Source organism: Pongo abelii, chromosome 10, assembly GCF_028885655.2.
Source record: "Pongo abelii isolate AG06213 chromosome 10, NHGRI_mPonAbe1-v2.0_pri, whole genome shotgun sequence".
NCBI lineage: Eukaryota > Metazoa > Chordata > Mammalia > Primates > Hominidae > Pongo > Pongo abelii.
The window spans coordinates 126,281,531-126,353,619 of record NC_071995.2 but is presented as its reverse complement, the minus strand read 5'-3'; the positions used below and the strand labels follow the sequence as shown (position 1 = coordinate 126,353,619).

Sequence of the window (72,089 nt, the reverse complement as noted above, 5' to 3'; positions counted from 1 at the left end):
ACTAGGTTTCTGCCTAGAGGATCAAAATTCTTACCAAAGAAAGGAAGTGTGTGTGTGTTTGGGGGTGGGGGGGTCCTAATTTTATCTTTACTCTTCTCTGAGTTTTCTAAAAGTTCACAGACTACTTTTGTATATGGTTCTCCCAGGATAGACTTTTTTTTTTTTTACAATTTGCTAAATTCTTTAAACACCAGATATCTGAGGTGATGGAAGACCCCTTGAGGAGTGGGTTCCCAATTAATTAGTTGGTGTGAATACTTCCAGCCTCCTTGTGGTTGGCAGAGCTCTCAGCAGAAGGGTGATGAGTCCCTCTCATGGATGAGCTTTTGCTTAACAGTGCAGAGCTTTCCAGAACTCTCCCCAATAGTGATCATTCTAGGAGTAGAGAAGAGAGTAACAGAGCACCCAGTTCCCCCACACTGAGTACACAGCACACAGTGAGAAACAAACCCTTGTCCCAAAGCCACCTGAATACTGTGTTTGCTGCTGCTGCGGCACCCCGAGCCCATTTCACTGACAAAAGGTGAAAAGAAACCAAATGTGCTTCTGGTTTTAAAAAGGAAGGAGCTTTCCTGGGAAGATGGCCAGGATGAATCCCCAGACCCTTACAGTTAAACCTGCATTTATTGATCACCAGCTGTGTGCTCATAACTGTGCATTTTCACAAAGCTTCCAAAACAGTTCCCAGGGAACGGTCTAAAAACGCCTCCTTGCATGAAGGATTCAAGAGGCTGCCGGGGCACTCACTGCTGGGGCCCTGCCTCCGGGAGCCGAGGTCTAGGGGGGTCATCCTGCCTCTGCCCTCTGTGGGGCTTTGCCTGCTGAGGAGCCTTCAGCCCTAAAGGGAAGAGGAAGGGGCAGGGTTTTAGTTGCTTTCAATATGCCTCGTTACCCTCTTATAGGTTACTTCTGAGTCCTGGGCTGCTCCTGCCTGGCCACCCACCAGGCTGCATCAGGTTCTGCTTATTCCCAGGCCTCCTCCCTGCAGTCTTTCTGTGCTCCCTGGAGGCAAAGACTGTGTCTTGTTCGTCTCTGTGTCCTCAGAGGCTGGCACATGGCAGGGGCTTCAGAAAGACCTGTGGACCCCCAAACCTTACATCTGAACTTTGTGAATTTTATTTGTTTTTCTGTAGCAAAATGTATGTTTTCTGTTTTTTTATGAAAAATCCCCATTCTCTTTTGGCTGTGAGTCCCTCTCTGGAGCTCTCCTATCCCATTTCCTTTGTGATCTCTTTCCCAGCCCTGGAGACACACATGCTGCCCAAATCCTGAGGCCCTCCCCTCCCTGCTGCAGGCAGGTCTGGCTGGAGATGGTCCTTGCTGGACTCTGCTGCCTGCAACCTGCCCACCTGCCCTTCGAAAGCTCAGGCTCATTCTGTGACTCAGGGAGGCTGTTTATTCACTCGCTCTGATGATAAAGCTGCATGTGCAGCAAGTGACGGGAAGCTGATGAACGGGGAGTGGCCCAGGAAACGTGTCTCAGCTCGTTCCTTCTCTCCACGTCCTTCTCGGGGATTCCTAGTTTCTCCCCTAAGACTGTCTTTTTTTCTCCTGATTTTGCTTGGTTTGAGGATTTTCTTTCCAACTCATATTTGCCAATTTAATTCCACCATTTTAGCTCCTAATTGGGGTGGAGGGTGAATCATTCTCCTGTGCTCAGAGTTGGAATTGGGATCTGCATTCTGGGGTCCCTTGGTATCTTTATTAAGCACAGCCAGCCCTTACAGCTCATCTGGACATAATTAACTTCATCCAGAATGTTTGCATTTAGTTTGGGTGGGACTCTTGCAGGGGCCTGGGAAAAGAGAAAGAGTAAAATGCAATTCTTTATCTCCCGAGAGACCAATATGTAAGGAGAGGGTTAGAGAGAAGAAGGAACCATCGACCTGACTGGGGAGATGATTGTACAGTGATACACGAGCTGCCAGGCCTCTCCAGGGGCAGGACTGAAATTTCGAAGACCATCCTCAGGCAGAGGAAAGGGTGGAGCAAAGGCCCACAGACAAGCAACGGCCAGGCAAGCATAATGCAAAGGCCCACAGGTGTGCACGTCCCTGTGAACTTGATGCAAAGGCCCACAGGTGTGCACGTCCAGGTGCTCTTGATGCAAAGACCCACAGGTGTGCATGTCCAGGTGAACTTGATGCAAAAAGCCTACAGGTGTGCACATCCAGGTGCACTTGATGCAAAGGCCCACAGGTGTGCACATCCAGGTAAGCATGATGCAAAGGTCTGCAGGTGTGCACATTCAGGTGTGCTTGATGCACAGACCTGCAGGGGTACACATCCAGGTGGGTGTGATGGGAGCATCAGGAGCCAGGCCTGGACAGGCAGATGGAATGAGGTGACCCAAGTGTCCTCCTAACGGAAACCAAAGCCCACTCTGCACATGGTGTGGGGTGGGGGTTAAACAGAGCTACAGAAGAATGCAGGTTAGGGTGATCCCTGGTGGGTGTGAAGAATGGGAGGCAGAGGCCTGTCATGAGGCAAGGTGAGTAAGGTGTGACGAGGGGGAGGAGAAGGTGGATTCCAGAGATGGATCTGGCTAGAACCAGCAGGAATCAGGAACAGAGTCTGTGTAGGAGATGGAGCCAAGTACAAGGCAGTGGCATCCCTGAGGCAAAAAAAACGGGAGCCTTGGGATGGAGCCTGGGGCACAAGTCCTAATCAACTGTATTTATTATAAAGTGTGGCTCAGCAGCTTGTGTCCAGGATGGAGTCAGTGGCCAGCCTGGCCCCCACCCCTGCTATAAACAACTAGGAGCCTGAACAGAAGCCAGGAAACAGCAGTTTTCAGACATTAAGCAGGCAGCACAGGTCTGTGATTCCAGAGAAGGAAACAAACCAGGCTGAGACCCCAGGCTGCCAGCAGGGGTCATTTGGTTTGAGTGGGGCCTTGCAGGTGCTGGGGAGCTGAGAGCTGCACAATTCTCAGAGCTCCCTCAGGGCTGGGGGATGGTCACATTCAGAGCAGGTGGGTGGAGATCAGGTCACACATGTAGCCAGCTCAGGATCCCCGGAAACGAGACCCACGTCTATGGAGCAGCATCCCTCACACCTGTGTCCAAGGACAGCCCAGACTGGGAAGCCAATGGAGATGGCCCACCTGCACTGCTGTCACACTGGGCAGCGTTGTCAGGGTCACACACGTGGACACTCATCACCGGAGCACAAAGGAGTGCAGAGGAGGTTGGGTCCTCCTGGTTGTCCAATGCCAAGTTCTTTCCAAGGATACAGGTTTTCTCTGAAGGGGTAAAGCAGACTTTACTTTTTTTTACTTCCTTTTACAGTGCAAGCTCTTTTCCTTCTCATGAGTGCAGAGGGGGTTGGGTGTCCTGTACCTCCTGGGTGTCCAGTGCCAAGTTCTTTCCGGGAAAACAGGTTTCTTTGAAAGGGTAAGGCAGACTTTATTTTTTTCCTTCCTTTTATAGTGCAAGTTCTTTTCCTTCTTATAAGCATAGAGAACTTACCATCTCTGTGAGGTCATTCTTTAGTGTAATACATATATGACTGTGTTCATAGGCTTCATCCTCTCTGTCTATGGTAATCGTAATTATGATAATAGTGGCCTAAGGCCCCTGATGCCCCAATCTCACGCCTGCTTCTGTTTCCCGCTCACACACCTCGGCACATCAGCCCCTCCTCGCTGTCCCTCAAACACACCATGGCATGCTCCTCACTGCCTGAGGCCCTCGTGCCTGCTGCTCCCAGTGCCTGGAAAACACAGATGTCCTCATAATTCCCTCCTCGTCTCCTTCTCATCTTTAAACCATTTTACACTGAGCACTTTGGTGGCATTAGACACATTCACAATGTTGTGCAACCATCACACCTATCTAGTTCCAAAACATTCCATCACTCATAAGTAAATCCACAGCTCACAGCTACTATGCGGTCACTCTATCCTCCCCTACCCCAGCATCCACCAACTGCATTCCTTCTAGATGGATGTGCCTATTCTGCACATTTCCTATAAGAGTCATGGGACATAGGATCCTTCCTACCTGGCTTCTCTAACTCAGCGGGATATTTGCCAGCTTCCTCTACATTGTAGCCTGTGCCAGCACTTCATGATTTATCATGGCTGCCTCCCTTACGGAGCCAGAAGCCCCCTCCAGGAACTCTGGCCCTCCCTATCCCTTTCTCACTTTATTTTTTTTTCTCTGATGCTATCTGTTAATCTAATTATTTCACTACCTGCTCATGAGTCACTATCAGCTAATCTAATGATTTCAGTTACTTATCACGGTGAATGTCGAGTTTTGCCCCCTAGAATGCAAGCTTCACAGCAGCAAGAAACATTGCTTAATTCCACTGCTGCATCCTCAGTGTCCCAGACAGTGCTTGGTGCTCAGTGGGCACTCAATCAATATTTGTTGAATGAATGAATGATCAAATTATATTACTGAGCCTTGCCAAGTGCCTGGACTGATGTTATCTCCTTTGTAGCTGAGGAACCCTGGGTTGCTAAGGTCACACAGGTAGCAGGAGGTAGACGCAGATATGAACCCAGGCAGAAATGCTCTGAATACTTCTGTTGTCACTATGATGCTGCTGTGCCTTACTGTGAACTTGTATTTTCCCCTCTGTGCATCCAAGCATGCATAATACAAAGGCCCAGAGGTGTGCACATCCAGGTGAGCATGATGTAAATGCCCCACAGGTGTGCACATTCAGATAAGCATGATGCAAAGGCCCACAGGTGTACATGTCCAGGTGAGCATGATGCAAAGGCCCACAGGTGTACATGTCCACGTGAGCATAATGCAAAGGCCCACAGGTATGCATGTCTAGGTGAGTGTGATGGGAGCAGCAGGAGCTGCGCTTGACAGACAGGTGGGAATGAGGTGACTTGAGTGTCTTTCTAATGGAAAGCAAAGCCTACTCTGTGCATGGCGTGGGGTGGGGGTTAAACAGAGCTGTGGCAGGATGCAGGACGAGGTGGCGGCACAAATATTGATTGAGTGCTCCCGTGTGTATGTGTATGTGTATGTTTGCATGAGTTCTAAACCTGCTTCCTCTCTTGAAGCTCTGCTCAGCCCACAGAAACCTCTCACTTCTCTGAAATCCTTCAGCCCTAGTGCTGGCTAGGTACCGTGGCCTCCACTTTTGTGCTGTCTTGAAGCAGTATTCATTGCCCATGCAGGCACCATGCGCACTCAGCTGGACGGTTAGTTCCCTGGTGTAAGGAGGAGAGCCTTTTATGCTTTCTTTTCTGCCCCAGAGGTATATGGGGATTGCTAGGAAAACAGCCCATGTTTTCAGATTGATTTCTGTGGATTTCATTTCCTCCTCTTCTTCCGGAAGTAGGCCTGGGGAAATAAAAAAACTCACTTGTGCAATTGTTAGGAACCTAAGACAGTTTACAAAAGCCACTATAATGGCATACTGAACCTCATCATCCCTAGATCTGGTGGCCTTTGTTCTTTGTTTTCTTTTCATGCTGTGATCACTCCTATGAGCACAGATGAGGGGCTTCATGGATGGGCAAATGTCCACGTCCTTCCAGAACAAGTCCCTCCCGTGCCTGGCTGGATCCAGAGAGCCCTCCTCAGACTCTGTGCTAATCGCTGCTTTCCACGTGGCCATGTCTATGTGGTCTCAACACGAGGAGGGGCTGAAATGGGGACAGCTAGGAAGGCCACCTCATCTTCAAATAGAGGAACCCTCTGCTTCATATGGGGAACCATCAGCGTGTCCTTGGCACAAGTCTCTCTGGAGGCCCTGAAAGTGTGAACTGCAGCCTCTCACTGTTATCCTGTCTGCTTGTCTGAAGCCTTGCTGACCAGGGCACATTTTCTAAAGCTACCGAAAGCAAATCTTTTTTTTTTTTTTTTTTGAGACGGAGTCTCGCTCTATCACCAGGCTGGAGTACAGTGGTGCGATCTCAGCTCACTGCAACCTGCGCCTCTCGGGTTCAAGCGATTCCCCTGCCTCAACCTCCTGAGTTGCTGGGACTACAGGCAAGCACCACCACGCCGGGCTTATTTTTTGTATTTTAGTAGAGACAGGGTTTCACCATGTTGGCCAGAATGGTCTCGATCTCCTGACCTCGTGATCTGCCTGCCTCAGCCTCCGAAAGTGCTGGGATTATAGGCGTGAGCCACCGCTCCTGGCCTTATTTTTTTTTATTAAGCCAAATACATCATCTCTCCTGCAGTTCAATGCATTTCACTCTTGAACAGTACTGCTCAGCCATTTGAGTACCTGTGGCCTTCCTGTTCTTAGCCCATAGCACAGAGTCAAAGGAGGAAATAAAACTGAGTCAATTCCAGACCACTGGGGCCAGCATCATCAGTGTGTACCACTGGGTTGAAGGGAAACCACTTCTTTTGAGGACCAGCTACAGGCTGGTCATTCTCAAAGCCAGGAAGGAGCTGTAAATTTACTCTCCTAAAATCTAATCTTAGCCATTTTCTGTATCTTTTAATTCTTTCTTTTTTAAAGATCCTTCAACATAAAGGGTTTTTCTTTTCCTGAAAGTTTTTTAAGACTTTTAGAAATTCTGCTTCTTTCTTTAAGTTAATTCTGTCTTCATAAAATGAATTTTCTCACACATCCTATAATTTTCATTAATAAAAAAAGGAAAAGTGGCATGGGTGATTGCCCCTGCAGAATAACCTGCATTATGAGACAGTTTACTGCAAAGAACTTCCTAATGCATTTGAATAATAAAGATGTTCAGGAAGGTGATCTCAGTGAGAAATAAGGTCAAAGTTAGATTGGAATACTCAGCAGGGAAGGCACTGGCAGTACCCAGGAGAGCCAGAGCTGGGAAGCTTATGGACCTTCTTTACGCAGGGCTGTGAGTCCTCCCTGAATTCAGGGAGTTGCATTTGGAGCCTGTGAGTCTGATGGGAGGAGGAGATTATCTTAGTCAGGGTCAGACCCACACATGCTCACTGTGGCCAGGCTGATCACAGGTACTGAGACTGAAGGGCTGGTGCTGGCCTGGGAGGAGGAGTTCCTCTCAATTAGGGTCAAACCCACACATGCTCACTGTCGCCAGGCTAATCACAGGTAATGAGACTGGAGGGCTGGTGCTGGCCCGGGGTGCCCCTGCCCCTCTAACAGGGAGATGCCCTCAGCTTCAGCTGATGGTTGCCACAGAGGGATGTGGGGCCAGGACCACACCAACTTCTGTTGGTTGTTTCAAGAGAAGTCAGACATCTGGATTTGAGGTAGAATCTCTCAATTTTTAAATGTTGACACTTTAGAAACACCATGCAGGGCAACAGAAAACACATCTTCATTCCAGTTTGCAAACTTCATCCGAGAACTTGTTGTTAGCTGCCCTCTCTCATTATCTGCCAAAGATACTTTGGACTCTGTTGTTTTCTTTTCTCATGAACCTCAAGTCTCATCCTAGTCCTTACGTCCAGGGTGTTTCCTCCCGGCGCTGCCAAGCCAACCTCGCCTTCTTCCTCTGCATCCCGCTGCTCTCCTCACTTTGTGTTAGGAAAGCTGCTCCCTGCCTCGTCCACCCGCGTCGGTCCTAGGCCTCGCTGTGCTGTTCGTCTTGTCCCACATATGTCCTCCTCTTCTGTCTGCTGACACAAATCCCACCCACCCTTCAACCCCAGCCCAATTCCAGCCTCTTCTGAAAAGTCCTCTTCCATTGAATTCTAAATTCATTTTGTCCTTATTATGTACGCAATGTGGCTTGATTGAAAATACACTGGTCTCACGTTCCCTTCACTGGTGTTTTACTGCATACTCTCTTTAAGAAATAGAAACCCAACTCAAATGGCTTAATCCAGAAAAGAAACAAATTAACTCACAAAAAAAAATTCAAGCGTACATCTAACCTTGGGCATAGCTGGATCTAGGTGCTACAATAATCTCATCAGGAATCTGCTTCTCTGTCTTTCAGTTTTGTGTTGGCTTCATTAGTTTCCATGGGAGTAGCAAGATGACTGTCAGCGCCTGTAGGCTTTTGTGCTATCGGTTCTGCAATCTTCGGAGAAAGGGAAACTTCTCTTTCCCTATGATTTCAGGAACACCTCAGCTTAAATCTCATTGGCCCAGGCTTAGTCATGTGCCCATCCCTGAACCAATCACTGGGACCAACAGAATGGAATATGTTGATTGGCCTGGCTGGCTCACATGACAGTCCCTAGAATTGCAGCTGGTGTCAGCTCCATCGGAACCACATGGACCAAAGTGTGGAATGAATAAGTTCCCAATGCAAAAATTGGCATGCTGCTATAAGAAGAAAGGAAAAATGATGCTAAATTGGTTAAAATTAACCTAAATTGAAAAATTCCACCCTTCAGATTTTTCTAATCTCTTAGGTTTCATTTAGACTATTTACTTGTGTTTGTGTGTGTGTTTGTGTGTATATCTACATGTATGTGTTCTATGTGTATATCTACATTTTCTTAAGTAGCTATTGTTTACAAGGCCCTGTGCTGGGCTGTGGGGCAGTGTGCTGAAAAAGACAGGTGCAGTTCTCATCCTCATGGACACATTTGGTGATGGAACTATAGAGAAAGAATTACTCAAATAATTAATTAGCCTTTCAGAGGTATTTTGAAGGAAAATACAGGAAATTTTAAGAGCACTAAACAGGGAGATAGGATGGTGAATAGGAGGCTAACAATGACTTTTCTTTTAAGAGGTTATCTGAGGATATCTGAATAACAAGTAGCCATCACCCGAGAAGAAAGGGTGAGGTGAGTAGCTGAACATTCTCCACATGTGACTGCTGAACTCTGAGTGGATGTTGGCATGTCTACCAGTGTGACAGAGACTTATCAACATGTTTCCACAGAAATGCCTAAGGATGGTAACCACCAATGCAATTTGGTGTCTTTTCCTTGCAAGAAAACTTGATTGATCCACTGCTCATACAATTCTATGTATTTACTTATATTAGTGTGGTCAGATTGTCATAACAAAATACCACAGACTGGGTGGCCTAAATAACAGAAATTTCTTTTTCACAGCCCTAGAGACTGGTAAGTCCAAGATCAAGATGCTGTCAAGATGGTTTTACTCTAAAGCCTCTTCTCTTGGCTTTTAGGTGGCCGCCATCTTGCTGTGTCCTCACTTGGCCTTTCCTTGACGCAGATTCAGAGAGAGAGGACTCTGATGTCTCTTTCTCTTCTTACAAGAGCATCAGTCTCTTTGGATTAGGGCCCCAACCCGATCAGCTCATTTCATCTTTATAACCTCCTCACAGGCCCTATCTCCAAATATAGTTACATTGGGGTTGAGGGCTTCAACGTATAAGTTGAGGAAGGGGGGACAGAAATATGCAGTTCATAGCAGTACTATACAATCATGTAGGTTTTTTTTTTTTTTCCCAGTTAAGCCATACACAAAACCTCATGCCAAAGACCTAAGGGTCCATGCTAATGAGTTGAAGAGCTAAGCTTAGGGATGGAGTTTGAGACCCAAAAACCTAGAAAGCTTGCTGGTCCCCAGGCTCATTGAAGCTTCCAGCTGCCTTAAAGTTTGCAGAGTAAGAATTTATCTTCCAAATATTAAGTACACTAAAAGCGATTGAACTACTTCTTAGCTAAATGAAGCTTCTACTTGATACTTCTAATCCTCTCCTGACCCCGACTACTTTACTCAAATCCTACTTGTGAAGCAAATGGGTTTTCATTAGTGGCAGGATATTTTAAAAGTGCCATATTTGTAGTCCTCCATTAGCCGACCACCCCTTGAGACTGGGTAGGAATTCACATAGTGGTCTGAATTGCTACATCCTTTTATTGCCACAATTGAAATGGATGGTAATAGGGGTGTGTTCACAGTGTGATGTGCTTTTCTTCTCCCTAAGCACACCATTAGTTATTTATAGATTTCCCCCTCTTTGTGCTGATAACTTTTTACATTTTTCATTTATGAAATCAATTTTATTTCTGTTTACTTTTTCTGTTTAGAATTGTGGTTGCCTGGACTGACTGTCTTTGGGAATCCATGACTGCCCATTTGGAGAGAGATTAACAGAAGGAATATGCAGTCACTTGTCACAGAGTCCTTGGGATCTCAGCAATCCCTGGTTTGACAGGAAGCTCTGGAGTCATGACCTACCTCAAGTTTCTTGTTGCTGGGAGCAATAGAATTACACAGATGGTGAGTGAAAGGCAATTTATTCCTTTTATCCTTGTTCTAGGAAAGGCTCTGTTAATATCCATCCATTTAAAAGGTTGCCCCAAAGCTAATGGTAAATAATATTAACCTGACAGCAACTAAAATCCTTCTCAGCCAGGGGTCACATCTGCTTGGAGCAGGACATCAGTGAGCCTTCAGCAGCTGTGAGACGAGAGATGACTGGACTCTGTGGGCTTTTCTCTGACTCAGTCTAAAATGTCAAAAGTCTGCTTGGGACAGTCCATCTCCCTCATTAGCTTTTGGCTTGGGAGATGGGCAGGAAGTAGCCATGGCTTTCTCTGGGTGTGTCCATAAGTGGTTTAAATGTTGCATGAGTTGAAACTGCTTTAAGTCCTCTCCTATACAGACTGCAGCTTGTCACTGACCCAAGGGAAGTCTGTGCTTTTTAGCAGAGGTCCTTCCATGGGCTTGTTGGCTTCTCAGGGTCAGGGCGGTGTCGCCCTGGTATACACAGCATCTACCGCAGGGCCTGGCCCTGAGCAGCTGCTCAGTGACTGTTGACTCAAAATGCTAAGACCAAATATAAAATCCTGAGGTCTGCCTTCCAAACGGTCTAACATGTTTGTAAGTAATTTGATTGCACCAATCCCTGTAAGGAAGGCTTCCTCCATGGCCCCCGTCATTCTCATCTTGAGGAAGGCAGAGCAAACCCATCACAGAGCCCAGCCCCATCACTAGTACCCCACTCCTCACCTTCCTGGCCAAGCTGCTCCACAAGCTTCACCACCTCATCTGCCTTCGCTCTTCAGGTCACTACAAGCAGCCTGGACCCCACCTCTCACGATTCCATCCAACTTCAGCATACATAGGCATCACTTGGGTGGCCTGGAGTGCACCAGGCAGCTTTGCAGGTTTGCACTTTGTACAGGCGTTGCACTGGAATTGCTTTCATTTACTCAGTTGCCCTGAGCATGAGATTTGGAATTGATTTCCAGACCAGACTGTAAGAATATTAACCCAATACCCAAATTAATAATCAGCCTTAAGGGTATAGGGTAATTATTTATTTTGCTAAATAGCACAGAGAAGCTCTAGCTTAATTATAGTGATTTTGTTATGGAAGAGTGGTGATATTTCTGTATCACAGCACCTCATTTATGGAAATTTGATAATGTTTACTGACAGTCCTAGGTAGTGTCCTTTGGTGTGAAATTATTTTCTAATTTACTAACGTCATTGGCAAAACAAAACAAAACAAAACAATTCTTCCTTTTTTCTTTTTTTAGATAGAGTTTTACTCTGTCGTCCAGCTAGAGTGCAGTGGTGCCATTATGGCTTACTGCAGCCTCAACCTCCTGGGCTCAGGGAATCCTCCCACCTCAGCCTCCCAAGTAGCTGGAACACAGGCACACACCATCATGACTGGCTAATTTTTGTATTTTTTGTAGAGATGAAGTTTCACCATGTTGCCCAGGCTGGAAAAAGGAACATTTTCAAACACTCTTCTGGACATCACACGTTTGTGCTATATATATGTATATACACACACACACACACATATGTATGTACGCCAAAATGTGAATGGGTTTCAAAACTTGGCTGTAAGAAACATATTATCTTTGACACACTTGTGTTTCTCCAAATCATCCACAGTTGGGTTAAACCCAGCATCAAGAACCCCAAATGTCAGGAGTCTCTCCCACAGGAGAGACTAAACTCAGGATTTAGCTCAGAGGCTAAACCCACCAACAGTCAATGCTTGAGTCCCAGCTCTGACTCTAGGTAGCCAAGTGGCCTTGGGCAAATTATTTAACATTTCCAGACCTCGTTGTAATAATCTGTAAAATAAGTGGGTTCCTTTTTTTATTCAAATATTACTTGAGTGCCTCCTGTTTGCTAGGGACTGTTGAAGGTAATAGGAATACAGTAGGAAATAGAATTGGACACGATTCCTAATCAACAGGAGTTCCTATTCTAGTGGAGAAGGCAGACAGTAGGCACATACGTGAATGAAATAAGAGAATGTAATTGAGTGAACTGTTAGGATGCAAATAAGAATGCAATTGAGACAGCTGGTGTGGTGTGTTCATGGTGCCTCCGCCTGAGGGAGAGGCATCGGAACGTCTCTCTGAGGACGGTGCATTTGGGTGGACACTAAATGAAGAGAAACAGCGAGATCCACAAGCTTTGGAGGAGTTCTTGGCAGGCAGCGGGAAGAGCTATAGAGGCAGGAGCTCGGAGGTCCCTGAAAAAAAAGTTCTAAAATCAGAGATTTGCATACCAGGCATTACAAACCATGTTCTGTGGTTGTTCCGCTTGGTGGATGTCATCTTAGATCTTCAGTTGTCCTGGGTCTGGTTCTGGTGTCCTTCCAGAGGTTTAGTTTCTATCCCAAGTGCCTTACTATTGATTAAATATCACCCCTCAACCCCTCTTTGCTGCAGGCATTGTGTTTCCACCAAGTAAACTTCAACCTGGGGGTGGCCCTGTCCAGCCCTTGCAGTTACCTGCTGTTCTTAACCAGTTAAGACACAGGCAGTAGGGGCAGGCACGGTGGCTCACACCTGTAATCCAGTGCTTTGGGAGGCCGAGGTAGGAGGATCACTTGAAGACAGGAGTTTGAGACCAGCCTGGCCAAGAAAGCAAGACCCTGTCTCGATAACAAAAAAGTCAGTAAATTTTTAAAAGTTATGTAAAAATCCATGTAGTTGAGAAACAGGAAAATCCCTGTACTATCACCTAGTAGACTTCCATTTCTTACTCCCCTCCTAATGGTCAGAAACTACCCGAGAAATATATGCAAGTTAAGGTTGTAATTCACCTATTATTTTCTGTGAGGTCTGATGATAAAATGTTTTGGCATTTCTAACAGTGTAGTTGTAATTGAAATGGATAACAATGATTAGGAGAAAAAGCAGCTATTACATAATCTATGCCTGGTAAATGCAAGGCACTAACTCTCTTATGGAATATATTATGCCTTTATGTGTCTTCCTGATATCTAGAAATAAACTACTGAGTGCTAATTTCCTACCCAACTTAACCATTGCTGAGGAATGAATGAAGAAGAGTGTTAGAGTCTGGTCCCCACCATTCCTGTTCCTGGTGGGATGGGAGTGAATGTGAAGCTACCAGGTCATCCAGGCCGGTGCTTACCTGGTTTTACAGAGTAGCTCAGAGACCAGCTATAAAAACCTGTGGCTAGACTTGATTCAAAGCTACTCCCTCTCACCCTAGCTTACCACTTTTTAGCCCTTGAGCACATGATCAAGGTCACCTTCAAAGAGAGACCTTCCCTGACAACATGTCTAAAACTGTCCCTGTGGTGTTGGACACACATGTAAACAAATAAATGAAATATAAATGCTAAAGCAAAGATAGCATGGTGGGCTAAAATAAAGGCATACCTAGCCTGCTTTTTCTTTTCTTTTGTTTTTTTTAAACAGAGTCTCGCACTGTCACCTGGGCTGGAGTGTAGTGGTGCAATCTCCACTCACTGCAACCTCCACACCCCAGGTTCAAGCGATTCTCCTGCCTCAGCCTCCCAAGTAGCTGGGATTACAGGTGCCTGCCACCATGCCTGGCTAATTTTTTGTATTTTTAGTAGAGACGGAGTTTCATGATGTTGGCCAGGCTGGTCTCAAACTCCTGAACTCATGATCCACCTGCCTCAGTCTCCCAAAGTGCTGGGATTACAGGTGTGAGCCACGACACCTGGCCTTGGCCTACTTTTTCTACTGGATCAAGGAAGACTTGTAAGAGAAGCAACTATATTTTCATTTGATAGTCTACAAATACTTGTTGAGCACTGTTTCAGGCACGTGTTGCTACAAAAAAGATGCCCTCCATTCCAGACCTCAGTGGATGAGAATAGCAAATGTGTATTCTCAAGCTCTCAGGTATGCAGTAGAGTGGGCTTGGTTGATCTAGGCTGTGTGTCTCCACTTGGGGCTGTGCACTGGCCAGCTTGGCTTCTGGCTTGTATGGGTGTGGTTTAAGTCTGTTCTTAATCTTTCCATCCACCTTGGATAGTCAGGCTGGCTATGCTGTGTTCTCCACATGGAAATGGCAGAAGCATAAGAGGCCAAGCCCAGCTATGTAAGACTAGTCCACACCTGGTTCTCATCATACTCACGTATCTCGTGGATTGACCAAACTTTTAGAAAACTTCTTCTTGCCTCCAGAACCCTGGCCTCCCTTTTCTTGGAGCATTTGCTTTAGAAAACTTGTCACTGAAAATTGCTTCTTTGCCCCTTTCAGATGTACATTTTTTCAACAGCCTGTTGCCAGGTTTACAAACCTTGGATGTCTTTATTGAGGACCTGATAGCCATCCCTTTGGAAATGTAAAGATCAAGGAAAATCGTGCCCCCAGCTCTGTGCCTTGCATGATGGTAGAAGCCCAGGTGCCCCAGGCCCCTACCAACCTCCTGCCTGCAGATCCTGGGAAATTCTACTTTGCCTTTTGGGTAAAGCCAATTAGCAAACACAGATGGCCTAGAATGCAAAGACCACAGCTCTTAAACTACTCTCCCATTCTCTGTTGCAGGATAGTGGAATTCAGACTGAGTTTGGACCTCTTCCCTCTATGAATAAAGTCATCTCTGTTGGTATAACTTGAGAACAGTTTTTGTGTTGACAGTTGCTAATATAACATTGGCTAAAAACACACACACACATGCTCAAAATGGGAAGAGATTAATTCTGCTCCAAGGGGAAGGGTGATAAGCATTGGCTGAGCAACACTCCAGCCCCTCAGGGGATAGCACCCATCTACCTATGTCTGTGGTACAGCAGTGATCAGGAAGGAAGGGTCTCTGTTCACCAGGAGCTCACCTTCTGAAGATGGGGGCAAGACAGAAAATAAAAACCTAAATAAGATGATCTCAAATAGTGATGCTTCCTAGGAATACAATAAATAATGCAATCAGAAGTAAGCAGAGTTACAGGCCCAGGGCTGCTATAGATGCGGTAGTGACAGAAGGCCTCTTCTGCACTGGGGGCAAGGATAAGGAGGAGCTGGACAGGGAGAAGCCAGAGATGACAGGTAGAGCAGGAGCTCCAAGACAGGTCAGCTCGCCTGTTCTCAGAAAGGGAAGGTCAATGTGGCTAGGAGGGTAATAGTGATGCAGGATATTTATCTTGACCCCTTAATCGGACTTGCGACAGGGGTGCCCCATTTACTCAGCCAATTGTGCTCAGCCCCTTGAGGGAGGAAGCATGTGAGTGAGCGAGTGTGGGATCCAGCTGGCTGGCCGGCAGCTTTAAACACCAGCAGGTGTAAACTCCATGCAGGCCCTGGGGCATCACCCAGGTGGGCGTGCCTGTGATCCCTGAAGCCCCAGAGGGTGTGTTACAATGCTCTCTGAGCTCCACTGTCCGTAGGCAGCAATGTGTTATAAGTTCTGTGGGCCCTTTGCCTCATCACGTGGGATGGCTGCCCTCCATCAGCAAGGACAAATGACCAGTGTGACAGCCCTTTTTGGGGACCCAAATACTTGTCCAGTGCCCAAGAAGAATGAGGTCATGCAGACAAATTGAAAGATGGTGAATATGGAGAATTTTCTTGAGTGATACAAGCAACTGTCAGTGGAGAGGAGAGCTGGAAAGGGGACGGAATGGGCATGTAATCTTCCCCCAAAGCCTGGCCATCTCTGGCTTGTTCTTCTCGAAAGTCAAGTCATCCAGCTGCTTCTCCTCCAAAGTCCAGCCATCCCTCTGAAATCAGGTTACCTCTCTCTGAAGTCAAGTCACCTCCTTCTCTACTGACTGAGTCTTGGGTCTTTATAGGCACAGGATTGGGTGCGGGGTGGGCCATGGGTAGTTTTGGAAAAGACAACATTCAATTGGTAAAAAGACATTCAGAAAGAACTAATCAGGAAAGAGTGGGCAAACAGGAATAGGAGTTCTCACTTTAAGCCACAGGTTTCAGGCAACTTTTGGCCTGAAGTTGGGGTTTTCACTGGGGACCCATCCCTGTCTGCCTAGTTTCTCTGCCTCCTGTTGCTATCAATAGGTACAACACCAAATAGGCAGGAAGAGGCCAGATTGTGTGCATTCTTGGAGAATACCTTGCAGGGCATACAGGTATTTATTCTAAAATGCAATGGGATTTTGGGGTGCCATTTTAAACTGGGGAGTTAAACGTTGTAAGGAGAGTGAATATTGGGGGTGTGGGGACAGAAGCAGAAGGAAAGTCAGGAAGGTTCTGTTGTCATCCCTGTAGAGATGAGAGGAGCTCAGGCCAGGGTGAGTCTAGGGGAGGAAGATTTCAACTCAAGTTTGGGGGTGTATCCAAGAGGACATATGGGTAAATTAAAGGTAGAATGTGAGCAAAGGGTAAAAATATAAAATCAAGTGTAATAATGGCAGTTAGAACATTTTATGAACTGAAAGCCTCCACTTCCATTGCTCTTGCAGCCTTTTGTGGGAGGTGAGGCTGGACTCCAGACCCTTGGAAGTCAGAGGTAAGAAACCCTGAAGATAAGGCTTCAGCTTCAGCCACCTCTCCTGCCTCCATTTATCCAGGTTTCCTCCAAGGACCCAAGGCCCTAATGATGAGCATACATGGTCCTATCACTGCAAATGATCATAATCATTTTTTTTTCCACTCCAGTCTCTCTCTACCCTACTGTTGTGCTTTGTCTCATGGTGAGCAGCATGGGAATGGCTGGGCATAATTTTTGGTATCTGGATAAGGGAAAATTGGGTTAGAGATATGATAGGATATATCCATATCCATACCTATATACATGAATCTATATCAGCTATATAAGGTTGCATGTAGTTAGTGTGTAGTTAGGTTATTGTGAGCTGCTCTGATGTAGGGAGGTGTCCAGGTTATTCTGAGTCACCGTGCTGACTCATGGGGTGACGGGCTGTGTAGCTGCAGGGCTGGTGTTGTATGCTCACATGAGTATACCCTGTGTTGACTATCATAGGAAGAAAGTATAGGAGTATGTGTGTGTGCACATGTGCACCTGTGATCATGAATGCATTTTGGGGTAAGAGTGAGATATGAAGTGTACAGAACCTCGGCTATTCCATGGAAAATTCTTTCAAACCTTCCATCTCATGTATAAAATAAATGTAATAAAGTTTTTCCAAAAAGGACAAGACATTTGCAAAGTATTACCAAGGATGGGTTTCCAAGGTGAAAGAAAACAAATTTCCATCAGCGATGGTGGAGGCAAAAGTGAATTGTCTTTCTGTTATTTGTAGAAAATATATATTTTTAAAAATTGTCATGTGAGGACATGATAATAGATTGCAGCAAAACAATGAAAGAACAGTATTATAAAGTTGCATCAGGTAGTTCTGTTACGGGAAAGGGATCTCGATCCAGACCCCAAGAGAAGGTTCTTGGATCTCACACAAGAAAGAATTCAGGATGAATCCAGAGAGTAAGGTGAAAGAACATTTATTAAGAAAGTAAAGTGGTGAAAGAACAGCTGCTCCATAGCCAGAGTGGGGCATTCCTGAAAGTAAGGGGAGGAACACATCCACCCTGGATACGATACCCATTTATATAGGATAAAAAAGATCGTGGGGAGAGTGCTCTGCTACAAGGATTTGTGATAAAGGATTGATCTTCTTAATTACTGTATTTTGCAAGAATAAATATTATTATCTTTAAAGAAAAATTAGGAATGCATCTGTTCTCAAGATATTGGGATATCAGGACACTCCTAAGTCTGGGTCTGTTTAATAATGTTATCAATCTGTTTCCTTAACCGTAAACATCTAGAGGCTGGGAACACCTAACTTCCTGGAAATCCAGCTCAGCAAGCCCCAGCCTCATTTTCCAGCGCTCACTCAAGATAGAGTTGCCCTGGTTCGAACGCATCTGAAAGTTCATTGAAAATATTGCAATGTTAGCTTTCTAAAACTTGTAAACTGTTGTGACTTCTTTTTCAATTGTAAATAACAATTTTGTGCCTATGGGTGTGTTAGCATTTTTGCATTGTTTTGCTTTTTAAAAGAGCCCTTACCAACTGTGGAAGTGCTTTAGCCCCCAGAGCCTGGATCTTCCCTGTCCCTGGCTGTGTGTCCTCTTTGCAAGCTGAGCTCAGGGTAAAATGAGGTTTAGAGGGAGGACGAGAGGGAGTTCCCGGCTAAGAATTCCAGAAAACATCTCCAGTGGGAACCTCCTTTCTGAAGGTTCTCAGGGAAGCAGAGGTCAGTGGAATCAGCCACCAGGCTGAGGGATGAAACAGTCTGTCACCTCACATTTTATTTTCCTATTTTTTTTTCCCACTTCATTCTTTAGTGATGGAGCAATGTCTAGTGTGGGGAGGTGAGATGTGCATAGGACAATCTTACTTAATTTGTTTCATGAAATGTACTGACTGCTTAAGCTTCATAAAGTCAAATTTCTGAAAAGCAGGTTCATTAAAACTTCCATAGCAATAGTTGAATTTAATTACTTTGGCTTAAAAGAAGGAGTATTTTTCTAGGTGGCAACTGAAGAGAATCCGGTCTCATACACTTACCCTTATCTGTTTCTGTTATGGAAATTAAGAGGAATAGACAACTAACAGCAGACCAATGCACATAAACCAGAGTTCTTGCCAGGAAAAATACAGTTAGAAGACTATTAACATTTTTTCTTCTTTTTTTTTTTTCTCCAGTGTTATGGAATCAATAAGTTAAAAGAGCCTTATCCTTAGAAGTAATTAAAATTCAGAATTACCTTTTTTGTTTCAGAAGTGTCTGATTTGATTACTTTTGAAATGTACATAAGTCTGTGAATATTTAGAATCTTGACTCCCACTTTCCCTCCTTTTCATTCTCACCCTTCCCCACCCCATTCACTCTACTGCTAACCTTGACTACTGCTAACCTTGACAACTGCTAACCTTAACTATTGCTAACCTTGACTACTGCTAACCTTGACTGCCAACGCTGACTCCCTGCTGGTTCTTAGAAATCACTGTGGCCAAAGATCATCCTCTGGCTTCTCTCTGCTTCCAGCCTTTCTCCCTCCCTGGGACACAGGTGCCGCTCACAGCCAGGTGCGTCTGCACCTTGTCTGCCTCACAGAGCATCTACATAATGCATGGTCTAAAGTACAGTCTTTTTGTCACTCTGGCTTTCCACACTAGAGCCACCAAACCCAGTTTCATTATGAGCCGTATCTCAGTGGCATCTCTAGCCAGTATTCAAGATTGGACAAAAAGAAATAGCAAAGAAAGCTGTAAAGAAAAGTCCCAAGTTAGTGTCATTTTGAAAATGGGGCTGGGTGCAAACCAAGACACCAAGGGTCACTGCCTCACTCGTGGGCTCACTGATGTGTTCATGGGTCAGAATAAGGATATGGTTTGGCTCCCTTGACACTTCTGAAGTGTACATTCTTCTCTGGGAGTCATTGTTCCCTCCTTCAGTAATCCTGTCTCCCCTGCACTTCCACAAGCGCTCATCCTCACAGAGATCAGGCTCAGGGGAGGAAGACACCCTTGGCTGGCTGCACTGAAATTACACAGGAGCCTCCCCTTGACCTGCCCATTCCTGGTTAAGCCGGAGGTTGCACCTTGACAGCTTTCCTTGCACATCTGGGACAGCCAGGACCTGGCCAGTGCCCACGTGGCCGTGCCCCAGCAACTGTGTTGACGTCCCCTGCTTGCAGCAAGGATGGAGAACATCATAGTGCCCCATGGGCTTAATCATTCCAGCCTCTATGCTGCATTCACTTCCGTGTCTTGGCCAAGCAGAACATCTCTCTGCTATTCCTCCATCTACTCGAAACATTGGCATCTATCACATATTTAGTTGGGACATATTGGTTACCTCAAATATGTATGAGTTTCCTGAGGGTTGAAACCAAGTCTAAGTGATCTTCATCTCTGTCACACCAAGCCCAGCACTGGCACTTGGCATAAATTAATAAATCTGTCAAATTAAATGATGCTATTTCAATTTACCAAAAATGTACAGTAAGGCCCCATTTTAGAGTCCTGTGAAGTTACCATATAGTTTTGTTAACCAGCCAATAAGCCTGGGTAGCTAATGGGCTGGGTCTGCTCTCTGGAATAGTCTTGGAAGACGAATTTTGGCACTAACTCTAGTGACGTTAGCAGGTTGACTTGCACTAGGGTCCTCACACAGCTACTGCATGGCTCCTCGTGCCACGCCACTTCCTGCGAATGAAACTTCTTAAGCCTCTCTTTCCTCCAGCACTAATTCTAATAACCAACAACAATACTATCACAGGCCTGTTAACTCTCATACATTTTTTTTCTACTAGTTTCCAATTAAAACCTCCACTTGCCATTCACTCTAAGTGTTGGGAAGAAAATTAAAATTGATGAGAACAGAAATGAGTAAGTATGTGTGAGTGTGTATGTGCAGTTATGTGTGAGTTGGTGTGAGTTTTGAGGGGAGTGTAAGCAGGGTTCAAGAGGTAAAGAGAACTGGAATATGACTCTGGAAAGGGTGTGGCTTCTCCAATATATGAGACCTGTTTGGCTTAGGAAAAAAATTTGCATAACAAGGAGCAGGTAAAGAGAGCATGGGTGTAAAATAGGGTATGATGCCTGCTTTATTGTAGTGTATGATTATGTTGTATGACATTATTATTGTCTTATTCTATTAATGTGTTAAGAGTGTTAGTATATTATTGTTTTGTGCATTGGTTATAAGTAAGGATTGTGGTGTTAGAATATTAGGGATTAAATCTTGGCCCTGTCATTTGCTGGCAGTGCGATCTTGGGTAAGTTGAAATAGCTTCACCAAGAAATGTATTTTTCAATTGTAATTAGAACATGGTGATTAGTCTTACATCACTCTCCTGCTGAGTTCAGAATTTCTAGCCTGAAGGAATATGAGCTCTATATGCACCTTGCTATCGAGCTCCAATGTATTGAAACTTTGACATCTGAGGCATCAATGGCTGTGGAAATTACTCTTGAAATCCCACAGGAGTGTTATTTTTCCTTTGAATAATAATGCCATTGAAATGTGAAATTTTCAGTGTTACGAAAGCCCCTTCAATTGTTCTATTTTTCTGTGTCATATCAGTGGTACATTTAGGGGGGTGGATGGAATTATTTTGTCTCATATGATTTGATAGTTTCATTGATTATAAGGTTTTTATTTGTTGTTTTGTTTGTTTGTTTATTGATTGGCCTTAAACACATGTCATTCTCCCAGCTGAAGTTATGAGGATTGGAGATTGAGAGGAAAGCAAATGCTCTGAAGACACTCAAGTATGAAAGCAATACTGAGTAGCATTGTTCTCTCTCCCTTTGGTACGGCTGTAAATAGGTTTTTAATTCAGTTTAAATTTGTATTTTGTGTTGAAACCTCAGGAAGCCTAAACTCCATCACCTGAGGATGCTGAGGGAACTACGTTTTTGTCTTCTTGGGACTAGAAAGCCTTAGTCTCTTTGTTAGTGGAGGTAACTTGTCAGACATGAGCGGGGGAAGGGAGGGGAACCGCCACCCCTAGGAATGTCAGGAGACCATCAGGTGATGGCCAGGCAGTTGTTACACCTGTCTCTCTAAAATAATAATCAGTCGCAGCTGACGCCAGGGAATGGCAGTCTCCCAATAGATAGAAAACACGGAAACATGATCAGCAGCTTCCCAGTGAGATCCCAGGAGCTGGATGAGTGAGCTTGAACATGCGCACTAGGAGGCAAAATGGCGGCATTTAACTGGTCTATGACCTTCCTCTAGGGACACTGGAAAGGGAAAGACACCTACAGTGAGTATGCACACCACTTCAGAAAAGACACTGCGCAGGCAGCCCCTCTCAAGTGCTAGCAAGCCTCGGTGCATGCGGATAGCCCTTAGAGAGTCAGTGTAACAACCGCCTGACCATCACCTGATGGGCGCCTGACATTCCTGGGGTGATGGCGCCCTCTCTTCCCCTGTTCATGTCTGACTAGCTTCCTAGTGTAACAAACAGGCTAAGGCTTTCTAGCCCCAAGGGAAGAATCAGGGGAAAAGAGATGGAGACCCCAGAAGCATGCCAAGGCAAAAAGCCCCAAGCCAGAGGTCAAACGGTGCACTTGATCTCTCAAGGCGCCCACTTGACCCTCTTCCAAGTGTGCTTTACTTCTTTTCATTCCTGCTCTAAAGTTTTTTAATAAACTTTCACTCCTGCTCTAAAGCTTGCCTCGATCTCTCACTCCGCCTTATGCCCCTCGGGCAAATTCTTTCTTCATTCTGCTAGAATTGAGGTTGCTGAGGAGCCGCATGGATTTGTGGCTGCTAACACACTTTGGTGCTGCGTGACTCGGATATATTTCCCAGAGCTAACATGTTCTCCACCTTTTAGTTTTAAATACTCTTTAGCATATATGTTATGATCCTGTTATTCAATAACCTTGATGGATTGTAGGTTTCTTACAACAGGTACATCACGCTTCACAGAAAATGGGAAAATTATTCTCTTTCTCTTAGATTCAAAAATTAATGCTGCCTTTGATCATAGAGAGGACGGAAGTAGGATTCTAGGCCACTGGGCATAACACAGAATGGCTGGTCAGAAAGGAATTCACAGGGATATTTAAACTATTGGACTCTCATGAGACCAGGTCATTAATGAGAGACATTGTTGCAATTCTCAAATCTGAGGTGTTGTACAGAGTCTAATGGGATATGGATGGATTTCCCGGGGCAGCTTCCTCCAAAGTGTGACTCGGGGGACTGAGCTCTTCTGTCCGAGGGCTGTGCCATCCAGAATCTGTGCTTGCCAGCATGCCATCTTGAAGGTGCTAGAAAAAGGCTGGAAAATTTCACAGAATTCTTTCAAAAGAAGGCCTGGAAGTAGCTTATATTAACTTTACCCAGATTTAATTAGTCAGTATACAGACTCATGGTCCCAGTGAAACTTCAAGGGGTTCTGGGGAAAATGGTCTTCCTATGGCCTGGGAAGAAGATGCAGTATTGTCTTGACGTGCTTGCCAGCAAGTGCTGCCATTTTCTGTCTCCATGCTTTGATTTTGTTCTTGCTGCGCTCTCATTAAGTGCTTCTTTTCTGTCTCCCTATGTATTTTTTAAGCCAAACTCAAGTTTTTCTCTGAATACCTATTGAGCTTGAGTTCGTAAGTGTAATGTGTATCATTTGATCTAGGTGTTCTCCTGTATTACGTTTGAACCATTTTTTATGACTTATGTTTCTTCCATTGTTAGCTCCTCAACATGATCTCAAAGTGGTTTGCTTGAGAAGTTTTTCATTTGTCCACGAGTGGCTGATCAGTGCTTAAAGAGTTAAGGGCAGTCTCTATTTAAGCTTCTAATTTACAAAAAAACTCATTATGTAGGAATAAAAGGAAGCTGTATTAATTTGAAGCAATATCTACTAGAAACATAACCACCATACCTAATAAGAAATCAAAGTTAGGAACAAGACAAGAAAACCTATTCATATCTGGCATTTCACTGAATATCTAGCCAAAGAAATAATACATGGAAAAGACCTGAGTTTTACGGTCTGTGTATCATTTAGCTTTTGCTCCGTAACAAACCACCCCAAACATAGATGCCTAGAGGAACAAATATCTATTTAGCATGTAATTGTGTGGGTCTGCAATTTTGGCTGGACTCGGTTGGACTTTCTCTTTGCTGGACACAGAGGCACTCACTCATGCCACGGCCTGGACAGCTGCTTGACAGTTGATTGATTATTCTTTTAAGCTATTAAGTTTTTGGATGATTGAATAAAGAACAAAACCTAACTAATAGAGATTCGAAGAAAAAAGAGTAAGTGGGCATTATTTGCAGATGATATTCTAGTCTACCATAAAAATCTGATATTGAGATCAGGCTGAATTGGAGAAATGCAGCTGAATCACACTTAAGAAAGGAATTTTATTTATACTTATCAGTAAATGTTTGTCACTTGTTGGTGCTGAGATCCTTTTCCCCTAATATAGTGCATTTGTGACTATCAGTACCATTTGTACCTCCAATCCCTGTGATTTTCTTTCCGTTCACCTAAATAGATTTTCTCTTACCCTAATCTGAGATAACCAAGTGATAAATTCAGGGAAGGGTGAGACAGTTAAATCTTCATAGAACCTGAGAATTCATATAGTTGGCACCCTGGTTGAGAAAGGTTAAATGACTAAGCAAAAATCAGAGATAAGAAATAGCAAACGTATATGTTGTTGCTATAAATATTGTACCGCAGGGTCAGAAACTGAGTTCAATGCTTCTGTCATACCATGCGCAGTATTTCCTGACTTGTTTCCATTCAAAGGCAGAGGGGCCAGCCAGAATACTCTCAGAAGGAGGAGCACTGATGTGTGAAGTAAATCAATTCTGGCGCCTTCTTATGGGCGAATCCCCCAATACATTTCTATGCATTTTTGGTAATTAGTTATGCTAAATGTTATATGCAACTCAGAAAGTCTTAAAAACAGCACTGATGGTGTATTGTGTTGTTATTTGTAGGACCCTGTTCAAGACATAAGATCATATTTAAAAAATAATCAGTATGTGCTAAGGAAAGCAATTATTCACATGCAAAAGAATGTAACTGAACTGCTACTTCACACCTAATACAATAATTAACTTAAAACTCATCAACAATACAAATATAACAACTAAAACTGTACAACTCTTAGAAGAAAATATAGGGGTAAATATTTATGACTTGGATTTAGAAATTAGTTCTTGGATATGACACCCAAAACACAAGCAGTAACAGTAAAATAGATGTTAGATTTTATGTTTCCACATCAATGTACATTATAAAAACATTGAAAAGACAACCTACAGAATAGAAAAAATATTTTCAAATCATACATTGGATAAGGGTCCAGAATCCATGATATATAATGGACTCTGACAATTCAACAATGACAACAAAAGGCAAACAATCCAATTTTTAAAAATATGTGAAGGACTTGAATTGACATTCATCAAAAGATGCACAAGTGGCCAACAAGCGTATGAAAAAAAGATATTTACAGTCATTAGTCAGTAGGAAAATGCAAATCAAAACCACAATAAGATACCATTTTATACCCACTATGATGGTTATAAAAAAAAGGAAAATAACAGGTGTTTTAGAGGATATGGAAAAATTATATTCTTTATATATAGCAAATGGGACTGTAAAAAATGCAGCCAACATGGAAATCAGTTTGATAGTCTCTTGAAAATTTAAATATAAAATTACCATGTGACCCACAACTCCAGTTCTGGGTATATATGCAAAACAACTGAAAACAAGTTCAGAAACAAACACTCATGCATGAATAGTCATAGCAGCACTATTTGTAATAGCTACTATAGAAACAACCTAAATGTCTATCAACCAGTGAATGGAAAAATACAATATGGTATATCATGCAACATAATACTATTTAACTACAAAAAGAACTGAATACTGTACATGCAACAGTGTGGTTCAACCTTGGAAATGCTATGCTATAGAAAAGAAGACACAGAAGGTGACGTATTTTATGACTGGTCTTATTTATATGAAATATTCTGAATAGGTAAATCCATAGAGACCGTAAACTGGTGGTTGCTAGCAGCTCCAAGAAGAGAGGAATGGGGAGTTACCGCTTAATGGGTGGAGTTTTCTTTTGGGGGTGATGACAATGTTTTGATACTAGATAAAGGTGGGTTGCAAAACAATCAGAATGAACTAAATGCCGCCAAAAAGTTAATATTCTGTTATGTGCTTTCCACCTTAATTTTTTTAAAAATAAAGAACACATAGATGAAAATCTCCGTAAACCTGGATTAGGTAATGATTTCTTAGCTATGACAACAAACACTCAAACAACAAAACAAAACACTACATAAACTGCATATCATCAAATTAAAAATTCTGTGCTTAAAAAAGACATTATCAAAACTAAAAAGAGATCACGTGGGATTTTTCTTTCTGTGCCTGGCTTATTTCCCTTAGCATAATGTCCTCTAGGTTCATCAATGTTGTTACAAATATTATAATTTCCTTTAAAAAATACTGAATAGTATTTCATTGTGTATATACTGTACTGTCTTTATCCATTCATTCACTAATGCACACTTAGGTTGATTCCAAATCTCACTAATATGTGAAATCTAAAGAGTTGAACCCGTAGAAGATGAGAGTAGCATGGTGGTTACTGGGGCCTGGGATGGGGAGTTGGGGAGATGTTGGTCAAAGGGTAAAAAAATTCGGTTAAACAGCAGTCATATGTTCAAGAGATCTATTGTACAACATGCTAACTATAGTTAATAACAATGTATTGTATTAGTGAAAATCGGAGAGTAGATTTTGTATTCTAGCCACAAAAAGTAAGTATGTGGTATATTATGTTGGGGTTGTTTTCAGCACAGTTTGACTCTGCTAAGAATAACAAATGCCTCCCTTTATTTGATTTTATTTTTTTCCTTGAGACAGGGCTTCACTCCTGTCACCCATGCTGGAGTGCAATGGCGTGATCTCAGCTCACTAAAACCTCTGCCTCCCAGGCTCAAGAGATTCTCCTGCCTCAGCCACCAGAGTAGCTGGGACTACAGGCACATGCCACTGCATCCAGCTCTATTTTTTTTTTTTTTTTTGGTAGAGATAGAGTTTTCTCATGTTGCCCAGGCTGGTCTCAAACTTCTGAGCTCAAGTGATTAACCCGCCTTGGCTTCCCAAAGTGCTGGGATTACAGGTGTGAGCCATGGCACCCAGCCCCTTTATTATTAATAGTAATTAAAATGTTAGCAATGATGGGTTGAGCTCATTGTGTCAAGTACATATATTTTATCTACCTACTTTACATGATCTGATTAAAACCTCACAATCCCTAGGTGATACAGTTATTGTTATTCCAATTTACAGAGATGAAAACGGAGGTATGAGGAGGCTAAATCCAAGGTCAAACTATCACTAAGTGACAGAAAAGGAATTCAAACCCAAAGCTCTCAAGCCTCAAAGTTCTAAATTCAGTTATCATTAATGTTTGCTCAGTAGGCCAGTGGTAGTTGTAAAATAGGCACAAACATTATTTTGATAATGCTCCATTCAAAAAATAGAGCTTTATTTTCTTTCTCTTGCAGGCGGGCAGCACTTAGAAGTGATGGCCGTCTCCAAGCCAGGAAGAGAGGCCTGGAACAGATCATTCCCTCATGTCCCTCAGGAGGAACCAGCCCTGCCGACACCTTGATCTTGCACTTCTGGTTTCCAGACCTGTGAAACCATGCGTTTCTGCTAACTCACCCAGTCTGCAGTACTTTGTTATAGCAGTCCCAACAAACTAATAAAGATGGGGCTGGGGCTCTGCAGCCAGCGACGTCCACTGTTGCAGCTGGTATCTGGAAACTCCCTCACCTTGCTGGGATGTTGTGAGGTTTGATGGAACAGACCTGTGTCACTGGTGCCTGACTCTTTAGGCTGATGGCCGGGTCATGGAACTATCTGCAGATGGACTGTGGGAAACGGTTCGTTCACCCTCTGTCTCCTATTTTTAACTCCATTGTGAGTTTGTGTAGGTATTTGTGTGTATGTGAGTGTGTGTGTACACATGTGGGAGTGTGTGTATGTGTGTGCTCGGTTTGTGTGTACATGAGTACATGTGAGTGCATGAGTGCGTGCTCATGCAGAGTGCATTTTTGAGTGTGCACATATATGTGCATATGAGCTCCTGTGTGTGTAGGTCTATGTGTACAGAGACGAGTGCATGCCTGCAAGTCAGTGTGTGTGCACATGAGTGCATGCGTGCAGGAGTGTGTGTGTGTGCCTGAACATGTCTGTAGAGCATGGGCACTTGAACTTGGCAAACATTACCACCTGAGTGCCTTTGCCCTTGCTGTCTTCCTAGTCTGGACCATTGATTCTTGTTCTCTCTTGATGAGATCTCAAATGTTACTTCCCCAGAGGCATTTTCTGTCACCACTCTACTTAAATTATCACTCTCACCATCACTTTACCTTGTTTTACCTTCATCTCTGCATACCTCTGCAGCGGTCAGCATAGGCTGGTTCACTCTCTGATGGCAAATGCCCCAGTGGATTTAAAGAACAGAGATTTTTCTCTTAGTGTGGATCTGTTGAGGCCAGTTGAAAGGCTCTGATCAGTGTGGTAGCTCAGATGGCTGAAGAGGAGGGTCATCCCCTTCATGAGCTGGGCTGGAACTAAAACAGAGAGAGGTTTGAGAAGTTTTGCGCTGGCAATAAAATGCTCTTGCCTAGAAGGGAGACACAAAACTCTGGCTCATAGAGCATTGTTCAGAACTCGTCATTTGCCTTCACCCAACCACACATGGGCCAAGAGTTCAATCTTATCCTTTGGGAAGTTGGACAGCCCAAAATTTAGGAGAAAGCACAAATGGCTACCACGTCTACTGTTTAATAACTGCCTCGTTTATTTTTTGTGTGCTGTCTCGTCTCACTAGAAAATAAGCTCCAGGGCTGGGGTGGTGGCTTACGCCTGTAATCCCAGCACTTTGGGAGGCCGAGGCAGGAAGATCACAAGGTCAGGAGTTCGAGACCAGCCTGGCCAACATAGTGAAACCCCAACTCTACTAAAAATACAAAAAAAAAAATTAGCCAGGCATGGTGGCGGGCACCTGTAATCCCAGCTACTTGGGAGGCTGAGGCAAGGAGAATCTGTTGAACCTGGGAGGCAGAGGTTGCAGTGAGCTGAGATTGTGCCATTGCCCTCCAGCCCAGGTGACAGTGCGAGACTCCATCTCAATAAAAAAAAAAAAAAAAAGAAAAAGGAAAAAAAATAAGCTCCAGGGGAGGAGGAATCCCATCTAACTTGCTGATCACTGTCTCTGCACTGAGAACAGAGCTTGGCACACAGTAACTGCAAGGAAGCTATGTATCGAGTGCTCTAATGAATGTTAAAAAACATTTAATTAATGTTTTAATGAATGAGTTATATCCAAAACATGGAACCCCAATGAGGAGTGTACATTCACAATATTTTGAAGAATTTGAGACTGTAGATGATTGTGTCTCTAGTTTTCCCTTATATCTTCACTGGTGCACTAAACTGCATTTTATGGAGATTCCTAACTTTGAATGTTCTGTTTCTCTAAGGAGTTCACACTCATCAGACCACATGTTTTGAATCAAGGTTCAGAAAATTCTGTCCTCACACTCCCAGCACCTCTCATTAGGATGAGTAAGTCGACCTGGATCAAAGAGAAGGAACACATTAACACCTTAGGACTAAATAGTGTTTTCAAGGAATTGGCTTTGCGGATCCTGATCTTGCAGGTTCAGAGCTGAAGTCACAATCTCCTGCCTTCATTTGGACACTGGAAGTACCACCAGGCTATGCTTTGTTCCCAGCATGGTTCTGACTCTCTTTAGTGGCCATGGGTTGGAGGGGAGGATGATAATGATGTCAAAGATCAGTCTCTCAGAATATCCACCGTATCACCCCAGAGCCCTTCATTAGTGCACGGTTGGGAGAACCAAGCTGGTTCAGATTTCACTTTTCATTCTATCTTTTTAGGTCAATTAGTCGTTTTTATCCTCCAAGGGACTGACCTGGTGCTTACCACATCCAGATGTCATCATTATCCAGACTTCATTTCCATTTCCTTAGAAGGCTCTTATGATTCCATTTCTTATACTGAGGTTTCTCAGTTCAGTTGAAATGACTCGGGCCTTGGGCAAATTCACAGGTACCAGCACCTGAACTGTACATGAATCTGTCTTCCCTTTCCTGGAACCCAGAGAAATGGCCACTCCAGTAATGCACATAGTACTCATTTCCTATCCTGGGTCATCTTATTTTGTATTCTTCCCCTGGACTTAAGCACACTTTGCAAGACAAAACATAATTTTTTAAAATATAATTTTATACACAAATCTGGCTCATACTTGCTCAGTGAGACAAAATAAATTCATAATCAACAGACTATCGATAAGAGCACATTTCCATGAAAAGAACTTCAGGAGTGCTTGAGTAGATCTAATTAACAAAGAAGTTAGAGAAGTCACATGTACACAATCCTTTTAACTGTGGTTGTCTTAAGATCTAGTTACTTTAGAGTAATTGGCCTATAAGAAAGCTTGTGAGGCTGTTGTAATTAATATAATGGGCCAAAGAGGGGATGCGATGAAATCACAGAGTTTTAATTAACTGGACTCAGGGAAATGCATGTTTCTTGAAGGAGAGCTTCTCACTTGGGCAGATTTATACACTTTGGGATTTCAGGAGCCTATACAATTTTTTTTGTCCATTGAATTTCTACCCACTTGAGAAGTATTGAACAACCATCAGATGAATCAACAGATATGAAAATAACGTGACTGTCAATGTTATGTTTATCAGATAAACATCTGATTTTTTAACTGAAATGTCATTTAGCGTATCAATGTAGTTTTGGGCTTCTCTTAACAATTCTACTAAAAATAAGGATTGATGAGACTGAAGGTCCTGTTTGGGCTCATCTTAAAATGTCTCAGAGTACTTTCACATTTTAGGTGTTCAAGGAAAGTGGATTGAACTGTTTTTTTCCTATGGATCATTTGGGTATTTTTCTTGGCTAGTGTTTTCTTTCTATCTCTGCTGATCTTGCTTTTATTTTTTTATTTGCTTTTGTGCTATTAAAATAATCACGTGTGGTATTGTGTCTTGTTTTGAGGTTCCATGATCATTAGCGATGACTGACTCAAAGGCAGATGCCTTTGTTGGAGAAAGCGAATAGTCACGGTCATTTTGAATCTTCTTGAAAAAGTTGTTTTCATCCCCCTTAGGTATCACAGAGTCCATGGTAACAGGAGCTGCCTATAAGACTTTAACACTGGTGAGGCTGCTTCTGCTAATGGCTGAGTGAATCTTTTCAGATTAATGCTTTCAAATAGAAACTATATATAAAACAACAACTAACTGAAGGCAGTGGAGTGTACAAGAAAGATTGAAATCAGCATTTGGAATTACAAAGAACTTTGAATAAACAACACAAAACCTCAAAAAAATAAAAATTGTAGAATCATACAAACTGATTTCAAAGCTTACAATGAAATGACAGTAATCAAAATAGTGTGGTTTTGGCATAAGCATTTAGAAATAAGGCTGGGTGCAGTGGCTCACATCTGTAATCCCAACATTTTGGGAGGCTGAGGCGGATGGATCACTTGAGGTCAGGGGTTTGAGACCAGCCTGACCAACATGGTGAAACCTCGTTTCTACTAAAAATGCAAAAATTAGTCAGGTGTTGTGGTGGGCACCTGTAATCCCAGCTACTCGGGAGGCTGAGGCAGGAGAATCGCTTGAACCTGGGAAGCAGAGATTGCACTGAGCTGAGATTGTGCCACTGCACTCCAGCCTGGGCAACAAAGCAAGACTCTGTTTCAAAAAAAAAAGAAAGGATATACAAATAGATCAATGGAACAGAATTAAGAGGCTAGAAATGTGTGCATATATATGTATATACACATATATACATATATGATCAACTGATTTTCAAAGTCATGACAAGCTAAAGATGAAGAGAAAATATCTGCAAGGTCTATATCTCATAAAAGATATATATGCAGACTATATAGTCCAATGATAAGAAGTACTTATAATGCAATAATAAGGAAATAAACAACCAATTTTAAAAGTGATCAAAATCTTAGAACAGATACTATCTCAAAGAAGATATACATGTAATTCATAAGCACATGAAAAGATGGTCGATATAATTGGTCAGTAGAGAAATGAATTAAAACCACAATGAGATACTGCTTCACACTGATTAAGTGGTTCAAATGAACAAGACTGACAATTCCAAGTGCTATCCAGTATTTGGGAGCAATGAGACTGCTTATGTATTGCTGATGGGAATGCAAAATTGTTGAAAAGCACTTTGAAAACAGTTGTGTAGTTTCTTACACAGTTAAACATGCCCTTACAACAGGACCCAACACTTTTACTCATAGGTGTTAAAGCAAACTAAATATGGCCTAAGAAGGGCTCTGTACTTCTTTATTTGAGTCCTTGTGGATGAACTGCAACCTAACTTAATAGGTAGACAAGATTGAAAACCGAACTTAGCAGTATGTGCCTGTAACAATTGTTGAGTCTCAGCCAATCCCAGCAGCCATACTTCAACCAGTCATACACTGCTGAGTGTTCAAACTGTGTTCAAATAAGACAAATGCTGAGCTGTAACCAATCCAGCTGTTTCGGTACCTCACTTTCGATTTCTGTACATCACTTTACTTTTTTATTTTTTTCTATAATTTTGTTCTGACCACGAGGCACCCCTGGAATCTCTCCAAATCTGCTATGATTTGGGGGCTAATTTGTGAATCTTTCATTGCTCAATTAAAAACCTTTAAATTTAATTCACCTGAAGTTTTTCTTTTAACATAGATCTTAACTAAAACTATATGCTAACACTATGTTCACACAAAGATTTGAACATAAATGTTATTGCAGCCTTATTCACTACAGCCCCAAACTAGAAAAAACCCAAATGTCTAGGAAGTAAAAAGTGGATAAATAAATTGTGATTTATCTGCACAATGGAATGCCAATCAACACTAAAAAGGAATATATAATAGATGAAAATGCGTGATTGAATCTAAAAAGAATTATGCTATTTGAAAATGCCAAACCAGTGACTACATACTTTATGATCTCATTTATGTACAATTCTTGAAATGCCAAAACTATGAGAGAAAGCATGTTAGTGATTGTTGGAGTTGGGAGGGATGCAGAGGATATTGAATACGATGGAGCAGAGGAGAATGTTTTGGGGTAATGGGAAAATTCTATAGCTTGATAATGACGGCTGTTACATGACTGTATAAATATTTGTCAACTTTCATTGAAATGTATAGGTAAAATGGGTGAATTTTATTGTACATAGACTTTAGCTAATATGGCTGATTAAAAACAATAAATTTCAATGTGACGAAAATAATTAACTTTGCACAGCATAAGTGTTACATTCAGTCACTCTCAGCACAGACATCTGTAATCCCAGCTGTTCGGGAGGCTGAGGCAGGAGAATTGCTTGAACCTGGGAGGCGGAGGTTGCAGTGAGCCGAGATTGTACAACTAAGTGAGACTCTGTCTAAAAAAAAAGAAAAAATAAAAAAAGATATACAAATAGATCAATGAAACAGAATTAAGAGGCTAGAAATATATGCATATGTGTATATATATATATATATACGATCAACTTATTTTCAGTCATGACAAGCTAAAGATAATGAGAAAATATCTGCAAAGTCTATATCTGATAAAAGTGAATCCTGGTGCTCTCCTTCACAGCGGTGTGATCCGCCTCTGCCAGGGCCTCCTTGTGCTTTTATCATGAATGCTGTTCACCACTTACCTTCTAGGCACGTGGGGAATTATCCTTGCTGGCCCTGGGGTCAGATGGAAACATGGGACTGGTTACAGCCTCACTTCCAGGCCAGTCATTCCATTGTCACGCAAGAAAACAACCAAAGCTCTCATACCACAAAGATCACATGTTCCAGATGCAAAGCTGGGTCCATAATGTGCAGCATTTGTGTAAAGACAGGCAAAGCCTCACACTTGTTGGTGTTTGTAGAAGCATCGAATGAATAACTCTGGAAGGCTAATAAGACAACGGATAGCAACTTTGGCTGAGGATTTGAGAGGCAGCAATGGGAGAATAAGTTTTCAGTTATCCTTTATGATTTTAAATTTTGAATCATTGAAATAGATAATTTATTCAAAACATTGACATTGTGTGATACAAATCAAAATATACATTTTCCAGCAGCATACTCAGGCAAACATGAAAACCCATGGATGTTTGTCTCCCAAAATCTTTACCCAGGGCCCATCGAAGAGTTAACAAAATCCAATAGCCCTTCTACTGTGCATATCACCAGCAAACACCACATTATTTTTTAAGTCACCCAAACCAAGATTTTTTTCTAATTTACAGAGATTTAAATAGAAATTAATTCATTAAGTCATTTTACATTTTATTAAGGATAATACTAAGACGAAACAAAAGGAGGGACTATTCCTGAAAGTTGCATTTAGGAAGTTAGTTTAAGATGTTTCAGAGCCATCATTCCCTGGAAGGGCTTGGGATATTAGGAGAAAGAAACAGGCAAAGAAAAAAATAATTACACCAATTGTCTTAGCTATCCCCGGGCTTGTCAGGATGCTGCTGATAAAAACCAGCTAAGCTGGAAGTGAGTGTGAATTGTTAATTTGAGAAATAGCTGTGGATTTGGCAGCTGCGAAAGTGGAGGTGCCCAAAGTATTTGCTCATTATTAAGATTTATTGTTTCCAATTCTGGGAAAGTGTTGGCTAAGCAAAATAAGACCATTCATACCAGTCTGCAAGGTATATTTTACTTCAAAAATAATAAAATGAGAAGAAAAAGGAGGATGAGGAGAAGGTAGGATTATCTCCTGTGATTTGGAAGTGGGGTAATGAGTTAGCTGAATTGTTAGAAATGGAGTAAAGAGTCAAATAGGACATTTCTTAGAGTGTTTATACTGCAAAAATGTATTTAAAATTGAAATAACAACAGCAGAATTGACCAATTCAGAGATTTTGATACAAGGTTTCAATGAAGAAAACAGGCCAGTTTGTAGAAAAGTTAGAAAATAATAAATATACAAATGCCTTATGTACCCAACACCCAGCTTTATCAACTCTTAATATTTTGATGTATTTCCTTTGGTATTAAGAAAATACTACAGATAAAATTGGAAGTCTTATGTGCCTTCCTGATTTCATTCTTTTTATCCATTTCCCAAGACTGATGATGGATTTTATGTGTCAACTTGACTGTGATGACGGATTCCTAAACAGCTGGTAAAACATTACTGTGGGTATATCAGTGAGTGTTTCCTTAAGAGATTAGCATTTTAATTGATGGATTGAGTAAAGGAGATTTACTCTTACCAACGAGGGCTACAATTGATCCTCTAGCTTTTTGAACATAGGTAATACAGTTGTAACTCTTGAGTGTCAATTCCTAGTAATTATCCATACCGGATATGTACTTCATTGTTTTCATCGACTAATTTTTCTGCTCTTTCAGGGTCACGTTTTTCTTCTTCTTTGAATTCATGGAAATCTTTGGTTGGATGTCAGGTGTTGTGGATTTTACTCCATCGAATGCTGATGTTTTTGTATTCTAATAAATATTCTTGAGCTTTGTTCTTGGATGCATTTATGTTACTTGAAAAATTATCCTTTTTTACTATTTCTTTATGGATTTCTCAAGTGGGACGAGTACTGCGTTTAATCAAGGATTCAATTTTCCCCACTACTGAGACCACAATCTTTTCAACATTCTAGAAAACGGTGGCATAAACACCCTAGGATGGCCCCCAGTGAGTCATACCTTTGTGTAAACCTCTCTCCTCCAGTGTGGGCAGAACTTGTGTGTGATTTGCTTCTGATACAACACGGCAAAAGCAATGAGAGGTCACTCTTGTAATTACATTATGTTATATAGCAAAGGTAAAGGGTTTGTCAGATGTAATTAAAACCTCTTATCAGTTGGCTTTAAATTAAACAAAAGGGAGATTATCCAGTTTGGCCCTGACCCTTTAAGCAACGGTCTTGAGGTCCAAGACTCTATAGCAGCAGTTACTTTCTCTCTGTTTCTGCCTTTGAAGAAGCAAGCTGCTACTCATCCTACAGCCTCGAGGCAATTAATCCTGACACCATGAGAGATCTTGGAAGGAGATCCTTCCTTATTTGAGCTCTGAGATGGAACACAGCCCAGCCAGTACTTTGATCTCAGCTTTGGGAGACCCTGAGCAGAAGGTTCCCCATCCACAAATTCTGTGAGATAGTAAATGTGGTTTGTTTTAACAAACGATGTTTCTGGTAACTTGATACACAGCAATTGAAAACTAGTGCCATGAGATTTACCTGTCTGATGGATTTTTTCTATTTTATGGAGATTTAAATAGAAATTAATTCATTAAGTCATTTTGAATTTTATCAAGGATAATACTAGGAGGAAACGAAAAGAGGAACAATTCCTAAAAGTTGCATTTAGGAGTATAGTTTAAGATGCTTTTGGAGCCATCATTTCCTGGAAGGGCTTGGGATATTGGCAGAAAGAAACAGGCAAAGAAAAAAATAATTACAACAATTGTCTTAGCTGTCCCCTGGTCTGAGGTGTGTTCTTTTTAATCGTTCAGGTGGTTCTTTCTCTGTTGTAGGCTAGCTTATTCATTCATATATCCACTGGTACTCTCGAATTCACAAGAGGGACCCACTGCTGGTCTCCAGAATTCTCTCCCAGGGAAGTCGTCTCTTATTTAGTGCTGTGTTTTTTGTTCAGCTCACCGGTGTTCTCCCTGTACCTTCATCTCTGTCTCATCAACTCAGTGCCTGCTGGGCATAGTCTGGGCTCCCTTTTCCTAAGCCATAGCCTGGAAACTCCCTCAAAGGGAGATACCAGGGCAACTATATGTCTCAGCTCATTGGTTTTCCATCTCTCAAGCAAGGAAGGATCACTTTCCTTCACTGTCTGAAGTCCAATTTCTTGAAATTGATTGTTTTCTATATTGTTTCTGGTTTTCTAAAAAATTTGTTTTAGGTAGGAGGGGATATCCGGTCCCTATTATTCCACCTTGGTTAAAAATGGATCAAAATTTTATATTATAATGTCATGTTAAACATAAGCAAAATCAAACAGTAGTGGGTGGGATTCATATTAAACATGTTATTCAATCCAATGTAGCCAAAATATTAACATTTCAACATGTAATCAGACTTAAAAATGTGAATGAGGTATTTTATACAATTACATTTGCACTAAGTCAACCATATCTTCGTGCATTTTACATTTACAGCAAGCACATCTCACTGCAGACTAGCCACATCCCACATGTTAATATCATCTGTGGCCAGGAACTACCTTATTGGCAGCATAGCTCTTGACCTTCGAATACCAGTGACTGCCTTTCCTGTCAACCTAAATATTATTTTCACAGCAAGAGCAGAGAAAGCATAACCGCCCTTGACAAAACAGAAATAGGATGTGGTGCCTGGATTTTATGCAATTTCAGGAGGAGGTGATTTGCTCATGTCTGATTCTGAGAACCAGCCATTAGATCCTGATGAAAAAACGTTGTGTGAGTGGGAGAGAATTGGATGAAATGACCTCAGGGCCATTAAAGGGATCCGTGAGCGGGAATGTGCCCTCTCCTCTCCAGGACACCAGTGTTGTTGGAGACTCAGGGAGTGGGAAGGATGTCAGGAGGGGAAACGGGGGTGATAAGGGGACCCCACGCAGTGGGGCTGTGGCAGCTGCCTGTCGTCAAGCCCAGTCCTCAAAGCTCAGCCGCAGCCCAGCCTCCCCGGGAGCCTTCCCTGGCCTGCCCGCCTGCGCAGGTCTGTCTCCTGCACTCACCTGCAGCCCAGGGGCTCTGCTGCACTCAGCACATGCTCCTCTGAGACCCGCTCCAACTGCGTTTAACACTCATTCATTCATTCATTCATTCATTCATTCATTCATTCAGCACATGCTCCTCTGAGACCCGCTCCAACTGTGTTTAACACTCATTCATTCATTCAGCACATGCTCCTCTGAGACCCGCTCCAACTGTGTTTAACACTCATTCATTCATTCAGCACATGCTCCTCTGAGACCCGCTCCAACTGTGTTTAACACTCATTCATTCATTCAGCACATGCTCCTCTGAGACCCGCTCAAACTGTGTTTAACACTCATTCATTCATTCAGCAGAGCACCTCCTACGTCCCAGGCAAACTTCTACATTCTGGATACATTAGTGAGCAAAACAGGCAAAAATTCCTGCCTTCAAGGCATCTCATTCTAGTAGAGGAATGGAGACCTTGCGCATAACGATATCTACGTTGATATGTTAGAAGTGAAATGATACAGAAAGAAATAGGGCAAATAATGCAGGGAGTTGGAATCGCAGAGCTAGCGAGCTCACAGTAAGACTGGGTGCTCAGAGTGTCGCCAAGACATGACCTTTGAGAAGGTGTCTCCTTTTCACTTTATATTCTCTCTTTGTATTCATGCCAGTGAGTTGGGATAATTACTACACTGCCAGGACCACTTTTTTCTCTTAAGTTAGATTTACTCATTTGATCTGTAAACACTTACTGAGGATGTGGCTGGCTTCCACTCATCCTTCAGGTCTCAGCTCAAATATCACCTCCTTATTAGACAGTCCCTGAACACCCTCTCATGCTCTCCTATTGTAGTTTATATACTGTTGGTGCAAAAGTAATTGTGGTTTTTGCTATTACAAGTAATTGCAAATTACTTTTGAACCAACCTAATATTCTTTTATCTTTTAATTTATATTATTTATATCTTTATTTTAAATTCAAATTTAATGGTCATATTATATTTTTATTGATATTATTTTAAATTGACAAATCATTGTACACATTTATGGGGTACAATGTGATGTTTTGATATATGTATAGGATGCGAAATGATTAAATCAAGCTAATTAATACATCCATCAACTCATTTACTCATTTTTTTGTGGTCAGGCTTTGACATTTACTCTTATTTTAAATTATACATTACTATTGCCTGTGGAATCTAAAAAACGTCAAACTCATAGAAGTAGAGAGTAGACGATGGCTATCAAATTTAAATTTTTATTTAACTTTTGAAGCTTTGTATTTCAAGATAATTGCAGTTCACAGGTGGTTGTAAGAAATAATACAGAGAGATCTTGTGCAAACTTCACCCAGTTTCCCTCAGTGGTCACATCTGCATAACTATAGTACAGCATTTAAACTAGGACATTGAAATGGACACAATCTATGGACCTTATTAGAATTCCCCACTTTTACCTGCACTTGTGTGTGGTGATTATTCTATGCAGTTTATTCTATGCAATTGTACACATGTGTAGACTCCTGTAATCACTCTCATACTCAAGATTCAGAACATTTTCTTTCTCCTTTCATAGCCACAACCACTCCTCTCCCTCCCAGCTTCCTCCCTAACCCTTGGCAAGCCCTAATTTGTTCTTCATCCCTATGTTTGTGTCATTTTAAGAATGTTATGTAAAAAAAATCAGATAGTATGAAACCTTTTGAGATGGTCTTTTATTTTCCCATTCACTGCAATTCCCTTGAGGTCCATCCAAGATGCTACATGCCTCAATAGGTTGTTTCTTTTTGTTTCTTAGCTTCTCTGGTGTAGATTGTTTAAATATTTAGCAGTAAAGAACGTTGGTTTGTTTCTAGTCTGGGACTATTACAAATAAGACTACTCTAATCATTAATGTACAGGTCTATAAGGGATCTCCTTTCTTTGCATTCTCCCCAGCATTTGGTATTATTATTATTATTACTTTTTTTTTTTGAGAAACAGTCTCACCCGGTTGCCCCAGCTAGAGTGCAGTGACACGATCACCACTCACTACAGCCTTGAAATCCTGGACTCCAGCGATCCTCCCACCTCAGCCCCACCAAGTAGCTGGAACTGTGGGATGTGCTGTCACACTCAGTTTTTTATTATTATTATCTTTTGTGGAGATAAGTTCTTGCTGTGTTGTCCAGGCTGATCTCAAACACCTGAGCTCAAGTGGTCTTCTCACCTAAGCCTCTTAAAGTGTTGGCATTATAGGTGTGAGCCATTGTGACTGGCATTTTGTTACTTTTTAATTTTAAGCATTCTGATAAGTGTGTGTTGGTGTCTCATTGTGGTTTTAATTTCTTATTTAACTCTCTAAAAATTAAACTACTCTGTTAGACTTTTATTATAGCAATTATATTTTACTTGGCATGATTTTATTTATTAATACCTATTAAAGGCAAGGGAGACTTGTCTGTTTTGTTTGTCTCTGAATTCCCATTTTCTGGCATTTAGTATGTACTCAACAAATAAATAGTACCCTGTAGATAAATATGCCTGTTACTGTGCTAGCCCCTGGGGTGACTAAGGTGTTAATAACAGGCTTGGCCTTTAAAATGCTTACTGTATTATGCAGAGTTTCTTAGCCTTGGCGTGACTCATATTTTGGGCCAGAACATTATTGTGGGTGTTGGAGAGATGGCTGTGCTGTGTTATGGGATGGTAAGCAGCATCTCTGGCTTCTACTTACTAGATACCAGGAGCACCACCTAGTTTGTGATAAACAAATTTGTCTCCAAGTATTGTCCAATGTTCCCTGGGGGTTAAGATTGCTCCCAGTTGGGAACTAATGTTTTATTAAGAGAGACAGATGTGTTTTCTATGAAGCCAAGTGTATATAAATATACTTACCAGCTAGGTGTGAGGATATGGCTCAAGACTCAATCAACTAGTCATTTCTTGTCTCCCAGAATGCAAATTACATCCCCAGAATGTCACAAGGTATCCTGTCAGACCTTTGAGTATACTCGATGAATTAAACAAACACTGATTAGAGGATTCCTACATTTTGCCAGGCACCATGCCAGCCACTACAGATGGTGCAGGGAGCAACACACACATAATCTAGTCCTCAAGGAGTTATTGTCTACTGGGAGAAGTCAGAGATTGATCAAGTTATCTTAAAAATGATGCTCATTGGGAGGCCGAGGCAGGTGGATCACCTGAGGTCAGGAGTTCGAGACCAACCTGGCCAAGATGGTGAAACCCTGTCTTTACTAAAAATACAAACATTAGCCAGGCACGGTGGTGGGCACCTGTAATCCCAGCTACTCAGGAGGCTGAGTCAGGAGAACTGCTTGAACCCGGGAGGTGGAGGTTGCAGTGAGCCGAGATCATGCCATTGCACTCCAGGCTGGGTGACAGAGCAAGACTCTGTCTCAAAAATAATAATAATAATAAAAATAATAATAATTATTATTATTATGCTCATTTGGGAAGTGAAGTGAAGTCAAGGGTGTTTTGGGGCCGCTTACCAAAGAGGTGGGCTGAACTGGCCTGGGAGCTGTTATTAAGAAAGATGAAGACTACATAGGTAGAGAAGATGGGATAATGACCTAAATCAGAGGGCTTTAAAGATATTAGCATACAAGGTTTAGTTTAAGATTGGTCAGCCCATGGTTTTTATACTGTATTCCACAGGACCATATAATGCAGGAAAATGCACTGGGGAACACTATTGGAAAAAAGGAAGTGCCAGGAAGGCATAGCCACAAGTCTCCTTCCTTAAGATTCAACAGAACAGCCATGCTTTTATCTTTTTTACAGTGGAGTTGCATTTTGGTGTGGTGGTGTGGGTCCTGTATTCTAATGTTGGCTCATAGGGTACAAATAGGTTAGAAGCAAAATGATCCATGAAAACCTATGCAGGAAAACACGGTGCAGAAGACAGACACATTTATCCATCCAACTCAGCAACAGTAAGTCCACGCAGCCAGCTCTTCCTCAAGGTTGAGCACAGTCCTTGGGTTGAGTACCAGGTGGAGCTGGCGTAGGCCTGGGTGCCATGATGCCTACACAATAGACACCTTTAGTAGGCTACAAAATAGCCTAGGAGCACACTCAGTGTAGAAAGAGGCTCCCGTCCTAAGAAGTGCCTGGATGCTGAGCCTGAGTGAGGATATGACAGGTCCTCATCTTCCAACCCAGGCTCACTGCAGGACACTTGCATGTTGAAGGAGACTGAGCCTGCTTTCCCCAAATATCCTCATAATTTGTACTCCTTCTTTCCTCCTCCTCTCCTTTAATATTGTATGCTGTATGTGTTTTGAGGGGAGGAGAGAAGAAGCTTGGTGGGTTCCATATAAGTGAAAAAGACAAGGGCTATTCTTAATATTTTAATACACAAGGCACCCTTAATTATTATAAATTGCAGGCTATTGCACTGTCAAAGAAGTCACCTAACAGAGTTAAAACAAAAGCCATCCAGCACAGGATTGTGAATGACCCCGTTTCCATCACCCTGAATTGAGCTTTACCCAGATCTAAGAAAGGCGATGGCAGAGCACTGATCCACAATCTCCCTGAGGCCAGAATCACACATGCCAGCTAGCTCCTTCTCTGCCAGTGTGCCTGCCAGGGCCAAAGTAGGCTGAGAGATGTTCTATTCACAAGGAAGCTCTTTAAAACTCAGCGCCCAGGGTTTTTACTGGGGGCCAGTCACCTAGGTATCCCCTGCCTAGCAGATTCCAAAATTCCAGACCCCTGGAGAGAAAAGGAGTGTTCAGCATGAACCATATTGTTTGCACAAAGAGATTAGGCATAGTGAGGGAATGGTGGGAAGCCTCCTCCTGAAATTTGAGTTCCTGGACATGGGCCAAGCATCAGCCTTGCCAGCAGGCTTTCTAAGGAGGGCATCCTTAGGCCTCCTACGATTAAGAAGCAGGATAAACAGGTGAATATGTGGGGGAGTTCCTATGACAGGGAGGAGACTCTTGGTCTGAGCATAGTGGGTGGGAAAAGGGGTGACTGAAGTCCATAAGTGAGTGTCCTTTTATGCACATGTGGGAAACAGGGCTTATGGGAAGAAAGCTCTTTTGGAAGAAGGCTGTGTGCTCTAGCTTGAGGGAGAAATAGCCAAGCAGTGTAGCCACTTCACACCTGACCCCTTCTAGCACACACACACACACATATTCACACACGCACACACTCACACCTGTGCTTCTTCACCCCAGCAAAAATGCCTAATTCATATCTCATGGCTGAAACTCTAATAAAAATTCCTCAAAGGCAGTGGTAATTATTAAGTTGAGAGTATCATGAAGCACTTTTCTAAATTGGAAAGGCTTATCAAGAATAGATCATGAGCAGACGAAATTAATAGCTATGAACAAACTTCCACAGAAATGGACTTATTAGCAAATATGTCTACTCCCTAAAAGTACGAGAAGTCTTTCCTCTGGATTGAGAGAACCGATTCAAAAAAAAAAAAACCCACTTTACACAGAAGTGACTCTGCCTTAATTTTTATTCCATTCACTGCTGGACTTGGGCAGGTTCCTGCAGCTGGTCCAGTTCACAGCCTGGGAAGTCAGAGAGGAGCAGGACATGCCCACAGTCAGAGGGGCTGACCTTGTCATGCAGACCCTACCTTCTTTGCCCAAAGACTAGCCACTTCTCTTTCTTTACCCCAGGACCAGAATGTGAATTTAGCAGGATGAAATGGCTGGTGGCAGAGCTCATTTCTCCTCTCACTGGATCTTCGCTTCCCTGGCATTAGCTTCTCTGAGGTCTACGGAATGCTGAGAACCTAGAAGGTATTGGAAGCAGTTCCCTAGTTCAGGTTACAAAGCACAGTACAGCCCAAAGAGCAATTGAAAATTTGATCTTACAGGACCAAGCACCCTTTGTAGGAAGTGATTTAATAGATGGATTCGTGGAGAATTCCTGTGACTAGGGAAGAGGCTTTATAGCCTGGAATGCTGTGGATGGGAAATGGTGGTGGGGTGGAGGCTTCACAGATAACTGGACACCTAAGTTTCTAAGTTCCTGCATCTCTTCATCAATTCAAAACTCAACCCTTAAATTCTTTTATTTGTCTTTTCACTAAAGATATCAAAGTAAATAGGGGTCCTCTGGTGGGGAAGATGGTTCCATGTGTACTCACTTTCAGTCCTCTCGTGGTTCAGAAACCCTTATTCAACACAAATTTTCTTCCCCATGCAAAGTAACTTGTACCAATTGATATTTGAGGAATCATAGCACCCATGTATCCACACCCAGTTTGGGCTCAGCTGGGACCATTTGGTTGTCTCATTTTAATAAATTTCTATTTCAATTTAAATAGTCACTTCCGGTTGATGGCTGCAATATTAGAGCAGCATTTGGAAGTTTCTACAACCTTAGCTAAGTGGAAAAAAGTTGGATATGACCAATCCTATATGAAGTCTAACATAGCTAAATTGGGGGTAGAATTTGATATTAGGCAGGACATTGCCATTTGGTTTTGTCAGTGCCATGGCTATATTCCAGTGTTCCTCTGGTACCTCTTGGCAAATGCAAGGAAGCAGATAATTGTGGTTTCCTCACCCACATTCCTACAGAAGTCCCAGTGCGGGGAGCTGTCCATGGTAGGAGATTTGGTTAGACAAGCAACAGTCAGCAGGTTCTTTTTCAAAACTCTTTCCTCACAGGTTGGGAGTTGGGAGCCCAGACTGCAGACCTTGCCTAGGCCCCCAGAGGCAGGAAAAGACTTCTCAGCCTACATTGGTCCTGGCAGGCTCATTGGCAGAGAAGGAACACCTGGTGTGTGTGGCTCAGGCCTGGGAGGAACTGGTGGATCAGCTGCTCTGCCGTCACCTTCCTCGGATCTGGGTGGAGCTGGATTCACGGGGACAGAAACAGGCTGATGGATCAGGATCATTCACAATCCTGTGCTGCATGGCTTTCTGTTTTAACTCTGTTCGGTGACTTCCCTGACAATGTGATAGCCTGCAATTTACAAGTCCATGTCAATGACAAGGGGCTCCCTGCACATACAAAGAATCACACTAGTATTTTTCACTTATAAATAATTTACCAACTTCTTAGCTCCCCCCTGCCCCCACCTCCAAACACACATACAATGTTGCCATTCTATGAATTAAGGCAGGTGGGATTTTCTTGCATTACTTCTAATCCCATTTGGTGAAATGAGAAATCCAGTGTAGTACCTTCTCATGTTGCTCATAGTTTACGTAGCAAACCGTGTAGTGTATGATGTTCTTTCTCACCCTTGGTCTCCTGATGCTTCCACATACCATGAGGTCCCCACTATTCTCTGCAAATTCTAAAGCTCAGGAAGTTTAAACCTCTGGTCCTTAGACCCCAGGTAAGTAGAAGCAGCAAAGGCCAAGGTCCAGGGTGTGCTTTGTGATTGGAGGAGCAGTGAAGCTACATGAAATGATCTGGGCGGCTTTTCTGTGTGTGGAGCTTGGATTGTGGCATGCCTGTGCCTGGGCTGGGGAGGGGAGAGCTGTGCATGGCATGCCCAGAGGTGAAATGCTGGCTGGGTTACTCACCCAGTGAAGGGCAGCCTGCTTTCCACAACACAGAGCCCTAGAGACGGATCGTCAGCCCATTCTGAGCTGTGGGCTGCTGATGGGCAGCCATGTATTAGGCTCTACAACACTGCCACATGACTTATTGAACTTGACAGTCATTCTTTTGGTTGACAAAGAAGAATGTAGCAATTTATTACATTCTTGACATTCTGTTGCGTCTCAGATTTTACATGGAACCTTGATATGTTTGTTTTCCAGAACAAATAGCTCCTTCTGTTAAATCTTGCACCAGACGTGGCATTACCAGGGCCCAGCAAATTACCTGGCTGGGAGAGTCCCTGATTGAGGACTCCACCAGTGAGCTGGTCGTCTCTGAGATCTTCATCGGCCAGACAGCCTTTGTGGGCATCATCCCTCTTGCCATGGTGAGAAATTGGGCTTCAGAAAAAGTGTCACAAAGAAGTCTTTTTTGCATATGCTTAATATTCACAGAAACATTAGGCATTTTTATAACCTGCTGTTTTCCAAGCACCAGATATATTTGTTTAAACAAAGAAAATACAGTTAAATTAAATTTAATTTACCTGTTTCCATAATGGCTCCTTAGAAACTATTTAGGGTCTACTGTGTAAATCCCTTTTCATTTGTGGATATTGTGGAACTGTTTCGTGGGGAGCCCTTATTCTTTATTTTCTCAATCTGCGTGCGTATCAGGACCAAGTGCTGCATCGAGTGAAGACGACTTTGTTGAAATGCATCAGGGTTACATGGTGGGAACAGCAGCTGTGTATGCCAAGTAACTGGCCCCTTGTCAATTGGTTTTGCCCAGAGAGTCACCAGGTACCTTGTGGATTAGAAAATTCTAAAATGCCGATGGACTGAAAGCACCTTGCTGGGAACTGACCACCTTAAGCTGGGTAGAGCCCCGGCATCTACAAAACTGCCTGTGTTTCTGTTTTACTGGCCTGGAGGTGACTGGACTTCATTTTCTGATCTTAGCTGAAGCTCTATGCATGACCAGGATTGGGGCCAAATCTGAGAACAGGGTCAGGGACAAGGTTCTAGAACCTAAAAAGAATGGTGCACTTTGGGCTGTGGAGGAGGGGCATCATAGGGATAATAAACCAGTGGGAGCACTTATAGAGGTATGGAACCCTGGAGGCATCCTGGTGACCCATCTATGTAGGCCACATAGGAAGAGACTCCAACTGCAGCTAATGTCAGTTTTGGTAGAACACCTTACGGCCCTCCAGGAACACAAGAGGGTGAGAGGCTTAAGAAGAGCCACTCTGACACCAGGCACGGTGGCTCGCACCTGAGTACTTTGGGAGGCCAAGGCAGGAGGATCACTTGAACCCAAGAGTTTGAGAGCAGCCTGAGAAACATGGCAAAACCCCGTCTTTACAAAAAATACAAAAATTAGCTGGGTATGGTGGCATGTGCCTGTAGTCCCAGCTACACTGGAGGCTGCATTGGGAGGATCACCTGAGCCCAAGAGGTTGAGGCTGCAGTGAGCCATGATGGCAGCACTGCACTCCATTCTGGATGACAGTGAGACCCTGATTCAATAAAAAGAAGAAGAGCCACTCTGAGACCATCTCCCACTTACCTCCCTATATGTCCTGGGAGGCTGCCATGTGGGAGTTTCTTGTCACTTTCCAGGTTCTGATGAGGTATGAATTGTCTGTCAGGCCTCCTTCAGAAAAGAGCAGCAGAATAGAAAATTCCTTAGTAGCAGCCTGGAGCGGTGGCTTATGCCTGTAATCCCAGCACTTTGGGAGGCTGAGGTGGGGGGATCATGAGGTCAAGAGATCAAGACTATCCTGGCCAACATGGTGAAACCCCATCTCTACTAAAAGTACAAAAATTAGCTGGGCGTGGGGGCAGGTGCCTGTAGTATGAGATACTCAGGAGGCTGAGGCAGGAGAACTGCTAGAATCTGGGAGGCGGAGGTTGCAGTGAGCTGAGATCGTGCCACTGCACTCCAGCCTGGTGACAGAGTGAGACTCTGTCTCAGGAAAAAAAAAAAAAAAAGAAGAAGAAGAAAGGAAGAAAGAAAGGAAGAAAGGAAGAAAGAAAGGAAGAAAGGAAGAAAGGAAGAAAGAAAGAAAGAAAGAAAGAAAGAAAGAAAGAAAGAAAGAAAGAAAGAGAGAGAAAGAAAGAAAGAAAGAAAGAAAGAAAGAAAGAAAGAAAGAAAGAAAGAAAGAAAGAAAGAAAGAAAGAAAGAAAGAAGGAAAGAGAGAAAGAAGGAAGGAAGGAAGGAAGGAAAGAAAATTCCTTAGCTGCAATTTAGGGTTGGCTTCTCAGCAGTGGCATAGCCCATGGCTTGCAATGCAACCATCACACTTCTTGTGTCTTGGCATTGTCCTTTCTTGTGTGGGACAAGGGCCATTGAGAGCTGGCACCTTTGAGCACTCTTCCCTCCTCTGTCCATGGAAGTAGAAACTGTCTGAATCTCAGAGCAGTTCACCGTATCTCAGAGCAGTTCACCGTATCTCTACAGGCTGTCAGACCTTTGCCTTGGTCTTTGCCTTGCCTTGCCTTGTGTGTGCCTGGCAGAGTCATATTTATAATTCTGTGTGTCAAACCTAGGAAAGGCCTGGATGTATTCTGTGCTGATTTGACTTTCCTTTCTGGGACTAAAGTGTGGGGGTGTGACAGCAATTTGTCGAGTTTTCATCACCCATCGCTCAGTTTGGTTGCTGGAATCAACATCTTTGCAAATGAAAACCCTCTGTCAGACAGTAGATTCTGCATCCTCGCTTCTTTGTACTTCATTCTTCTTCTTGTCAGAAACACACTTTCTCTACATCTCCCCATGTCTGGATCTTCCTCTTCATTCAGGTTCAATTCAACTGTCAGAGGAATCTAAATAGGACCCCCAGGACCCCACCCACGCCTGTGGCTGTCTGTCCATCCCATTACCCTGTTCTATGTTCTTTATAGGCCTAACATCATATGAAATTTAGGATTAATCATCAATATTCCTCACCAGAAGGGGAAATCAATGAGCCTGAGGTCTCGGTCAGTTTTACACATCTATGCTTCCAGCACCTGGGAAAATGGTCATCTCTGTTAATAGTTATTGAATAAGTGAGTCAAATGCTTAATTCAAGCTACCAGGGCCATTGAGTTCTGGGTTAAAACTGATGGGTGTTGTCCCACACAGCACTGATCAGCATTCTTCTTTGACAGAGGCCACAACTTGGCAGAAAGGGGCCCTATTAAAGGGGAGAGGTTTATTTATTTATTTATTTATTCTGTTTAGAGATGAGGTCTTGCCACATTGCCCAGGCTGAACTCAAACTCCTAGGCTCAAGTGATCCTCCCTCTTCAGCCTCCCAAGGAGCTGGAATTGCAAGCACATGCCACCACATCTGGCAAAGAGTGGAGACAGACTCAAATGTAAAACTATAGAACTATAGAGAAATAAACAAATATCTTTCGGAGCTATGCTAGGTGAAGAGTTCACAGGCATGACACCGAAAGTATAATCCTTAAAATAAATACTTTACAAAAATAGTAAATTGTACTTCATCAAAATTTATAACTTTTCCTTGAAGATCACCTTGTTTACAGAATAAGAAAAATAATCAACAAGCATAGAGAAAATATTTGTAAACCACATATATGATTAATGTTTTACTCCTAGAATATATAAAGAACTAGAAAAAAGTCAACAGTAAAAACAACAATGATAAAAACAATACAACTAGGGGAGGTGTGATGGCTCATGTCTGAAATCCCAGCACTTTGGAAGGCAGAGGCAGGTGAATAGCTTGGGTCCAGGCGTTTGAGACCAGCTTGGACAACATGGTGAAAACCTGTCACTATAAAAAAAATACAAATAAGAAAATTAGCTGAGTGTGGTGGCTCTCTCCTGTAGCCCCAGCTACTTGAGAGGCTGAGGTTGGAGGATTACTTGAGCCTAGGAGTTGGATGTTGTAGTGAGCAGAGCTTGCACCACTGCACTCCAGCCTGGGTGACAGAGTGAGACCCTGTCTCACAAAAAAATACAATTAAAAAGTGGGAGGGAGGCATAAATAGATATTTAACCAAGAAAGAGATATGAATAATAAACACATGAAAAAATGTTCAGCATCATTAGCCATTAGGGAAATGCAGATTAAAACCACCATGAAGTGCCAAGAGTCAGAAGGGCTCTAATAAAAAGACAGTGACAACCCCAAGTGCTAGTGAGGATGCTTTTGTATTGCTGGAATGAAGGTAATACCACAGCTACTCTGGAAAACAGTTTGAAAGTTTCTTATAAAATAAAACATTTACTTACCAAACAGACCAGTAATCCTCACATTATTTGGCATTTATCCCAGAGAAATGAAAACTTATGTTCACACAAAACCCTGAACATACATTTTATAATTTCTTCACTTAAATTGGCAAATACTGTAACAACCCAAATACCCTTCTGTGGGCTAATGGTTGGACGCACACTGGTGCATCTATAAAAAGGAAATACTATTTAGTGATGAAAAATAATGACGAGATACAGAGAACTACCTGGATGGACAAGGAAGATATTACACTTAGTGAAAAATACCAATCCAAGCAGATTACATACTGTAAAATTCCATTTATAGAACATTCTCGAAATGACAAAACAATAGAGGTGGAGAACAGAGCAGTGGCTGCCAAGACAACTGGGCAGAAGGTTGGTGGGCGTGAATACAAAGACAGAGCACAAAATAGATCTCTTGCAATGATGGAAGAGTCCTGTATCTAGTTTTGCTTTTTGCTACACAAATCTATGCATGGGATTAAATTGTAAATAGAACCACACACATTCAAATGAATGCAGGTTGAAAATTTTTGAAAATATATCAATGTCAATAGTCGTTGTATGGTTTGATATTGTACAATAACAATAGTTATTGTACGGTTTTGATAACGTACAATAACTCTGTAAGATATCACCCCTGGCAGAAGACTACACAAGATTCTTTTTACTATTTTTGCAACTTCCTGTGAGTCTATAATTATTGAAAAATAAAATGTTTACAAGTAAAAAATAAAATAAGTGTAAAGTAGCTACATGACTCTAAGATCAGTAGACAGGATTCTCCCAGGAAGGCTATCTTTCAGCAGTTTATGAGATCTGGAGACAGTCAAAAGGTCTAATTAAAAATTAAATAAATTCAACTTTTCCGGATTCAATGTGTAAGTGATACAATGTGGTCTTTGTGTCTGGCTTATTTTACTTAGCATCATATCCTCCAGGTTCATCCACGTAGTCACAATCACAGGACTTAAAAATTGCTAAAAGAATGATTTTAAACATTCTCACTACAAAAATAATAAGTATTGGAGGTGATGGTTATGTTAATTAGCTAGATATAATCATCAAACAAGTATGCATATATCAAAACATCATATTTCACTCCATAAATATATACAATTATTATCAATTAAAAATTTAAAAAGGCAGAGCACGGTGGCTCACGCCTGTAATCCCAGCACTTTGGGAGGCCGAGGTGGGTGAATCACCAGGTCAGGAGTTCAAGACCAGCCTGCCCAAGATGATGAAACCCTGTCTCTACTAAAAATACAAAAATTAGCCAGGTGTGGTGGTGGGCACCTGTAATCCCAGCTACTTGGGGGGGCTGAGTCAGAGAATGGCTTGAACCCAGGAGGCAGAGGTTGCACTGAGCCAAGATGGCACCACTGAACTCCAGCCTGAGGGACAGAGGAAGACTCGGTCTCAAAAAAAAAAAAAAATTAAAAATTAACAAAAAAAAATTAAAAAAATAAAAAGACTACCAACACTGGTCTTACTCTTTTCAGTAGCTTTAATAACTTGCCGTCATTCCAGAGCCAATTTCACAGTACATCAAGAGATTCATCATGACACACACACCACCACCGCACCCTCAAACTTGTCAGGTTCCAGCAATGGGTATTTAAAACCATACACACTTCCGTGCTTTGGCAGAAAAATTCTCCGAGTAAATAGCAGCTCCTGTCAGAGAAACGCAGCCTGTGTAACACGAGCAAAGCTGACCTCCTCAGAGAAGAAAGAAAACCCAGAAAGCATCAAAGAAGAAATCACAAATGGATGCTGTTCAAGAGCAGAGGACAGCCCATGTGTGTGTTGGGGGGTGTGGGGGTGGGGGGAGTGCGGCTTTCTGTGATTTGTTGTTATGTCGTTTTTAATCAACAAACTGCTGTTAGGCTTACAGGCTGCTGGGTCCTTGACTGGATTCCCTCCATTCGTCATATGGAAACCCCTCTTGTCCCAGCGACTTTCTTTTCCTGCCTGCCCCAAGCCAGCCAGTGAATACGCTGTTCAAATGACCAGCAATAACTGTCTTTGTTGGGTGATATTTAAGGGCATGCACTTTGTTAATGTCACTGTATGCAGTTACCGCACAGTGGACTGCAGCTTTTGTATGGGATGCAAGGCAATTCAACTACTCACAGGTAACACACACGAGCACCAGTGAGCACTTCCAGGGAACTGATTACCAAACTGTTCCCACAACAGGGATCAGATGTTATACCATTTCCTAATGCACATTCAAAAATATAGAGGCAGCCCGGGTGCAGTGGCACACGCCTGTAATCTCAGCACTTTGGGAGGCGGAGGCGGGCAGATCACGTGAGGTCAGGAGTTGGAGGCCAGCGTGGCCAACATAGTGAAACCCCGTCTCTACAAAAAATACAAAAATTGGTCGGGTGTGGTGGTGCAACGGTAATCCCAGCTACTCAGGAGGCTGAGGCGGGAGGAGCACTTGAACCCGGGAGGCAGAGGTTGCAGTGAGTTGAGATCACGCCATTGCACTCCAGCCTGGGTTGACAGAGCCCAACTCCCTCTCAAAAAAAAAGTATACATATATACACATATATATACACATGTACATATATACATATATACATATATGTACATATATACACATATACATATATACATATATGTACATATATACACATATACATATATACATATATGTACATATATACACATATACATATATACATATATGTACATATATACACATATACATATATACATATATGTACATATATACACATATACACATATACATATATACATATATACACATATACACATATACGTATATGTACATATATACACATATACACATATACGTATATGTACATACATACACATATACACATATACATATATGTACATATATACACATACATATATGTATATACACACATATACATATATACATATATGTACATATATACACACATATATGTACATATATACATATATGTACATATATACACACATATATGTACATATATACACATATACATATATGTACATATATACACACATACATACATATATGTACATATATACACACATACATACATATATGTACATATATACACATATACATATATGTACATATGTACATATATACATATATACGCATGTACATATATACATATATACACATATCATATATACACATATACATATATACACATATACATATATACATATATGTACATATGTACATATATGTACATAGACATATATACACATAGACATACATACACATATACATATATACACATATATACACACACATATATAAATATATGTACATATATACATATATACACATATATACAGATACACATATATACATATATGTACACATATACATATATACATACACATATATGCACATATGCACATACACATATGCGCACATATGCACATATACGTATACGCGCGCATATGCACATATACGTATACGCGCGCATATGCACATATACGTATACGCGCGCATATGCACATATACGTATACGCGCGCATATGCACATATACGTATATGCGCGCATATGCACATATACACATGCGCGCATATGCGCATGCACACATATGTGCGCATATGCGCATGCACACATATGTGCGCATATGCGCATGCACACATATGTGCATATACATATGTACATATATGTACATATATACATATATACACATATACATATATATATATATGCCCAAAAGGATTGATCCCAGAATGCAGGTTGACATCAGCTAAGTAGAAAAGAAAAAAGGGAAGAAACCTTAAGATGTTTGGTTCAGTTGACCTGCAACTATTTGGGAAAACCTTTGCTGACGTATAATTTCTGAAGGTGAAAGGGAAAAATAGACCCAGCTAAGAGAATTCAGGAAAGAAACGGGTGGTAGTCAGAGCACCAAAGTCGTGGAATTCCAGGTGCTTCAATGGCAGGGATGTGAAATGACAAATTTTTTAGACTCTGTCAATACCATTAATATTTATGACCCATCTCACAAAAACAAACAGACAAACAAAAACAAAAAGAGCCGTCGTGCGGCACCTCCATCAGAGACTTCTGCCCTGGAATTGTTCTGCTTCGTTGGGTGATGAGTCCTGAACCACAAAATTGAGGACAATGATGTGAAGGATTTTATGCTGCTGTTTCACACCTCCTTAAAGGTAGTAAAATAATCAGAGTTCTGTATTCTGAAGCAGTAACTTTCTTTAAAAAGTCACCTTTACTGTTGACAGATGAACTAGATTACTGAATCATAGTGCGGAGTCATAAATAAGCACGTGTTTATGGGCAGTGAAAGAGCTCAACTTGCTCCCGAATTGCACCACAGTCTCCTTTAATTCTGAGATTCTGCTAAGAAATGCCAAACCTGAACCCTTGCCCACAAGGTATTTCTCTCCTTCTGTATCATTCAGTAAAGGAACAATCTCTTCTCCACAGCAGGAGAAATGTGGAAATGCTTGTGGTTAAGTGAGGTCAAGATCTCTTGGTTTAAATCTTGCCTCACCCATTACTTAAGCCTTATGATCTCAGATCTGATCCTCAGCTTTCTGGAGCCTTGGCCTTTTTTTTTCCTGCGAAATAGGTAATAGAATTCCTAGAACAATTATTTTGAAGGTTAAGTGAGGAAATGATATATCTACAGTATGATACGAAGTATATTATAAATGACAGCAACTTTTGTAAAATTAGGATTTCAGTGTGCTTAAAAAGGAGGGACTCAAGAATAGTGGTGAAATTGAAATGATTTAATGACAAGGGTGGCTTTGTCGCTGACCATTAAGAGAGACGTGTCTATCACAGCCTCTCTGCCCTGACTCCCACCCCTTATCCCAGGGCACTCCAGCTGCACATCATCCCCGCCTGAGAGAAACAGCTAGGGAATGTGCCTAAACACTCTTTTTTCTTGCGTAGCTGATTGCAGAGCTCAGTAAGCCTTTCGCTAAATGACTTTGACAAGGAGTAGAGATGGCGTTTTGATTGGCATCAGCTTCTCCTCCGGAAAAGGGCCTGGTGGGCGACGGCCCCGGCGCGCCCGCTAGATGGTGCCGCAGACCGGATTGTGACCGCGCCGGCCGCGCGCCCTCCCCTCCTCCCGGAGGCTCCCAGAGCCCCTGCCCGGCAGGTCCTCTCCGTTGAACTCGCCGCGTCCTCAGGATCTGCGATTTCCAGGCATTCCCGGTTTCCACCTGAGTGTGAGCAAATGAAGCCTCCCTCCTGCAGCCGGAGCCAGCGCTCAGCGCAGCCCCTGACCTCTGACTCCTGGCAACCTGCTTCAACCAAAATCTTAAGAGGCTTTATTATTTTTATTTAAAATGATGCATGCTCATTATAAAATTATTAAACTTAGGAAGAAAAAAATTTTAAGCCCAGTGCCCTCCAATACGACCATTAGACGCATGGATAAGTAGATGACACATGGGCATTATAACAATGAAATTCTACTCTATAAGTTGTATTCTATTTGTGAAAGTGTTAGTTTTTATTTGATTATAAGAAGACAAAAAATCCAAAGTAGAGTTGATGTGTTTCATTAAAAATACAGTATTCCATTGTATATGGTGTGTGTGTGTGTGTGTGTGTGATCACATTTTCTTTTCCACGAATCCATCCACGGGCACATCGGTCATTTCTATTTCTTATGAATAATTCTGCAAGGAACATGTGAGTGCTGAGATCGCTTTGAGATGGTGATTTTCTTTCCTTTGGATATATAACTAGAAGTGGGAATGGGAAATCATATGGTAGTTCTATTTCTAATTTTTAGAGGAACATTCATCCTGCTTCCCATAATGGCTGTATCAATTTACATTATTCAGCCTTTAAAAAAAAGAAAGAAATCTGCTATTTGAGACAACATGGATAAACCCGGAGGACATTATGTTAAGTGAAATAAGCCAAAGAAAGAAAGACAAATATTGCATAATCTCACTTCTATGTGAAATCTAGAAAGTCAAACTCATGGAAACAGTGGAAGAGTGGTTACCAGGGGTCGTGGGATGGGAAAAAAGGGGAGTTAGTGGCCAAACGGTGCAGACTTGCAGTTACAAAATGAGTAAGTTCTGAAGACCTAATGAACAACATGGTGCCTGTAGTTAATAATATGCTGTTTATTTGAAATTTACTAAGAGAGTTGAGCTTAAGTATTCCTACCACACAAAAAAGAAAAAAATAACTATTAATATATGAGTTGATGGATATGTCAGTTAGCTTAATTGTCTTAATCATTTCACAGAGTAAATGTGTATCAAAACATCACATTGTACATTTTAAATATGTACAACTTTTTTTTTTTTTTTGAAACGGAGTTTTACTCTTGTTGCTTAGGCTGGAGTGCAGTGGCATGACTCGGCTTACCGCAACCTCCGCCTCCTGGATTCAAGCGATTTTCCTGCCTCAGCCTCTAGAGTAGCTGGGATTACAGGCATGCACCACTACGACTGGCTAATTTTGTATTTTTTTAGTAGAGATGGGGTTTCTCCATGTTAGTCAGGCTGGTCTCAGACTCCCTACCTCAGGTGATCCGCTTGCCTCGGCCTCCCAAAGTGCTGCGATTACAGGCGTGAGCCACCGCACCTTGTGAATTTTACCTCAATAATGTTGAAAAAATACCAAAAAATCCCCAGAAAACATATTAACTGACAATCATCATTTTTAATTTTTAAAATACCCTGGTAATACTGAGGAAAAAAAAAGCTTGAATAAAAAATAGATCAAGGTGTGGCACAATGAAGTCATTATTATGATCACGTGGCTGCTCTCACTGCTGTAGCTACTAGCACCTCCACCACCGTAACCTCTCCTATCTATTCCTTTCACGACACAATTTTAGCCCATAGGATTGACTTCCTGTTTTGAAAGTGGAAGAAACGGCATTCTGAGACTTCACCCACTTCTCCTGTTAGATATTCATTAGTTTTGTCATTTTTCCGTGGCCGAGTTTGTGACATGGGTAACCTCTTATAGATCCTAATTCCCCCCTTCTGCTACCGTTGTTTGTCTGCTGGGGAACTATGCTAGGCTTATCTTTCTCGCTCCGTCGGTCACTAACAGGCCATCTGATTCTTTCCATCCTCAGAGATGATTGGCATCTTTTATCTGCTGATAGCCCTATTTTGTTGCGAGATCACAACTTTCTGTTCATTTATTCTTGTTTTAATGTGATCTAGAGGACAGATGAGATAATCCAGTGATTACTCCATAGTGTTCCTCACATTCTTTTAAGCTGTGAAATGCTGCTGAGATTTAAGGTGTTGTTTGGCAGTCATTCCTTACACACACCTTCACCGAGGGCCTGTGTGCTGACACTGGGCTGAAAGCTGGCATTGGATGAGGGAGGCCCAGTTCTTGCCATCAGGGATGTCACCAAGGTTTTCTGCCAAGGAACAGAGTTCTCCTTTTTTTTTTTTGTAAAACTCCTTTCATGAAGGAGGAAGAATTCTATTCCATGATTAAATACCAAGCTTAAACACTGTGAGTAAATACCAAGCATAAACTCTGAGTTCCTGGGGTGGAGTAATCATGCCTTATGCATTTAGACTCAGTTGGAAAAGCTGCTGGGCTCTTTCCCGGGACAGACAAGAAGCAAGAGCATTAAGAAAAGACCGAGAGAGGGGTCACTGTGGACCTTGGGGGAGACGTTTCCCACTTTCCCCAGAACCACCTTGGACTCTGGAAAATGTCCTCTTTGGCCGGTGATGATTATAAGGTCCCACCCTCTCAGCAGAGGAGAGGAGCTTCAGTTGTGTCCAGTACTTTATGGAGAAGAGTCCAGTCTTCTTTTATACCAATTTTTAAATACTAAATGTGGCTTTGAAGCCACAAAAAACAGGTGCCGCTTGGTGAACAGATCCTGGGCACCAGGCAGGAGTTAGGCTCTGCAGTGCACGTCCACTAATCTCACACGCATTTGCTTTTGTATTAAGATTTTCAAAAGCACCTTATTGTCGTAATCCACACACCATAAAATTCACCTCTCTACATGTACGATTAGATGATTTTTAGTAAGGATACAGGGCTGTGCAACCATCACCACCAACCAATTCTAGGAAATTTCCATCATCCCCAGAAAATCATGTATGCCTGTTTGTCTTCTTTGCTCATTTTGCCCCAGGTAACCATGAATCTCATTTCTGTCTCTACAGACTTGTCTTCTCTGGGTCTTTTATATAAATGGAATCTTGCACTATGTGGTGTTTTGCATCTAGTTTCTTTCACCTAATGTAGTATTTTTGAGGCTCACCCATGTTGTAGCATGCATAAGGACTTGCTGTTTCTTGCTGTCTGTGCTAATGTGTGTAAATATCATATATGCTTATCAGTTCATCAGTTGATGGGCATTATTTTCCTATTTTGTGGCTTTTCTAATTAATACTTCTATAAATATTAGTGTACAAGAAGTTGTGTTGACGTTTTTTATTTTCTCTTGGATAGACAACTAAAAGTAGAATTTCTTCGTGAGAGTAAATTGCCTCTAAATTTGTATCTATTCATTCATTTTTAACTTTTTATTTTGAAATAACTTACATTGTATCTTAATTACACAAACAGGGTAGAGGGGTCCTGTGTACCCTTTAACTGGTTTATCCCAATGATAAGATTTTGTATAACCACAGCACAATTTTCAAGATCAGAAAATTGATATTGATACATTATGGACTTTTTATATGTCTTAAATTTTTCAGTGCACTGTGTTGTGGCTTTGTTTTGTTGGGTTTTGTTTGGTTTGGTGTAAAGTTCTATGATATTTTTTCTGCATGAATAGTGTCACATAACTGTCTCCACAATCAGATATAAATACAGGGAGGCAGCAATTCATAGTCATCCCTTCCACATAACCCTAATGCCTGACAACCCCTCATCAGTCCTCCACACTATAATTTGTCATTTTGAGAATGTTCTAGCAATAAAATAATATAGTAAGTGTATTTTGAATCTTTCCCCATTCAGCATAATGGTCATTGAGATCTATCCAAGTTATTGTGTTTCTCAATACTATTCCATTTATAGATGTCACACAAGTCATCACTTGCCCACTGAAGGGCATTTGAATGGTTTAGGGTTTTTAGTTCTTGCAAATAAAGTTGCTTTGAACAATTGTGTACACACTTCTGTGGACATAACTTTTTATTTATATGGACTAAATTAATAGCGGTACACATGTTGGGCCATGTGATGAGTTTAACTGTATAAGAAAGCGTCGAATGTTTTGCAGACTAGTTGTATCATTTTGCATTCACACCAGCAATACCTGAGAGATTCAGTTGCTTCGTATCATCACCAGCACTGGACAATGTGCAACGTGTAATTCTAATAGGTATGTAGGGGTATATCACTGTGGTTTTAACTCTCATTTTCCTAATAGCTAATGATGTTGAACATTCTTTCATTTCCTTTTTTTCTTTTTTTTTTTTTTTTTGAGATGGAGTCTTGCACTTTCACCCCAGCTGGAGTGCAGTAGTGTGATCTTGGCTCACTGCAAGCTGCACCTCCCAGGTTCACGCCATTCTCCCGCCTCAGCCTCCGGAGTAGCTGGGACTACAGGCGCCTGCCACCACGCCCAGCTAATTTTTTTTTGTATTTTTAGTACAGACAGGGTTTCACCCTGTTAGCCAGGATGGTCTCGATCTCCTGACCTCGTGATCGGCCCGCCTCAGCCTCCCAAAGTTCTAGGATTACAGGCGTGAGCCACCTCACCTGGCTTCATTTGCTTTTTTGCTATGTGAATATATTCTTTGGTTAAAAGTTCAAGTCTTTTGCCCATGTTTTAATCAGGCTGTTAGATTGCTTGTTATTGAGTTTTGTGAATTGTTTATACATTTTAAATGTTAAAGCCTTAGTTGGATATGCAATTTACAAATATGTTATTTCAGTCTTTAGCTTGTATTTTTACTTTCTTTATAGTTTCTTTTGCAGAGCAAAAGATTTTAGTTTTCACAAAGTCTAATTTACTGAATTTTTCTTTTATGGGTCATGTATTTGGTGTTATGCCAAAGAAATAAAACCCCTTATTATACCCCCAGGCTGCAATAAATTTTCACTTAAAAGCTTTATAATTCTTCATATTATTTATAGATCTATGAACGCTTTTGAGGTAGATTTTGTGTAACGTTTAAGAATTAAGTTGTTTATTGAGGTTTTTATTTTATTTTATTTATGTTTTTGCATGTGTATATCTGCTTGTTCAACTTTATTTATTGAAAAGACTCTCTTTTCTCCATCGAATTGCTTTTGCACCTATGTAAAAGAATTAGTTTGCCATAGCTATGTGGTTATATTTCTGGGGTCTTTATTCTGCTTCATTGACCTGTGTGTTGACCCCTCTGACAATCATAATGTCTTAACTATTATTGTCCCCATCTGGGGTGACTTTGCCACACAGGTAACAATTTAGCACCATCTGTAGACATCTTTAATTGTCATGATTTGGTAGGGGCTACTGCTACTGGCATCTAGTGGGTAAAGGTCTGTGATGCTGCTAAAAATTCAATATTGTACAGAAGAGTCCTGCACAATCGCTAGAGTTATCTGATTCCACAGTGCCTATGTTGGGAAATCCTCTGTAGCTACATACAAAGTTTTAACATTGGACAACATGGTTTTTCTAAATTTTCTTTTGCAAATTGTTTTCACTATTATATTCCCATAGTCTTTCTTTATACATTTTAAAATAAGTTTCTATGTCTATAAAAAATTTCTGCTAAAATTTGGAAAAGAATAGCATTAATCTTACTCATATATTTGGGGAGAATTTTCATTTTTCTGATGTTGATTAAAATTAATGAATGCAGTATATCTCCATTGTGTTTTATCAGCATTTTGAAGTCTTTAGCATACAGACAATGTCTGTGTTTTGTTAGATTTATATATAAATATTTCATTTTTGTTACTACTCTAAATGGTATTATGTTTTAAATTCAGTTTCCAGTTCCTCATTCAGATAGAAATACATTGATTTTTTCACATTGTCCTTGTATTCTGCAACCTTCCACAACTAATTCCTTTTATGTTTCTAGCAATTTTTGTATAGATTGCTTGAAATCTCCTATGAAGATATTTTTATTATCTGTAAACAGAAACACTTTATTTCTTCTTTTCCAATCTGTGGGCCTTTTTACTTATGTGTCTCGCCTTATTGCACTGGCTAGGACTTCAGTCACTACATTGAATAGTAGTTGTAAGAGCAAACAAACTTCATCTTTTTCTATTTTTTTAAAGGGAAAATATTCAGTCTTTAATCATCAAGTATGTTCTTAGCTGTTAATATTTTTAAATCCTTTTTAATTGGGGTAAAGGAATTGAATTTTATTCCTAGTTTTCCTAGAATTTTTGTCATTAGTGGCTGTTGAATTTTATCAAATGCCTTTTCTGCATCAATGGATAGGATTTCGTGTGTGTGTGTGTCTTTTACACTGTTAATATGGTAGATTACTTAATTGTTTTGTATTTCTGGAATCAACTCCTATTTAAATAGACATCCTGCTCTTGACTTTGGCTCTGAGAATGGATATCATAACTGGGACAGAGGAAGGGAGGGAAGGGAGAGAGGGTGAGAAAAGGGGGAAGAAAGGGAGGGAGACGGAGAGAGAAAGTGAGATAAAGAGGGAGAGAGAGATGGGAGAGAGACTGATTGATTGATGCCATTCCTGGCTGTTTCCACATGACAAAGACAGAGGGGAGCAGAGGTAGAAGCTGGGTCAGCTTCTTCCTGGATGGGGACATCAGGTCCTGTTCTTGTCTTGGCCAGGCTGAGCAGGGAAATCTAGGAGGTGGCATATCAGGGACCACAGATGGCAAAGCTCCTCTAAAGCACAGGGTTAGGAGCACTGGTTCCTAGAGCCAGGCCAAACTGGCTTCAAATATCTGCTCTGCCACTTATTGGCTGTGGGACCTGGGGCAAGTCCCTGGATGTCCCTGAGCCTCAATGTCCCTGCCTGCAACATGGGGATAATAGCACCTCCCCAGAGGCCACTTGACTCCAGAGTCCACACACTCATCCACCACCCCGAAACTCTGCAGATCTCCACACTGTGCCCATCCCCAGGCAGGCCTGCTTCTCCCACGTGCACGCTCGGCTCCTGTTGGCGTCAGCATCGCCTTCCCCGTCTCACATCTCCATCCGTTGTGCTTAGGGAACTGAAAGCCCACAGAGTGTATCTGATTTGGATGGAAACATTGTTGATCATCTAATTAAGGTCACCCTCCAAGGGAAACTGAGGCACGGGGTGACCTTTCCCAGGTCATTTATTCTGTTATTACTCTGGCTCAAAGAATGTGTTTATTGTACCCAGCCAGGCAGCATCTAAACAGACCTTAAAATCCACACCTTCCAAGTCCCAGTTCTTTCCTCTGAAATGTTTGGCAATCTGTGATGAGGACCATGGCACTGTTACTGATTTCAGTGATACTGCTGTCGGCTGTCACATTTCAGATAAGACACACAGACCTTCTTCAGTGGCACACCAGCAAGCACATTGCAAGTGATCAGCTGTTAGATAGTCACTTGGCCAGCGGCCATTTGTGTTTTCACCAGAAATTCATTCTTATTCCATTACTAATCGATTTAACTTTCTACTCCCAGTCCATGGGCTGAATACTTAGTGATTCTGATGTGAGTTGCAGTTCAAAGGGCATCATTTGTAACTCTAAGAACAAGCCTCTCATTCAGTGAAATTCCTGTTAATTAACTCTGCCTGTGGCATTTGTTCCTGGGAACCTAATTTGTAAAGGGTTTACTAAGCTTACGGTAATTCCAGAGTTCATGAGGTTCTTCAAGTCCCATTTTTGTGTTGACAGAATTTTCCATCAGTCTCCCCTAATCAGCATATGGCACCACCATCATCCCACTGCTTGGAATAAAAACAGAGGAGTCACCCAGGATGCTTCTCCATTTTCAAGAATCATATTCAGTCCATCAGCAAGTTCTAGTGGATGTAACCTCCAAAATATATCCAGAGTTAACCCCCTACTCTGCCTCCACCACCAGCAGCGGAGCCCAGCCACCACCATCTCCTACCAGATGCCTGCCCTCGTCTCCTGCCTGGTCTTCCTGTCCTATCTTTTTTCTTCCTTTCATAGCATTTAGCACTGTTCAAAATCTTATTACATTTATTTGTTTGCTGACTTTTCTCTGTCTTCAGGAGAATATCAGCTCTGTGAGGTCAGCTCATGTTTGTCTTCATACTTATATTTATTTTACTTTATTTTATTTCATTTTATTTTTTGAGATGGAGTCTCACCCTGTCATAAGGCTGGAATGTAGTGGCACGATCTCAGCTCACTGCAACCTCTGCCACCTGAGTTCAAGCGATTCTCCTGCCTCAGCCTCCTGAGTAGCTGGGACTATAGGCGCCTGCCCCTGCACCCAGCTAATTTTTGTATTTTTAGTAGAGATGGGGTTTCACCAAGTTGGCCAGGATGGTCTCCATCTCTTGACCTCATAATCTGTCTGCCTCCCAAAGTGCTGGGATTACAGGCATCTTCATACTTTTATATACGTACCACCTGGAAGACAACCTGACATCTCATGGCTGTTCAACAAGTGTATGTTAAAGTAAGAGCTGAAAGAGAGATGGAGGTAACAGTTGCAGCCACCTTGGCTTTTTGGATGCCACCTTCTGAGGAGCATCCCTTCAGCTTGCCTCCCTCTTTCTCTCATTCCATTCCTTTTCTTTTTCCTTTATTTTTAAAAATATTTATCTTTTCTTTCTTTTTTCTCCTTTCCCTGTCCCTTCTTCTTATGTCTTCTGCCCTTGCATTTTTCTTATAAGGGTTGCATTTGGGGCTGGTTGGTGGGTGGTAGAGGACTAAGGTCAGCTTAACCCTGGAAAAACACATGGGACTTGGCGGCAGTGTGTGTGTGTGTGTGTGTGTTGGAGGAAGACGTTCATCCCATAAGCATACCACTAAGCACATGATCAAACACGCAGTGGGTGCCCAGTTGACGGCTGTTGAATGAATGACAATCTCGAATGGGTTGACTAGACCTAGGGGACATGGGGAGAGCATTCAAGGCAGGGAAGAACAATTCAAATGCTCTGCGGCAGGACAGAGAGAGCAGGGGACATGCAGTGTGGCCGGATAATGGGTAAGGGGAAGAGGTTGTTGAGAGGGGCCAGATGCAGCTGGGATCTCAGATGGGTCAGACCGGGAAGGGCCCCGAAGGCCATAAAGATTGGAGTCTGCATCCTGAGCTCAGTAAGAAGCCATATGACATTAATGCTGGTGGTGCCATAATCAGATGTGAGCTTTGAAAGGATCAAGGGATGTGGCTGCAGTGAGGAGAACAGTCTTCAGGCTTCAGGCAGGAACAAGGAGCCCACTGGGAAGCTCTTGCAGTGGGAGGTGCTGCTGGCTTGGATCTTGGTGGTGGCACTGGTGTGGAGAGAAGAGGCTGGGTTTAATTAAATGTTTCTCAACTGAAAGGATTTAGGAGCCTCGATGTGGGGGCTCAGGAAAAAACAGAAAGTAGGGGGTACACATAGGATTTTGTCTTGAGCACTTGGGTGGAGAATCCAGAATGGCAATTGGCATTATGCCCATTTTGTAGTTGTGAAAATCAAGACCCACAAAGTGGATAGATTGGCCCAAGACCATACCACCAGGCCCCTGTGTTCCAGTCAAGTGTTCCTGGGAGTGACATTTAGCATACATCTTCGATGTGTTCAGAATAAAGCAATTAACCTTCTAGTTCAGTTTTATAAAATTATGTTTTATTGTGGTAAAATACACATATAAAATTTACCATCTTAATTACTTTTAAGTGCACAGTTCAGAGGTATTAAACACCTCTGATAATATTGTACGACCATCACCACCATCCACCCCTATAACTCCTTTCATCTTGTAAAACTGAAATTCTACATCTATTAAGTTGGTTCCATGTATCTACATAGATAGGTAGATAGAGATATTCAAATTGTTTTCCTTTACAAACAAAATACAGACCTTACACAAACAGGCTCTGTTGAGACTCATGCTTTCTTTCCTGAAATAATGAGCTTCTAATTCTGGTTTAGGAAACCAGAATGAGAGTAACGAAAAAGGCTTTCTCAGTCACCCCATGGAGTTTTGAAGTGTCGGTTTGCCAGGCGAGGTGCTTCCCAGGTGGGAGAACATTAGAGGTACCCCAGGTGGAAGAACATTAGAAGTACCCCAGGTGGAAGAACATTAGAGGTACCCCAGGTGGGAGAACATTAGAGGTATCCCAGGTGGGAGAACATTAGTACCCCAGGTGGGAGAACATTGGAAGCATCCCAAGTAGGAGTACATTTCTGGGGTTCCGGGCCCACTGGCTGCTGGCGGTGTCTCTGGAACACAGCAGGGAGTGTGTTGTCTGCGGCCACAGGCCCTGCCAAGAACGTGGACCTCAGCGTAGAAGAAAGCCAAGAACACTTCTGTGTACAAAGCTCCTGAAACATTTTTTAAAAAAGAACACTGCAGAATAATTAATCCCAAAGTGTCCACATCCCAATGCCTGGAACCAGTGATTATGTTAACTTACATGGCAGAAAGGACTTTTCAGAGGTGACGAAATTAAGGACAATGAGATTAAGGAGGCAATCCTGGATTATCTAGGTGGGCCCAATCTAATCGCAAAGGCTTTTAGATAAAAAAGGGGAAGCAGAGAGTCAGAGAAGGAGGTGTTGTGGCAGAAGCAGCAACCAAAGTGACACAACCCGAGGAAGATGGTGCTGGGCATTGCTGGCTTTGAAAGTAGATCCTTCCCTGGACCTCCAGGAGGAATGCAGTGCTGTGGACAGTTGATTTTAGTCTGGCGAAAACTGTTTTTGTCTTCTAACCTCCAGGCTCTCAGATAATAACTGTATGTTGCTCTGAGACACTAAGTTTATCATAATTTGTTACAGAACCATGGAAAACTAATAAAAACAGGGTTTAAAAATTGTGGTGTTATTTGAATGTTTATGTTTATTACACCAATGTCTTTAACCCAAATAAAAAATACTAACGTGATTCAAAAGAAAATTATGGAATTTCTTTTCAAAAATAGAGTTTCCCAAATGTGCAGGGCTGATATTTCTCTGTGGGCACTGGTGTATGTATACTGACCTTTTATGTCTGACTTCCACTAGTAGTATGGGCAGGTCTGTGCTCTCACAGCTTTAACTATGGTAGATATCACCTCTGCAAATATACAATAGATATATGACCCTGGGACTCAAGTACACAGTTAGATGAGACCATATTCTTATTCTAACGCTGATGAAGTGTTTCTGTGGTTATATACCCTCTGTGTAAATGGCCTTATTTGGAGATAAGATACAATATCTATCCTTGAGGTCTTTGCTTAGTTAAAACTCAGGCCAATTGTCCCATCTGACTTTTAGTTCTGACACCTAAAGGTCTTTGAGCAACTATTCCTAGCTTGGAAGTGGAACCTACTGTCAGCATGAAGTGTTTTGTGTGTGTGTCTGTGTGTGTGTGTGTGTGTGTGTGTGTGTGTCTGTTCAGTTGAAGATATTTGTTTTGTAAACATCTGTGTTTAAAGTAAACGAAACCTGCTCACAATTCATGTAACGACCCAAGTCGCAGTACATAAAATTCCCCCACCACAGGGAGATGCTGGGAGCTCACGAGTGGGTGGTGTGCCTGGGGCCAGGCTCAGTTTCAAGACACCAGGTGCAGAGGTGGTCACTGGTAAGGAGGCTGGGAGAGCCTGCGCAACAATACAGACCTGATGCCACATCCCAGAACACTTCCTGGACTGGAAAAGTTTAGGGGTAAGAGACCAGCACTGGCATCTGGTGAGCATCACTGCACCCTAAAATCCCAAGCCTCCTTCTACCTTTTCCCAGTGGTGGCCCTTGTGGACAGGGCTCATCAGCCCATAGAATCCCAGCACCATTCTAGTTTTCCCTTCTAGAACCTCTAGGGTACAGTAGAAATACCATCCTTCTTGTCTGAGGAGGCTGGGAAAGAATGACAACAGTGCTCTATCTGCTCTTTTTAGAGGAAACTGCAATACCGACCACAGGCTGGCTCTCACTGAATGCTGCCAACCACACGGTGGAGCATGACAAGGTGTGATGTGGGAGGCAGGCTCTGGCACCAGACCACTGGCTCAAACCCCAGCTATGCCAATCGTTTGTTGGATTAAGTTGGGTGATGTCACTTTCTCTGTATGTCAACTTTCTTATTTATAAAATAGGGTTCATATCAATACCTAGCGGATCAGCAACTGTTTGAGAGAGACACATGCACTGCTCATCATATTTTAGCTCTTTAACTTTAGGGCATGTGGACTGATGCCCTAAAGAGCATCTGGACTGATTGTGTACACAAAATTCATATATTGAAGCCCTTACACCCAGTGGGATGGTATGTACAGGTGAGGGTTTTGGGAGGTGATTAGGCCATGAAGATGGGGCTCTCAGGAATGAGATTTGTGCCCTTAGAAGAGACAGGAGACAGATGACCTCTCTCTGCTGTGAGAGGAAACAGTGAGAAAGCAGCTGTCTGTACACCAGAAAAAGAGCCCACACAAGAACCCAGCCATGCTGACAGCCCATTTTTGGACTTTCAGCCTCCAGAACGATGAGAAATAAATGTTTGTTTTTAAGTCAATAAGTCTGTGGTATTTTGTTATAGCAGCCAATATTGACTAAGACAGGTGGGACTGCATTTCCTTACTGTCTAAGTGCTCGGGGGGGCCATAGAGTCATGCAGTGTTGACCACTGATTCGTGAACAAAAGTAATAACACGTCACTCATGCTGCAGGGCATTTAATCACCAGTGGCATCCATAGTTTTTTTTTTTTTCTTTCTACCATGATGACTAGCAATATTCCAGTTTCATCTTCGTGGGTTTTCTGTGGTAACAGTGTGGTTGGGAATATTCAACTAATCAGTGATTGATACATAGATCAAGAAACCAGTGAACAAGAAAAACATCTTTGTGTGTGAAGCAACTAAGGTTAGCTGTGATGTTTGCTACCAAAGTAGGACTGAGAGATACACTATCTCGTAGGGTGAGGTAGAGTCAATGGATTAACACAAATAGTGAGCTTTAACAGTACCTACCACATGACAATGACTTAATTAACTGTAACTATTATGTCAGCTAACTAGGGCTCAGTCCTCATTTTTTATGGTGAGCCTGGCCTTTTCCATCATTGTTGGATGGAGCCCAGGGAGAATAAAAACCATGTGCTCAAAGAAATTGTTGCTCAGAAAAATCTCCATTTCCAGACTAGGACATGGGTCCTGATCTGCAGTCTATGACCTGTTGATTGTGCCTGTACCTACCATAGTCAGTGGAAAGGGCCCTGAACAAAGGGCTGAGAGGCCCAAATTGTGTCACCTGAAGAGGTGCCCCTTAAACTGTCTGAGTTTTAGGGTCCTGAGCCAAGGTGTGCAGAGGTTGAAGTAGGTGAGTTCTGAGGCCCAGGTGTGCCCACATTATGGTTTCTAAACTGTTCCATGAGTTTCATGCAACAGATTCACATTCTCACATCAATAGACAGCAGCACTGCTTTCATCAGTTTTCTATGTTGTAGATATTTCTAAGATTTGGTTTGATTAAGGTGAAATCATTGTGTTCAATGTTTGATAGAAGTATGGTGTGATGGGAAGGGCATGTGTAAAGCCTGGAAAACACAGCTAAAATCCTGGCTGTGCTGCTTTTCAGCTATGCCTGCTCAGCTAAGACTTGTAATCACCCTGAGCTCCAAGTTATTCATCTCTAAAACCCAGTAAGTAAATTTATTTAGCAATCTATTTGAGACACTATGTGTGATGCTGTTTTACGTAGAGTGCCCATAGAAGTCTTTCATGGAAGCATAAGATGCTATTTCAGCAAGACCCAAAGGAAGTGCAAGAATGAATAAAACTATTATTTTGGAGAGATCCATTCCAGGAATGGGAAACCACAATTAGCAAGACCTTGAAATGGATGCCTTTTTGGTGTCTTAAAGAAACAGCAAGGAGCTCTGTGTGACCAGGGCAGCATGGAGAGGGCACAGAGGGAAGATAGAGGAGGCGATGGGTATAAAGTGTGGACAGACCATGCACGGACAACGAAATGGGGATGATTATACACAGGCATCTCAGCGTTCCAAGAATTCAATAACACAGTAAGTGTTGAATACCTAGCAAGGCCCTTCTCTATTCCAGAGAAGAATAGAATTAGAACAAGGGCACTAAGTGAGCAGGACTCAGGTTTGAATTGATTGCTGTTATTGGTCAAATGGCTGCATGACTCAGTGATTATAAGCTTGGGCTTGACTTACAAGAGAGAGGCACTATCAAATGCTGAATAACTTCAAACTTCAGGGCTGTGGGGGTGCCATAATCACAAGGGGAGGAGGCTCAATGTTGGCATATATAAGGTGACACAGAGACTGCTGTATTGTGGCAAGGACCATGCATGTGGCTTGCTGCCCAAGGTGAGTTAATGATGGTATAAATGAAGTGACTCAAAGACTATTGCACTTTACACTTTATACTGCGTCAGGAAGTTGCACATGAACTTGCTGCCCATGAGTTAGGTAAGAGGAGCCTTATGGAAATTATTGGTAGTTTGTAGCTGGAATAAATCCTTTCATATCCACTGTAATGGTTGTAGCCATGAGAATCCATGAATCATTTAGAATATATCCTCAGAACATGGAAGATGGCCATAAAAGGTGAGTTTGCTTTTCCTTTCCCAATCATAACACATAGAATGATGTCCATTGCACTGGCCTGCTGATTATGAATTCTTCTGGTCATAACACTCTGATTTTCCTTTGGGAAACCATCTCTTCCTGGCTCTTGGACCATGAGGTTTAGCTGGTGATGGTTCTAATCAACTGGCATATACCATCTCTCTAGCCACCGTGATTGGTTCACATCACTTGGCCTATGATGGTCCAATGAGTATCAGCCCCAAGGCTACTGGGACTGATACTCATTTTACTGTCAGAAAAACCGAGGTTCCAGCTGCCATATTCCTATGAAGGGAGATCCTGCCTGAGAGGAAAACCCTCACTAAGGAAGCACAGGCAAAAGATGAAGAGAACAAATTTCTGGTCGATCTTTGACTCCTTAGACTCATCCATACTTAAAGCTATCTCTGGCATGTTCACTTACAAGAGCTTATGAATTACTATTTTTTGATCAGGACAATAAATGGATTTTTTTCTCTTGTGATCAAAAGAATCCTGATTTGTAATGGTTTCAGGACATTAGAAACAAGATATTTTTTAAAAAACGGTTTTATTGATATATAATTTGCCTACAGTGAATTTCATCTTTCTTAGGTATACACTTCAATCAGCTTTACAAATGTTTACAGCTTTGTAACCACTACTTCCTAGAACATAGACAATATTCCTATCATATCCCCCAAATCTCCCTGTGATCTTTTGATGGAAATCCCTGTTCCCTAACTCCAGACACAGGCAAATGTGATTTGCTTTCTGACATTACAGTTTTGCCTTTTTCTAACATTTCACATATAAGAAATAAATGGAATCTTTATGTTTGTACTCTTTTGCATCTGACTTCTTTTACTTAATAATGTTTTTGACATCCATCCACGTTGTTGTATCAGTAAATCCATTCTTTTTTATTGTGTTCTTTTGGAACATGTCATTATGCTATTCTGTTTCTTGTTAAAATAGGCTGTTAATTGTTATCGTGTTTCTTTCTATGTAATATGTCTTAATACTTATTTATTTTTCAGCTGAGTTCAGTATTTTCTCTTTCTCTTTGGTGCTCTGCAGATTGACTACAATGTGCCTTGATGTGGTTTGCTTGTGTTTAAACTACTTGAAGTTCTTACACTTCTTAGACCTATAAGTTAACATTTTTCTCCAAATTTAGTGAGTTTTGACTGTTATTTCTGTATTTCATTTTCCTTTCCTTGTCTCTCTCTCTCTTCTGGTCTTCACTTGGCCTCGGATGAATTACATGGATGTTGGGCCATTTGGTAGTGTCTCAAAGATCCAAGAAGTCTTGCTAATTTATCTTTAATGTCTTTCTATTTATTCTTAAGATTTAATTATTTTTCTTAAGGTGTATTCAATTTTACTAATACATATTTTTGACATCTCAATATGTTGGTGAGTCAATGTAAGAATATTTTCATTTTTGTCATTTTGCTTTTTTAACTCTAAAATTTATATTTTTGTAGTATACATTTCTGTGTTACAATTGCTTTCTCTCATAAATACCATATTTTCCTTTATTTCTTTGAATATGTTTTTTCTTTAATTATTTGTATATATTTACAAAAGCTTCTGTAAATCCATGTCTGCTAACTTCGGCATCTGGGATCAGGCAGGATGTTTTTCTATTTACTTCTACTTTCTGAATTATGGCCCACATTTTTCTGTCTTTTAAAATATCCCCACTTTTTGATTGAAAAGAAGAACTTCATAGACAACAAAATGTAGCAACTGTAGAATATGTTTCGTTTGTCTGTAGATTGTTAAATTTTAAATTTACTTTTGTTTTAGTTGACAGTTAACCTCCCTAGACTCAAACTATGAAATCTACCTAAATTTTTGGCTATGTTTTCTCCCTGGATTTTTACAGGTCTTCCCTATGCCTCTGTATTTTATCATTTAAGCAATGCCTGGAGCAGAATTTGTATTATGATTTGATGCCCCCTCCCTTTATGGGATTTCCTGTTTTTCTTTTGTTCCCCCTAGATTTCAGTTTCTCTGAAAGTCTCAATTTCTGTTCTCTAGATGGCATCATTAATTAAGACATAAAGTACTGATGACTGGTTACAATTATTATCATTGAAGATCTCCTTTAAACTTCCCATTAGGCAACAACAATAATTAGCTCCAAGGAATTTTCAAAAATAAAGCATTTAATACCAACTACATATGTAAATATCACATCGTCAAACAGATTTTTGACAACTGTTGTTACATATTGTTTATCACTGTAGAGATAAAGTATGCTTGTTGTGATAACCATAAAGTATATTGGAACAGCTGCCAAGCATGTTTAAGTTTAATCTCTTTTATTAATTAAGACGAATGCTTCTCAATGACTCTGCATCCCCAAAGGCTCAGAAAATCACTCTTCCTTTCACAACCTGCTATGTGAGTTGAGGAGCTTTTCATGAATGTGCTCATTCATTTTATCACTGCAAGGAAGTAGTTGCATTTGTTCCTGTTTTATTATGGAAAGTAGAAAAACATGCAAGTAGTCCCCATTTCAAAAGTGAATTTCAGCTCTCCTTGTCCATAAGGATGAAGCACAAAGATGTTTAAAATCTTTTAGATATAGTTAATTGCTCTATTATCTTGATCTAAAGACCCATGGGAAACACAAATATGAATGACTGTCTTAAGCACTTCCATGGGAGACAGCTTTTATTTTTTTCACTACATATTTGACATGCTTTGTGATGTTGACTACTTATCTTCTATGTTTTCATTTGCTCCCTTGAAAATTGAGTTTCTGCTAAGATGAATGATCATAACCATCCAGTACATATTTTCAAATAGAACTTACTCATTGATAACAGATTTAGAACATTCAGAATAACAAAGATAAAATTAACACCATAGTGTTGCAAGGTATGACAGGAAATTTCTAATACAGATGTTCTTGAACTTTCTAGAAAAAGTAATTCTGCCAATTCTGTTTGCTGCCTGTCAGCTCCAACTCCACCCATCCCTCCTTGCTTTGTGGTCTTGGAGCTGGACCCTGTAAATATTTGTTTTGTTGATGCAACATTGGACTTTTCCAATGGGGGGTGCTAGAGAGACAGTGAAAGGGACAGCTGAGGAAGAGCTCTTCTTCCTGATTACAGTGTCTTCTTTCTGTTCCTGTGGCATAGCTCCCAGCAACCTGCAGAGGCCTGGTAGTGTTCATTGTTCAGTGAGTTTCACTGGCCCACCAGTGGGTAACTCGGCTCATTAGCTGGGAACCAGCTCTGGCCCAAGACACTCAGCACACTTCACAACCAGGCAATGGGGTACAGCCACACCAGCTGAATGAGGTCTGAATTTCA

General features: G+C 41.8%; 1 long non-coding RNA gene across 2 annotated transcripts; it reads right to left on the bottom strand.

Moving 5' to 3' along the window:
- Positions 1-32,792: 32,792 nt before the first annotated feature.
- On the bottom strand, positions 32,793-49,374 carry LOC129049422 (uncharacterized). Of its 2 annotated transcripts, none has more exons than XR_008512478.1 (3): positions 49,101-49,374; positions 46,419-46,505; positions 32,793-33,031 (listed from the first exon to the last, which is right to left on the bottom strand). It is a non-coding gene; the product is annotated as an uncharacterized LOC129049422 (long non-coding RNA). The 2 variants fall into 2 exon arrangements; XR_008512477.1 differs by lacking the exon at positions 32,793-33,031 and adding an exon at positions 45,028-45,247 and having other exon boundaries at positions 49,101-49,368.
- Between the last annotated feature and the right edge of the window lie 22,715 nt (positions 49,375-72,089).